The 72,089-nt window shown below is 39.6% G+C and overlaps 1 protein-coding gene and 1 pseudogene across 3 annotated transcripts in view; one reads left to right on the forward strand and one right to left on the reverse strand.

The window, feature by feature from the left end:
* Positions 1-5,763: 5,763 nt before the first annotated feature.
* On the reverse strand, positions 5,764-15,880 carry LOC118803555 (annotated as a pseudogene).
* Positions 15,881-70,902: 55,022 nt separating this feature from the next.
* Positions 70,903-72,089, forward strand: part of fn1b (fibronectin 1b) — a 55,528-nt gene continuing 54,341 nt past the window's right edge. For all 3 annotated transcript variants that reach the window (XM_036564048.1, XM_036564046.1, XM_036564047.1), the window contains exon 1: positions 70,903-71,117. In XM_036564048.1, coding sequence (XP_036419941.1) covers positions 70,970-71,117 — 148 coding nt within the window. In that variant the 5' untranslated portion in view covers positions 70,903-70,969. The remainder of the gene's footprint in view (positions 71,118-72,089) is intronic.

A 72,089-nucleotide genomic window follows, 5' to 3' on the forward strand; every position in this document is an offset into this window, starting at 1 on the left:
GAACAGCTACACATCCTTTCAGACCCACAGCGCTGAGTCGTCTTCTCACAGTGGAAGGATGGACAGAAACACCTGTGGATGTTTTCAGATCTGAAGCAGCTTAAATTTCTCCTCTCTCTCAGAGATGAAAGCTTTAAGCGCTGTTTATCAGATGGGGGCAGTTTTGGGGTCTACCAGCTCTTCCAGGTGGTTGTTTGGAGGTTTTCTCTGTAGCTTTTAATCACTTTTTGAACCCCAGTTTTGGAAACTCCTGTTTTTTCACATTTTTCTTTGACTTTTTATTGCCTAATGCAAGCAGCTTATCTTATATCTAATCTCCCCAGAAAAATGAATAACTCTATTTTATTACCCCTTTTGACTGGGAGTTAAATAAATGATAGGTGGTCTCTGACTTTTGCACAGTACTCAGTAGGTATGATTTTAAGATGACCAAAGAAGATGTATAACAACTTGTAATTAAGTGGTGATCCAGAGGCCAAAAACCTGACACCATAAATAAATAAATAAATAAACAAACAAACAAATAAATAAATACAGTATATTATGTATCATATATTTTTTCTGTTCTCAACTTCAAACACTGAAAGAAATATCCAAAATGCCATTTAGTATGTAGTTTGTAATCTTTGAATCTACACATTATTATTATGTATAAAATTGCAAAGATTATTGACGACAAGTGATTCCAAATTTCTAAATGGCCTTTCTCATTCACCTATATAGCCTACAGCAGTTTAGCCCTGCCCAGTAATGCTTTAGTTATAATGAGTGTTTCAGTCTGGACTGTGTTATGAACAAGGAACAGTACAGGGCAACCAATCAGAAAGGGGCTTATTTGCATATTGAAACTAGACTATAACAGCGTGTCACTTGGCATGCCGCTGAAAAAATGTGCCACCTGACAAACCTGGCATTTGACCTGCTACTGGAAAGGCCTGCCATTTGAACTGCCACTTGGCCTGCCACTGGAAAGATCTGACAGTTGACCTGCCATTTTGCCTGCCACTGGAACATGCAACTGGAAAAACCTGCCACTTGGCCTGCCACAGGACGTACCTTCCACATGACCTTCCACTGGACAAACCTGCCACTTGATCTGCCATTTGACCTACCACAGGACAAACCTGAAAGAGCCTGTTTAAGTTTTAGGAACTAAATAGGGGTTTGAAAATAGTCAGGTAAAAATGAAAAATTATACTGTTTTTGGTACATTTTTGTTTTTGGTTTGTTAGTAACTAAGAGCCGTCACAGTGTCAACAGTAAAAAAAAATAAATGGCAAACTGTTTTCGATCAAATTCATAACAAAAGAGGCTGGTTTGATAAATATTGACAGAAATATGAAATGAAAAAAAATATATATAACTAATATGATCTAAAGCAGTAGATTTACTCTTAATACAGGAAGGTATTCTTAATGGTAATGTCATTCCTATAAGGTCAACTACATATGACCAACCACCTGACTTAAGTTCCACAACGTGTTAAAAAAGACATTATGAACAACAGCAGTTTCTCAAAGAGAGGAAAAGAGACTGATTCCCAGGCTAGTTGTAAGAAGAAGAGAGATCTGGGTGTAGGTGGTAAATATTTTGCCTTTATGATTCTACGTCATTCAAGCACTGATTGATAAACTAAGACATTTGACCGTTGCACTCTGACAGCCATGTGATTCCACTGTGTATCAGTAAAATGTGCTCACTTCTCATTAGTTGTTATTAATAGCTGCTAATTTTGTACTATTTGAGGCACTCCTAGCTTTATGGATGCATAATAACAAGATAATGTTTGATTTATACACAGTGTTCCCTTTCCGTTCTGACTCTTTATTAGACACTGAACTGATAAGAAAGTTCAACGCGAGGTCTATTATCCTGAATCGGCACATGAGAACTTGCATGATTATTTACAGAAGGTTGAGGTCTGGGCTGAGGTGGTTTTACAGTTGTAGTTTTCCCAAATTTCAAATAAAATCAAAAGTGGTCAAGATGTCAGTTTAGCATTAAGAAAACTAGCATCTTAGCATGTAATAAAAGATAATCTGACCTTGTCTTTACGGTACCAGATGACGATACTAGCAGCGCAAGCACTGAGTAGAGTCTCCAGCCTGTCTTAAGGCTACAAGGCTAGAACAATGCAGCGGAACCGTTCTTCCATTTCAGACATTCAGCTCAACATCCTGATGGTGTCATTACAGGAAACCTCCTACAGGAACACAAGAACCGAGGAAATCTGCTGCAGTGCCTCAATTAAAGAGCAAATGTTTGACAAAGGCATCCTGCAAAAATATATAGGATGCTATGTGAACACTGCAAAAATGCAAAATGTGTAAATGCAAAACTGTAAAAATGTAAAGATGTAATTGTAATGACAGTAAAAATGTAAAGAATGTGTATTAATTTCTACTAATTATGTACTACTTGAGCTGCTTCTGACTTCATAGGTCAAGTGGCAGGTCCATCTAGTGGCAGGTCTAACCAATGGCAGGTCAAATGGCAGGTCTAACCAATGGCAGGTCAAATGGTAGGTCCATCCAGTGGCAGGTCCATCCAATGGCAGGTCAAGTGGCGGGTCCATTTAATAGCGGTCAAGTGGCAGGTTTATCCAGTGGTATATCCAAAGATGAACAACATGTACACATGCTTACAGCAAAGTGGTGATAGGGAGTTACAGTAAAAGTTGCACTGAAAAAAGTCATATCGTGGACATGGACATGCCTGTATGGGAAAGGCCTGCCACTGAACTTTTTATTTGGCCTGCAAAACTGTAAAGGAAGTAAAGACTGCAAAAATACAAAGGTGTAAATGTAAAGACTGTAAAAATGTAAAGAATGTAAACGTACACAAAGTACTATGGCAGGTCAAGTGGCAGGTATATTTACTCAACTTGCCACTTGACCTGTTCAATCCATTGACAAGTGGCACACCAATACACACACTTGACCTATTCAAATGCACTTCGGCAAAAAATAAACAAATATGTATGCAGGTGACCTGTGGCAGGTAAAGTGGCAGGTAGAGTGAATGGACCTACCACTTGATCTTTCACCTTTTTCCATTGTATACAAAACTTTGTCATGAAAAATTTTAGCATTTGCTAGAACACTTAACCAACTTAGTCTAGTTAATTAACAGTAGTCTTAATCTATATTTGATCATCATGAACACAAGCAACATGACAAGCAACCTTACAAGCAACATGACACGAGCAGTACTAGCAACTTTAATTTTGCTAAAATGCTTTGTTCAATGAACATGCCTGAAAATGGCTGGCAAATACATTTGGTACATCACCAAATCACCAAAAAGATTATAGGCATATTAAAGAATATCAGTTAATGATAAAAATCTGCTGTCTCTCAGTTCGAAGGTGAAAGAGAAAGGGATCCCAATTAGATGAACAAAGTCACACGAGGAACAATATGTGTGATCTGTGGACAATTTGAGTACAACAAATTCGACTTGATTGAAAATTACTGCACAAAAATAAAAAAATTGATGTATCTTCAAGGTGGGAAGTAACTTTTGAAAAACTATAACTGCATTGGGATGGATATTTCCCGAACTGGCTGATGCAGTAAGAAGCCAGATAGCTTAGAAGCCCAATATCACATATTTATTAGTCTCACTGTATTTATCAGCCTCTAACATTAGTCTCTACGCTAACAGTCAGGATTTCTTAACTGCTATATAGGGTGTCTCAATGGTTATATCATGTGACAGATCTTTTTAATAGTGGCAGATGGCATGTCAGAACCAACCAGTGGCAGGTCCAACCAGTGGCATGTCAAGTGACAGGTCCAACCAATGGTAGGTCAAGTGGCAGGTAAAGTGGCAGGTCCATCCAGTAGCATGTCAAGTGACAGGTCCAACCAATGGCAGGTCAAGTGGCAGGTCCAACCAGTAGCAGGTCCAGTGGTAGGTCCAACCAGTGGCAGGTCAAATGACAGGTCAAGTGACAGGGCCAACCAGTGGCAGGTCAAGTGACAGGTCCAACCAGTGGCAGGTCATGGCTTTGTTACAGCAAGGTGGTGATAGAGAGCCATGCAGTGGTCAGTGTTGTCTATAACGTGGTCTTATCATGGACGTTTGCTGGACTTGATCTTCAGGCAGTTTGAAACCAAACTTGCCCTTGTCTTTCAGCTCAAAGGTGAAGGAGAAAGGGATCCCGATAAGATGGGCAAAGTCACGTGAAGAACGAGACGTGATCTGTGGACAGTTATAGAACAATATATTGGACTTCAGTGAAAATTACCTCACAGTAATGAATAATTGATGCATCTTCAAGGTGGCAGGAACTTTTGAAAAACTACAACTGCACTGGGATGGATATTTCCCTAGCTGGCTGAAAGAAGGCAGATATCTAACATTACATCTTGGAAGCCCAATATCACATATTTATTAGTCTCACTGCATTTATTAGCCTCTAACATTAGTGTCTATGCTAGCAGTCAGGATTTCCTAACTGCTATGTTGAGAGTCTCAATGGTTGTATCATGTCTTTGTGTAATGCATGCTGGGATATTGTGAAAGAACATTGACGGTTAAAAAAAGGATTCAAAGTTGTTCATTCTGTCGATCTGATGAGTTTGATCTGTCCTAGATAATATTACTTGATAAATTTTATATTAACTGTAGACCAGAATGCCCCTCAGTACTAAAATTACTTACACATCAGATGCAGCACCCACAGTATAGTCCTTTTCAAGACTTGCCACTTGGCCTGCCACAGGAAAGACCTGCCTCTTGTCCTGCCACTGGAAATACCTGCCACAAGACATTCTACTTGGCCTGCCATGGGATAGGCCTACCACAAGACAGACCTGCCTATTGATGTTTTACTTGGCCTGCCATGGGACAGGCCTGCCCCTAGAAAGATCTGCCACAGGACAGACCTGCCACTTGACTTTCTACTTGGCCTGCAAAAATGTAAAAGACTGTAAAAATGTCAAGAATGTAAATATTCAGGCTGCAAAGATGGAAATGATGTAAATGTAAAGACAGTCCATTCTATGTTAGCTCAAATGGCAGGTCCATCCAAACAGTTTATGTGGCAGTTTTATGGCAAGTGAAGTTCTACTTTTGGGTTCCATCCAGTAGCAAGTCCATCCAATGGCTGGTCAAGTGGCAAGTCCATCTGGTGGCAGGTCAAGTGGCAGGTCCATCAAGCAGCAAGTCAAGTGCGTGGACCCGCCATCTCATACTTGACCTGATCTATCCATTGACAGGTCAAGTCGCAGGCCAATTCTGTGACATGTCAAGTGGTAGGTCTATCCAGTGGCAAGTCAAGTAGCAAGTCACTTGACCTGATACTGGATAGCCTTGCCACACACTTGACCTATCCACATGCACTTTTATAAAATATAAACAAATATCCATTGAGAATTTAAAATATTTTTAATTCTTTTTACTATTCATCATAAACAAACATTTGCCAACTTAGACTAATTAGTTAAGTAGTCTTAAGCTATATTTGATAATCATGAATACAAGCAACGTGACATTAAATCAGGAACAATGGAGATCCTTACTTTTGCACTGTAACATTTTCTCAGTACAACATGAAACAACATAGGCTTATAAAGATAAGCAACATATACACATTAATATGCTCTGTTTGATGATTTTTTCTGAGAAGTGTCTGGCAAATACATGTGGTACCTCACTAGATTATGGGCAAATAAGAGAACATCAGTTAATGATGAAAAATCCTTTGCCTGTCAGAAAAGGTATATTGTAAAATTATCATTGCTGGTCATGGCATCCTTACAGCAAGGTGGTGCTAGAGAGCCATGTAGCGGTCAGCGTGGTCCAAAGTGTGGCTCTTACAGTAAAAGCTGCACTGGTAAAAGTCTTATCGTGGACGTGGGTGATGATGGACATGGCCCCCTGATAAGCCTCCTCACACGTGGGCTGGATCTGATCTTCAGGCAGTTTGAAGCCGAACTTGCCCTTGTCTCTCAGCTCGAAGGTGAAGGAGAAAGGGATCCCAATTAGACAAGCAAAGTCACGTGAGGAACCAGACGTGTGATCTGTGGACAATTAGAAGACAAGAGGATAAATTCCATATTAACTGTAGTTTTAGGCCAGAATGTCCTTCAGTACTAAAACTACTTACACATCAGATGCAGCACCCATAGTATACTCCATTTCATGACCTTCTACCTTGCCTGACACAGGACAGACCTGCCACTGGAAATACCTGCCACAAGACCTTCTACTTGGCCTGCCATGGGACAGGCCTGTCACAGGACAGACCTGCCAGTTGATCTTCTATTTAGCCTGCCATGGGACAGACCTGCCACTTGAAAGATCTGCCACAGGACAGACCTGCTGCTTGACTTTCTACTTGACCTGCAAAAATGTAAAGAGATAAAGACTGCAAAAATGTTTAAGATGTAAATATAAAGACTGTAAAAATGTAAAGGATATAAATGTAATGACTGCAAAAATATACAGAATGTGATCATAAACAATGTAAAAATGTCAAGAATGTAACTCACAAATCCACACAGTTTAAGTGGCAGTTTTGTTGCAGGTCAAGTTGTAATTTGGCAATGGCAAGTCAAGTGGCAGATCAATTCTGTGGCAGGTTATGCAGCAGGTTCATCCAGTGACATGTCAAGTGGCAGGTCCATTTTGCCTTTACGACCTATGTCATTCAAGTAAGGATTGATGAAATGTGCACGTTTATCATGAGTTGTTATTCATAGCTGCTAATAACGTGTTACTTGAGGCTGTCTCTGACTTCATGGAAGCATAGTAACAAGAAATGGTTTGACTTTCACACAGTCTTCACAGTGACAGGTCAAGTGGCAGGTCAATCCTGTGGCAGGTCAATCCAGTGGCAGGTCAAGTGGCAGGTAAATCCAGTGGCAGGTCAAGTGGCAGGTAAATCCAGTGGCAGGTCAAGTCGCAGGTCAATCCTATGTCTGGTCAAGTGGCCACGTGACCTTCTACTTGGCCTGCCATGGGACATATCTCCAACAAGACCTGCCACTTGAAACACCGGCATCTTGAGCTGCCAATGGAAAGTCCAGCCACAGGACAGACCTTCCACTGGAAACTGGACCTGCCTCTTATCCTGCCACTAGAAAGTCCTTGCATGTGACCTATCACTGGACAAAACTAAATTCAGACTTAGTTTTAGACCAGAATGCCCCTCAATAATAAAATGACTTACACATCACTTCAGATGCAGCACCCACTGTATAGTCCATTCCATGAACGGCTTTGATGGCCTTCGCTGCAGCCAGACCCACTTCCATCTACACAAACCCACACAGATGCGTTAGCAATTTAGCACTTGCTGTAACTGGACAGAATAAAGATCTGCTCCCAATTACTTTGTGAATTGTTTCAATATTTTGTTTTTCTATGCCAGCAGAAGTACTGATACATAAGCATAGTGAACCCTGCTAGGTGTGTACTTTTGAGGGTACAGTGTGGGTTGGATTGCTGTGGGGCAGAAAAACACTGACATATCTGCTAGAAAAACTGGTATTAAACCAGCATAGATAGTTACCAGCAAACCCAGAACAATCAGCTAACGTTTAGCTCTTTTGTTTCTCAGGCTGAATAATGATTTTGATTTGCCTGTTCAAATCAAGTGGATCCACATTTCCAGACATTTTAAATGACAGGATAGTACTTACAGTAGTTGCCTGATCACTGACAGTGTAGATCCTTGAAATCTTTGTTAAAACTAGGCGTTTTTGATGGCACACAGTAGAGAAAATGCTCAAAAATCTTACATTCACAACTGACTGGGTGGGACTGATCTGTGCTTTCACCAGTAGTGAACTGTGACTATTAGAGCTAGGCCTTCAATTTGGGCCATAAATGTCAAAACTTGGTCAAAGTATGAGGAGAAAACCCACGTCTACTATAAAGCTAATTTCTGCTAGCATCTCTAAAGAACAATTTTTTGACAGCACTTGATTAAACACAGACATTTGAAGCTTAAAAAAGGACATTCCATGTTTTTACTTGAAGCATTTGACAAACATATTAGCATATATTTAAACTTGTAGCAGTTTCACAGTGACTCAGTAGTCTCTGCCGCCACTGTTTTCCATTTCTAACAGCCCACTATTTAAGCTGCTGCTCATATTCACAGTGACATATCTTTTCTTTTTTTAGTTAGTGACGTGCAGCATTTCCAGAAGGCCTAGAATTACATTTTTTCTCACAAAATGGAAATCAAAACATGCTTGGCTGATTCCTCTGCCACTTTGTAAATATGCTAGTTAATCTAGTGCTTTAGGACAATAGGAGAACTTGCTTTGCTATATCTACCTAGATACCACAGAGAAAAACTATTCCTGATTGGCCATTTTCTGCTGGACATTTCAAGAATTTAACCCTTTTGTTTTCATCCAAAATTCAACAATAAAACAAGAGTAGTATTGTAACACTCTGAGTGTAAATATGTGTATGATTCTAAAAAAAATGAACTAAGAATTACAGACATGCATTTTTTTAGTTCTCAAAAATCATCAGGCCTTCTATGAAAACCTAGAGGGCCCTGATGGATCCCCTCTGCCTAGTCTAGAGGCTTGGGATCTCATCTAGTGGATTGAGAAATACTGATGTAGGGCATTGGATGCTCACCAGTTCATTATAGTTGGGAACTGAAACACTTGGGTGTCCATAAGGAAATAGAATCAGCTGACCAAAAGAGTGGACAGTCAGAAAGCACAGAATGTTGTCTCGATTGGATTCCAAAAAGTCAGTGACCGCTCTGGACTCGGCCTCAGAAAGGGCAAACGGTCCATTGTACATCCCAATGCAACACAGTTTGGAAACACCAACTGCTGTTTGGGCAAAAAGAGGTGAGTGTGGACAGACATTATACATACAACAGACATTGTTTTAAAGAGGTAATTCAACAAAAAAATCAAATGTACACAGTTTTCCCACTTACCCCACGTCAAGACATTTTTTTTGTCAAGACAGGTTCTTTTATTGTTTTGCACTGGAGTTACGATGCTAATGTAGCTGACAAGTAATAAAAGCTTATATTTCACCAACTAGCACTGTGCTAACTGCATACCTACCTACCTCAAACTGTTATGAGTCCATTTTATTTTGGCTGAACCATTGCTTTAAGTTGTAAATGATGTCTGAAGGTGTGTGGTACACCACTGTAAACACTGACTTACTTCCCCAGTTGACGTTAAAGTTGCAGTTGATATCTGTGCCGTAGCATTTGCAGTCGCCTGTGCCTGGAGAACGGTTTTCCTCCACTGTCGAGTCTAGAAATACAAGAATAAAAAATCATCAGATAATCTTGGTATTTGCTCAAATAAGCCATTTTACATTGACTTCTGAACTCACAGTACCTCCGTGTTCAATGGGTGACCACAAAAAAGAGATAAATGTAGCATTTAGGAGTTTAAAAGGGTGTTATAAACTCTATAAGGTTTGGCTTGTGGGCTATCGGACCCCGATAATTTAATGTTTCACACAGATTCCAACCTCGACCTCTCCCAGAAAATAAAAGCTTAAAAAAGCAAAAGAAAGCCTACCACTTGCTGCTGTGTCATCATTGATCTGAAGGTAGCATTTCAACTGTATTGATTTTGTAACATTAGAGTGCATTATGCACGGGTTCAACTTTAGCCGAACACTGAGTGCACTGTTTCTCTTACGTGGTGCGACTGTCTAAGCATTAGCTTAAGCACAATCAGCAGATTTCAAGTTTAAACCCCCGACCAACGTAGGCCACAGCCATCCATGGCTGGGAGTTAAAGAGAGTATAAATGGCCTCATTCTCTCTGGGTGATCGTCCTAACACTACTCTAATCACTCAATGCTAGCTAATGTGTGTCTATTAGATGATGCAACAGAATTAGCAGTTAGCATTTTCTCCAAGCAAATTAAGCTATCACAATGCATTAGCAGCAATTTGAAAACATGCAGTGGTGTCTTGGAGAAAGCACTTGTTATACCTCAACCTCCCAGATTGGTAGCATCATGTGATAGTCTGAGAAGAAGACTGAGTAAAACCTTAAAAAATAATAATCACTTTTTTCTAATTGTAAAAATAGGTCCATCAAAAATGCCATGTAAACATACTGCTGAAATGACAGATAAAGGCCAAAAGCACTTACATGAGCATGCCAGGTCAAGAGAGGTCAATAATAATACCTCATAAAAAATTTATATCAAATGGCTCAAGAAGATGCATATTGCATGCATGAAGGCTGTCAGGCATTCAATATGTAACACTGATTCAAAGTCTGATTGCTGCCAGAAAATAAAAGCTTCAAAAAGCAAAGGAAAGATACTGTTTGCTGCTATGTGGCTGCTCACATTGGCATCGTTACACCAGTGTCGCTGAAACGTCCTCCCTGGTCAGGCACTTTAGTGATGGTTAATGATCACAGTCACATATTTGTTGAATTTTTAGAGTTACTTTTGTTTGCAATCAATTTGTCCCCATTTAAATGAACTGAGTGCAGTATGTTCTGACGCCACCACATATGGTTTAATGAAAAGTAAAACAAATGCAACTATAAACATTATCACCATGAACTAGTGAAGCACACTGAACTCTCCAGTCGTCAGTCATATTTCAGAGTTCTGCATAGTCAATAAAGTAGCAGCGCAAAGTCAGCATTTTAAGCTATGTTTTGCCCATTCAAATGTTGGGAGTTGCCTGCAACATGATTTCCATGCAACTTCAATTCAAAAACAAAGTTGCATGAAACTGAGTTTTTTTTTTTACTATATATAAACTGATAAAATGAAAAATAGCCAACCTTGAATCAGTTGAGAGGTGCAGTTTCTTTTCAATCACCCATTAGCCCATCATCGGTGCTATTTTTTTGTCCATTTTTCTGATGAAATCAAAGTATGTTGCCTGACATTTCATGAAACTTGTTCCAAGCACAAAGTTGAGATGCTTACAACTGTTGGCAGCTGAGTTTCAAGTGAGTTGCAGGCTGCTTTACGTTATGCAACTCAAGTGCAATTTAGTTTCATATAGGTTTCAAGCAACTAATGTTGCATGAAAGTTTTACCGTGTAAAGCCAGGCTAATACTGCTGACACTTTCACAAAGTGGGGTGACGACATCAATGGAAACTAGCTATAGCTTACTTAGAACCAACAACAGTGCTATTCTCCTTATTGGATCATCCCTCTTGAACAATTTTAGAAGTACTTACTATACATGAAACATTTAGCTAACTAATTCATTTTGTGTGCATGGTTTGATATTGATTGGTGATTTAATGTAATACACGTAGACCATTAAAGGACTGAACATACTGTGTTATCTTTCCAGGAATACGCATATTTCAGAATATGTTCAGAACTGGAGTAACGTAGAAGTCCAGGTTTTTAAACATCTCGCCCACTTTAGGGTCTGATTTGTAAGTTCCCACAATCTGTTTTGGTACAAAGATAGATTGAAGTAATCAACAGTGAACAAAAGATAGCAGTTAAATGAGAATTTTGTCAAATTTTGAATGAATTTCTGCATAGTTCAATTGTTAAAATGTAAAGTCATTCAGAGTGACCCAGACATCAGAATGCCTCTAAAAGCTCCTTTGCAGAAAGTTACTATATGAAATGGTTACAAATATACGCTGTCTTATGCCTGAGACATTGTTTTACAATAGTTTTGAAATGAGATTTTGGCCTAAAACCTCAGAAGACGTGTGTAGGTTCACTGGTGATTATGGATAGTAAATAAAATGTCTATATTTGTGTTGTAGTCATGGCGACCTCTGGTTCCTATCACCACCACTGTAAAGACATTTGAACCGTTTCACACCAAACCACTCTGAATGACTGTTTACAGCTCAACAATCGAAAAATAGGTAAAATTCCCTTTTCTCTGCTAACATGGTCTCATTTTTATAATGTACTCATCTTCTAAATCCCTGCACCTTTGAATATGCATATTAATTCATTTTCTCTTGGGAGGTTGGACTGATTGAAACAGGCTGAGATGATCTAGTTGTGATGAGCACCTCCTATGATCTCCTGTTCATGGTAGCATAGACTCACCTCTTTCACAAAGTACTGGCAGAAAGCAGGAGAAATCCATTCATTGCCATGGATACCACAGTCCATCCAGATCGCCTTCTTTGGCACAGTGCTGTTTAGACCAATCTGCAGCACAGAGAACCAAGAAGAACATCCCAAAACCACAGATGTTACATATAATATACTAGCAACTGTTTAGAAATGATTGGCAAACATAAGCATAAACAACTTATGTAAGACGTCATTAGCTCATGTACTATAACCTGCCATATGCTACAATACGAAATTGATCTATTTCTGACTTTAGTAGATTATATTTGGGGATCCCTGAAGGGCCCATATCCAGCAATTTGCTTATGTACTTATGACATTTGTGTGTACAAAAACAGTCATAATTCATCTCCCCTGACCCTTTTCCAACCTCTTGTTTTCCTTTAGAGTTAAACAGTCTGTTATTTTACAGTATTTTTGAGTATATATGTAAATGAGTACTGTTCTGATTGCCTATATTGTGCCCCATTAAAAAGCAGTCCATGCTGAAACACTCCTTAACTCCTTAACACTCCTTAACTTCATCATGAGTGGGCAGAGATAAACTGCTGTAGGCTAAATGGGGAATGTCTACAATGTTGCTTTTTGGGACAGCACAATTCAAAATGGGCTATTTTACCAGCTTACACACTGCATTGTACGTTTTACATGTGAAGGACCTCATTGATTATTTATCAGGGTGAAAACTCTCCACAAGGGGGCGCCATTAGCACTCTAGTAACTCTGCTTTGTTAGAGCAGTGCTTCATTTCAATGACACTGTGTTTGGTTATTTTTTTTCCAAAAAGTGCAGAAATGTTTTTTTTCTTCTTTTTTTTTATTTTGTGCTCCTTTGTTAAAGAAACCAAGCCCTTATGAACATCTTCAATGTTCTGCCAAAACAAGGTGCTACAAATTTATTTTAAAACTACTTTAAAGGAAACTGTAGCCTCATAATTGTAAGAAAAGGATGTAAAAACCACAGTGTGTGCGGAGTAGATACCTTCAGCAGGGTAATGTTCCTTTTTTCATACGTAGTTCCATAGATCACACTGGAAACAACATCAGGGTGATCCGTCTCCATCTGCTCCATCCAGCCTGAGATCTGTAGATTAACAAATAAGTGAATAAGACTGAAAACAGTACAGATACATAAATACTAACATACATCAATTAACACCAGAATCTGCTGTGGTCAGTTCATAAATGAGTGTGGAAAGAAATGCGTGAATAACCTCCTCCATGGTGTGGTACTTGGTGTAGTCGTAAGTTTGTAGCTGCAATCCTGCAACTGCTCTGTGATGAAGAACATAAAGCAAGTAATGTTCTGAGACAGAAGAACCATAAAGAACTTCAGGTTATAGTGTTGGTTCAGATTACATGAATGTTATCTCAGTTGTAACCATACAGCCATGTTTGAACATGAAGACATGTTTGGTTTGCATTTTAAGTTATAAGGTTAGCGTAGCTAACAAGTAATGGAAGCCTATCGCCACCGATTAGCATGGTGCTAACTGTGTGACTAAGTCATTTCGCCTTCCACAAACTTGTTTTTGTGGTTTCCGACAGTGTATGATATGCTGTTATCTATAACCAAAAAGTAGCAGCCACACTCAGGCCTTAATTTTGTCTTGGATCACCAAGATTACTTGATTAAAAATTAATCAATTAAAATTCACTTTCTTATTGAACCAGCTTAATGATTACTTCGCCACTGGCATGATAAACAGGGAGTCTGCAGGTCATTATAATGATATGTTCAGCAGGCTGAAGATTCTCCACAAGTGGCAGCTATTAGCACTGTTCACTGTCCTGGAATAGAGTGAACCCACACCAGCGGGATCTCAAGGATGCATTTAGGTTTCATGTATATAAAGTCAAATTGAATGTTTGTTGTTATAAATGTGAATTTGTTATTACTGATCAGAACAACCATTGATGGCAAATACAGCCAATAGTAGTTTTGTCCATATGTTTTTCCATTTTTATAGATAACAGTATGTTATACAGTGTCAGAAAACTACATAATCAAGTGGTTTGAGGTAATTGTTGAAGTGATATGTCACCAACCTGTCACTTTAAATAGTTGTCCAAGAAAGAAGAAAGCTAGAATTCTGGGCCAGGTTCATAAAACTTGGCAGTAACAGCACACCGTCATGCAAAATGTGTGTCACAGTAATAAGAGCTATTTTCTAAAATCACTGTGGTGGTTATTAGCTTGTCAGTGTCTTTCAACGCTGTGGTATTTTCACTGGTGTCCTGGTCTAGAGCCAATCAAAATCCACATGTAAATGAGGTAACACATATTAAAGACCCACACCAAGTGAAGCTCTGATGGCTGCCAAAAGAAACAAACCAAAGAAATAAAGAAAACCAAAATTCTCAGAAACAGAGCTATGATATTTAATGAAAGTAGTGCTGGCAATAATAGTAAATTGTTTAATAACAATGCTTTTAACTTTTAATTTAAAAATTCTTTATCAGAAAAAGATTTTACTATGAAATAAAAACAACAAAATAAAAAAATAATTATAATAACTTAAAATTCTACTTTTAATTGTAGGAATCATATTTTAATTTATAAGATTTAATCTCACAATTAAATAATTCAATATAATAATAATAATTTTCATTTCCAAATTGTTGCAATTAAAAATCAACATGCTGAAATTCTAATTACTATTGCAAGCCATTTTAGCTTTTATTTCCTGTTTTTCTTGATCTCAAGCATTCAATTTACACGTTTCAACTAGCAAATTCTTGATATGATGAATTTTATTTGCACATGCAAAAATAAATATTAAATATCAACCAGTAAAAAATCATTTTTACTTGTAAGAAATGAATTTTTACTAGTAAATATGTAATTTATGTGTAAATTTGTTAGTAAAATTAACTGTAAATTGATAAATAGTATCAAAAGCTAAAACTACTTGCAATAAAATCAATTCAAACATATCTAGAATCATAACCAAATTAAAAAGTGAATTTGACAAATTTTCCAAATCTACACTGAAATGCTTTGATGGATTCACCAAACATGCTTTAAAAACAATGCAGTGGAAACACTGTAAAAAATATCATTTAATATCACTGAATCAGGAAAATTACCATTCAGGCATTATTTTTGCAGGATGGTGTGATGAACTGCTATGGGAACTGAGGACAACTGAATAGGTCAAAAATGGGGGACATAAATGTGTAAAATATTCAGAAAGCCAATAAAATTATGTGTTTTCAGTAACATCGTAGGTATGTTTATGATTTGAAATATTCTAAGATGCATAAATCTATTTAATACACGTTGCACTATAATATATGTGGCATAGTCTATAGTGTCTGGAGGCTTTAGTGTGTGCATACTGTTCAGTTTGACACTGTTACACAATCATGAGGTAATCATTTTATAAATTCCATAATATTCTATATTTATACAGTAGCATTAAACATATGAATATGTCAACAGATCTGGATTTTGCACGTTTGAAACAATACCAATACTTATTTTGCACAGTATCAATTATAAATATATCATTTCAAAGAATTATAAGGTATCAGCATTAAACATTGTTGTGTATTGATATTCGTGACTTGCATATTAATAATTTTACTGTATTTGGCTTTCAATGTTCATATCTATTACTTTAGTATCTTTCTGTAAATATGAATTGAAAACTCCAGTATTGTGACAACTCTAATATCAGCTGTTACCAATAATTTGTAAGCACTGGTAAACTAATGCACTGGAAAATACTGAATATGATAATATTGAACTCTTACCTGTCCTGGGTTTGTAGAGCCAGAAGCATCAAGAAAGCCAAAACTGAGGCAAACATGATTCGGTTATTGATGTTATTCTTGTAGAAACTCAACGAGTTGTGTGTCTATGAGTGCCTCAACCTTCACTTCGCAAAGATACGATATGGACAAGATAACGTTCATACTTATCACTCTTCTGGAGTACCGATCTATGGTCAGTTTTAACCATCTTTTAAAGGCATGGCCAATCAGGGACTGATTCCAGATCAGTGCTCTTGATCTGAGAGCTTTGATAAAAATGGGCCAAAGTCACACTTTGTGTATCTGAGCAAACCATGTCCTCCCAAAGGTGAGAGATATCTCCTGCTCTGCTGCTTCCCAGGCAATTATATGACAAGCGGAAGATGAAGACCACCCATTCAAGATAACAACCCCATTGTGTTAGGGTCTTATTACATACCTTCTCAATATGTTTTAGAAGCATTCACAGCAGCGTTTCTCAAGGCAGTCCTTGCGGCCAGTGGTGGTACCCAAGCCCGGATCATACCGTGAGGTTTATGGGTGTATGTTCAGGGGCCCAAGCCATTAGGTGGTCCCTTTGAGTAATGATGACATAGTCTAACAGCTATCTTGATGGTTGCGGTGCTTTTATTCATAGAACGAAGAAAAAATGAACTTATTTCAATTGTTCAGCCTGGTGCTCTCCATCATTCCACTATCCACCATCACTGTGATCAAGCTTTCAGCTTTATTTTTCTTTACATTGAGCTAGTGTTCCGCAAAATGTCCACTTTAAAGGTAAAGTATACATGAAAAAAAAGTACTGTGGCAGTACACTTTAGCTTAGGATGCTTGATGGTTTGGGTTTTTTTTTAGCTTGCTGGTGGTGTCTTCTTTGCCTTGGTTATGTACATCTAATAACTGTCTGTTTTTAATTGCTGTCCTCTTTATTGGGGTAAATATGCCTGTGAAGAGCAGGTGCATGCTTTATTAGGAAGTGTTTCATTGGTTGTTGGGTTCTTGTAAAACTGTGTTCTCATTAATAGGAGTGTAATCTTACAGTCATTTTGTTTTTACCACAATGGCGTATTGGAATATGAAGAATGATCTGTTATTACTGCCCATTTGGAAAATGTATTGCTTGTTAACTTGCTATTGTTTTTATGCAACCTGGTCAAAACAGTAAGTAAAAAATGGAAAACAGTGAAACGTCTGACACATGTATAAAACAGAAAGGTCCCACTTTATTTGGACAGCCCACTGTAGATTATCTCCAGCAAATGATCTACTAACAAACCCTGTAGTGAAGCCAACCAAAACGTTTGGTGATGAACCACTTAGCGGAAATAGTGGTTTATTAAAATTCAAGATGCATCTGTAGTCGATTATGGAAAGCTGTAAAATGTAACATGATAAGAAATAACTTCACCATTAAGAATATTTGTGGAGAATTGCTTTTGAGAACTTCTCAGTGTTTGTTCTTCAGCCAGACCCCAGATTCCTGCACTTCCTACAGGAAGCAGCAGATGGTGCCGCCTACCAGTTCCAGAGAAAGGAGCAGTCTGAAGACTCTGAGGAGAATCCAGAACAGTAGAACAAAAAACAGCACAGACCAGCATGCATTCAGGTCTAAGCTGGTTCATGCTGGTCACCCAGCACGGTCATACAGGTTGATGAGCATACCAGTGTCCAAAATACAGCATGTACTGGTTTTGGTGGTGAACAGCCATGCTGCTGTATGCTGTCAGTCAATAAATACAAATTCCTCTTCATTTATTGGCTGACAAAAACATGTCAAGAAGAGTGTTTTTACCTTCTACACAATTGCAAGATTCATAGGACAGATGAAACCAAGATTAACTGCTACCTGATTGATGGGAAGAGAAGAGTATGGAGAAGAAAAGGAAGGGTTCATGATCTGAAGCATAGCACATCATCTGTGAAACATGGTGGAGGCGGTGTTATGGCATTGGCATATATGGCTACCAGTGGACCTGGGTCACAGCGATGTGACTGCTGATAGAAGAAGCAGGATGAATTCTGAAGTGCATAGAGTTATACGTTCTGCTCTGATTCAGTCATTCAAAATAATCTGTGTATTAATAATTATGTTTGTGTGTCCATTTACCTTTCAGCCTATGAAATTGGGCGGGCTATGTAAAAAATGGTTGTAATTCCTACAATATTTTTGTTAAATCCTTTGAATTAAGGCCGAAAATCTACACTTCAGTAACATCTTGACTGCTTCATTTCAAATCCATTGTGGTGGTGTACAGAGGCAAAATTACAAAAATTGTGTCACTGTCCAAATACTTATGGACTTGATTGTATGTCATGTTTTTTAGTGCTAACTGCAACTGCTAATGGTTAAATACAGCTTTAGTTGGACTGAGAGCCTTTTATTTATTGATATATTCCTCTGTTTTTCTTCCTGCTTGAGCTTGACGGGTCAAAAAAATATGGCACACTGCAGGCTGTTCTTGCTTTCCTAGAAAGAGTTTGAACTGTTAGAAGCAGATGTGGGACAGAGAAATGTTTCCAGCATAGGATTTTCATCTTCTCCTGCAAGTAGTAGGTTTCAAATAGATTGAACGGACTAAATAACTTCAGTCATTCAGTCATACTAATATGTAAATTTGATAATATACTCATATAATTTGGGTAATTAGTTACCGATTAGCTGAAGACCTGGCCATTTACATAAAACATCTGAAGTATTTACCTTAAATTGTGCTTGGAACACTCTGGCCAAAATGAAAAACGAAGCCGTCCCTCTATCTGTTGTAAACACGTCTACTTGCAGTGGTGCAGCCAGAGTCTCTACAGTAAAGAGGAGTTAGCCAGAAAGCTAATGTTACTGCTAGGAAGACAAATATCTAACTTCAGCTGTAAAACTGAGGTAAATTATCAAACTATCATTACAATACATAGAGTGGATTACTGGAATGACAGAAATGACTAGCCAGATAAGAGATTTAACAAGCTAAAAGCTAAAGTTAGCAAAGTAGCTTGCTATCTAGATATCTTGCCTCAGTCTGGCTTCTTTTCTCTGCCTGAAAGAGTAAACAGTTCATCTCTGTCATGTATTTTGAGCTAATAAAGAGAGAATTGCTGTTTTCTTTACTATATTGTTCGATGACTGAGGTAAAAGTTAATGCTAATGCTAGCTAATGCTTGGTTTAGCTTTCGTATTTATTTGTCTATAGCATAGATATCCATACCTAGATGCCGCATTGCCTGTTGTTCTCTATCTGAGGTGATACGTCTGCGCGTCCGCCATGTTGGAGAGGTCAAGATCCGCTTGTGAATAAACTCACTTGTATTGAGAGACGATGAGTCTCAGGATTAAATCAGCCACAACTTCCTTATTACTCGACCGATTTTCACCAAATTTGTTTTGTTATAATCCTCAGACATAGATAAAAAGAGGCTGCATGGGCTGCTCTCGTTAGCTTTTATTTCTTTAATAACTGATCGTGCTAATTAGCTGTCCGGACCAGCAGGAAAGTATTCAGTCTGCACCTGACGTTAAAAACCAAGTTTAGCGCGAGAAACACAATCAGACACATCAGCAAATCCATCAATGTGTGAATCACTTCTAATCTTAATACACATAACAATAAAATAAACCCCCAAAACACACTAAGAAGGATGATGTTGGCTTCCTATTTACCAGCTTCTTGTTAGAGCTTTCCTGTTCGACCTTAAATGGTGTAGCTGTCACTTTCTGGTGCCTGAAGCTGCACCATTTAAGGTGGAACGGGAAAATTCGAACATGTAGCTGGCGAATAAGATGCTAAATTCAGGTTCGTGTAAGAAGGTGCTAACGTTAATCTATTATGAATATCTACATGGATTTAGGAATGTTATAACCTACCCAGCTACAAAGCATCAACCATCACTGTAAATAAATAACTACTACATAAAGTTAAGATCCCGTGAATAGACTATTATAGAATAGATGCTTTCTGAGTGCAATATTCTTGAAATAGTATAATTTTGGACAGTATCTTTCTTAAACTGCCACTCTGTAATTGTACTGAATGCAGTCCAGCACCGATGTTGACCGCCCTGAAAATGGTGGCACTGGTTGGACCCAACATGGCTTCCAGGTATGTATATCTATGGTCCATAGTGGATAAGCTAGCAGTCAGTATTTGCTGATACCACAGGGATTCTCAGTGGTTCTATGACATATTCGCTTAATGCATGCTGGGTATTGTAGTGAGAGAACATTGATGAACATGAAAATGACATAAAATCTTGAATTCAGTGAAACCATTGCTGAGGGACACCATGCTGTTCTACAGAATACTGCCTAACATGACAAACAATATATGCTAGTTTTGGGTCCTATAGATGAATCCATTTAAATTACTTCTTGAAACAGTCAAAAACTCAAGGGCTGAAGAGCATACTTTGAGATGTTTTACGCAAATGAACGCTGATACATGTCAAAGTTAATTGAAAATAAAAGGAAACAAGAAAAGAAGAAGCAAAAAGAAACACTGTGATGAGAATTCAAACAAAAGCAGACGGGGAGACATTACATAGCTTGCTAGCAATTTGGTTTCAAGCAAAGCTACAAGCACATGTTGACTCTTGTCAACAGAAATAGCCAAACACTTAATAAAATCTTTACGACCACTGATGCACGTTTGACTCCATGTGCTGAACTCCGAGCTGTGAGTCACCACTGTTTACACAGCAGAGTTTCTCTGCGCACTGCAGTCTCCAGAAAGGGTCACTCACTGCTGGCATGTCTTAAACTGACCCGTCCATGCTAAGGCCACAAAAGTTTTCTTTCATAGCTGCTGTTGGACTTTGGACAAGCTTTACAGACTGTTGGTAAAAAATTTCATTCAACAGTATGAGAAACTGCAGCACTGGCCTAAATTTAGAGTGTTAATTAATTTCAAATTATATTCATATCCATCATATCCATTTTCGTATGCATGCAAAAAGTCACACTGCCTTTTTTATAGTTGAGCTGAGCTACACATGTGAGCCTGTACACTATGGTGAAAATGTGCATCCATGACTGATTTATCCACTTCACTGAGGCTTTATTTGTATTATCTGTATATTTGGCACACTGGTGAACCATGGCTATTAGAGCTAAGCCTTCAGTTTAGGTCATAAATATCAAAACACCTCTGCAATAATACTAATTTCTGCTAGCACCCCTATGTTAATCTAGTAGTCTCTTTGTGCTAAGCTAATGCTGACAGATATCGTCTGTCTATTTGTCTACTTGTAACATTAATACTTTACTTTGCAACAGTTTGACTCAGTGAAGAGTTCAGGCATAGAGCAGCCATTGTGTTTCATTCCTAACAACTACCCGAAACTTGGTTAGACTATGACTCATATCTAGTCAGTTACATATCTAGAACTTGTTTTGATTCACAGAACTGGTCCCACCCATTGTAAATCAAAGTGTGATTTGTTGATTTCTCTGCTTTCCAATGAAATAAGAGTATTACTACAATACTTTGCTGAGTTTGACTACAACAACCATGATGATCCCTTAGATTTATCAGTGTAGTCTTCTACATTAGCTTAGCTACCTAGGAATGCTAAAACATTCTTGCTTAGCTTATCAATCAGATGTTTGTTCTTACAAACCCCAATGTCATGACAAAAAACTACATCTAATCCATCATGGGGGCAGTTGTGGGCTGGAGGTTAGGTAGGTAGCCAGCCTTGTGACCGGAAGGTCACCAGTTCGGTCCCCTGAACCAGCAGTACATGACTGAAGTGCCCTTGAGCAAGGCACCTAACCCCAAACTGCTCCCCGGACGCTGTGGATAGGGCTGCCCACCACTCCGGGCAAGTGTGCTCACTGCCCCCTAGTGCGTGTGTTCACTAGTGTGTATGTGGTGTTTCACTGCACGGAAGGGTTAAATGCGGAGGTGAAATTTCCCCGCTGTGGGACTAATAAGGGTCACTTAATCTAATCATACTTGACAGAGAACAGCATCCATCCTCCTCCTCTGTTAGCCCCACTGCATTGAAGTTCCTCTCACTGCTACTGCAGAAAGGCTTAACACTTTGGATGCATTTAATTAGCTGTACTAAGATTTTTGCGTTAAAAATAAAAGGAGACAAAAAACAGTCTAAAACATTTTCACCAACCCAGCACATCCCTCTGATCATGGAGTGGCTGTGACGCACTGTGTTGTACTATTGGACTTCATCCATGGTTTAATTCAGGGGCGTGTTGACCCACTCCTCAAATTCTAGAGCTTTTCCAAACAGATTGTCTCTCTTACTTGCATCACTCACCAAAGCATTTCATTCCAAACCTCAATTTGGAATCATACTTCTCTGTTGCTGGATGCAAACAGGAGTGAGAATCCGCTTTCCCACTGGAGCAGCCAATCAATCACGTCTTATTAAATGTCCAGTGTGGAAATTAATTACGGCACTGATGAAATACTCTCTGTTCAAGCCAGCATAACAGTTCATACAAGCCAGGCCTTCACTGCCGTGAGACATGAGGAGACGAAGAGTGATCTGGCTTGAACTTTGTGGGTCATTTTCAGTTTGTTTGTGTTTTTGCGTTACGTCCATCCCAGCAGTTTGAACAGGAAACCACAAGCTTGTGCATATCTCAAGTGTTTGTAGCAGTTAGCTGGAAGTATGTTGCGATATCATGTTACCCACGTCCATTAGTTTGGCCTTGGCCGTTCACAGGGCTGTCCACAGTTTGTAGTTTTTTGGGTTTTGTACAGTTCGAGATCTGTTGATGCACAATTTGTAAGCTATCCTCTAGCTCTTCATCAGTGGTCAGTTTCTGAGATTTTTACCCACTTTTCTCCTAAATTTAGTCGCTCTTTCACATGATGCTACCAAGCTGGGACGGTGAAGCCTAATACACTTCCTCAGAAAAAGAAGTGAGTGGAAGTACAAGGTAGGTGTTTCTAATAAAGTGGCCACTGAGTGGAAGTACAAAGTCAATGTTTCCAATAAAGTGGCTAGTGAGTGGAAGAATAAAGTTGGTGTTTCTAATAAAGTGGCCAGTGGGTGGAAGCGCAAGGTAGGTGTTTCCAATAAAGTGGCCACTGAGTGGAAGTACAAAGTCAGTGTTTCCAAAAAAGTGGCCAGTGAGTGGAAGTGCAAAGTTGGTGTTTCTGATAAAGTGACCAGTGAGAGGAAAAACAAGGTAGGTGTTTCTTGTGAACTAAATGATGAGTGTGCTAAATGCTACAGTTTGGAACATTATCAGGCAGAATATCCCACCATAATTAAAACACCCATTAATAACTCAGGACTGCTTTACCACTGATGCAGTAAAAGCTCTTGCACAACAGTTGGGCGGAGAGCAGAGGTGGCATTATAACATGTTGGAGTTATGTCATGTTTGAATTATATCACGTTAGTTTTATATAGTGTTGGGTAACATGTTTGGTATGCGAAGAGCGAGCTGTTAAGTGCTGTTGCATGGTGGGATTGAAAAGCTGAAGCTGAAATTGACTTAAACACTGTCATTGCCTGGCCAGTATGGAACTAACAGAAGAAGACTGTCCTGTTTTATGTCTGAGTGTGTGGACAGGAGTGGGTTCTGTTTCGAGCTGTCAGAGAGTTTCTCATGGAGTAGATACAGTGACCTACACTGCTACAAAAAAGGCTTTGCAGTTCATCAGCTTGACTGTACACTGAAAATAAAAGAGAACTTTCATCGGCATCCCTGCACCACTGATTCGAACATGGGGGAATTATTGATCACTTCAATTTAATAAATAACCGCAACAAGTTTCTTAGCATAAAGCAGATATTTAATATATAATTTGGGTGTATTTTGTAACTCTCGTTTTCATGTTCAAGCATCGCTCCTGGTATGAAGAGCAAGTTTTGCTTGAAAAATGATTTGTCAGTTTTCTAAACTGTTGTGAAAAGCAGAGATTAAAGCTCTTTTAGTCCAACAGTGGAGATCAAACACCTGAAAGGTTTCAGTGCTGACAGCACAACTAGGGGAAAAATAAATGCCATATGGTATTATTCCCGAGGTTGCGCTGTCACCAACATTGAATTCAGGTGTTTCAGCCACACCCATTGCTAACAGGTGTATAAAATCAAGCACATAGCCAAGCAGTCTCCATAGACAAACACTGGCAGTAGAATGGGTCGTATTGAAGAGCTCAGTGACTTTAAACATGGCACTGAAATTTCTGTCCTGTTAGATCTGCCCTGGTCAATTGTAAGTGCTATTATTGTGAAACGGAAGTGTCTAGGAGCAACAACAGCTCAGACATTACAACTACAGAGTTCCAAACTGCCTCTGGAAGTAACATCAGCACAAGAACTGAGCGTCAGGAGCTTCTTAAAATGGGTTTTCATGGCTGAACAGCTGCACACAAGCCCAAGATCAATATGTGCAATGCCAAGAGTCTGCTGGAGTGGTGTAAAGAGCCACCATTGGACTCTGGAGCAGTGGAAACGTGTGTTCTCTAGAGTGATCACTATCTGACAGTCTGATGGACGAATCTGTTTTTAGCGGATGCCAGGAGAACGTTACTTACTGGAATGAATAGTGGCAACAGTACAGTTTGGTGGAGGAGGGATGATGGGCTGGGGCTGTTTGGGCCCCTTAGTTCCAGTGAAGGGTGATGTTAATGTTTACAGCACAAAATGACATTTTACACAATCATATGCTTCCAGCTTTGTGTCAGCAGTTCGGGGAAGAGCCTTTCCTGTTTCAGCATGACTGAGCCTGTGTGCACGCAGAGAGCTCCATAAAGACATGGAGTGACCAGTTTGGTGTGGAGGAACTCCAGAGGCCTGCACAGAGCCCTGACCTCAACCCCACTGAACACCTTTGAGACGAACTGGAACCTTGATTGTGAGCCATGTGTTCTCGTCCAACGTCAGTGTCTGACCTCACAAATGCTCTTTTGACTGAATGGACACAAATTTCTACAGACACTCTCCAAAATCTTCTGGAAACTTTCCCAGAAGAGTGGAGGATGATATAGCCACAAAGACTGCAACTCCATATTAATGCCCATGATTTTGGAATGGGAGGTCCAACAAGCTCACACCGGTACAATGTACAGGTGTCCGCATACTTTTGAGCGTATTTACACAATATATGTAAAGTTGTTTTCCACAAAATAAACCTGGTCACACATTAATATATTAACCCCTTTAAATCCCAGGCTTATTACATACCAAGACTTGTTATTTAGTAACTACAGGGACTTCAGTGCAAACCGTTGAGCTGTTTTGAGGTTATAGAAGTGTGTAATAAAACTTTGACCATTTAAAGGGTTAAATTATTGGATATGTATTAAATACATACATTTAATACATATGTATTAAAAACATACCTGTCCCCAAGCATTTGACAGGCAATGTGTGCCAATTAGGTTTTGTCCATAGGAATTTCTGAGGGTGACAATAACTGTGACTCGTTTTTAGAGAAAATCCTTTGATTACGTTTACCTCACTGATCAAATCATGTCAGATTGCTAACACATTTTAATGCTGATAAACTATAAAGCCATTACCTCAGATTCAGGTTTAAGCTCTTTACCAAGGCTGCCGATAATTCTGGACGGCAGGTCACTGTAGGTAGCATCTTTTATTTGAACATCTACAACAGAAAAACAGAATATATTGAAACATATTTCTGTACATTTTTACAGTTGTACGCAAAAGTTACAGCTGCTTTCCCAATCGCCTTCATACACAGCAGATAGTGCAATCTCAACAACAACACAAGCCTGAGCAACACCCACATCCTTCAAACACGATAATACAGTTAAAAAGATGAGCCACATAGACTTTGAAAGTGACCTGGAGCAAGTTTGATAAGATGGTCTGCTAGTGATTGCTTTATTACATAATCTGCTTCCTGTACTTAAGCCAATTGTGGTGTTTTATTTATAAAACATTTTGTTCAGAATTCGCTTCAAATCTCCAGCAGTCTTCATCATATCCCTCAAGGTACATTTGGAGGGCTGCACAATACATTATTCTTACTGGTTATCAATGAGATGATACAGCAAACATGAATAACTTTGGTGAAAACACAACGTAGGTCAAACTTCAACCATGTCACGTTATCATGTCAAGGTTCACTAATATGTTAGGAAGACATTAGAGGGTAAATCCCCATCACAGTATGTAGCAATATAATTACAGTATGGTATTTTGTAAACTGACCATTTTACTGAATTAGTCCCACAATAAAAAACAGTTTAAAAAGAAATTAATTTTTCAGATCTTAGATATTTACAAGGATTATGTTGTGATCTTTTTAAACCCAAGACATGAATAGAGACAGGAATAAGCTAAAAACACACAAAATCAGCATTTATAGGGCACTTTTTATTGGGAGTCTGTCCCAAACCCTAAGCCCTAAATGTACACTTGGGGAAAATAATACTTGCATTTTTGTGTTTTTTAAGATTTGTATTTATTAAAAGTTTGATTTTTTGGTGAAAAATGCTGTCCCACGTTTTCATGTCATACCGAAACTCAGTTTTTAGTCTGTGGGCAGAGCCTTATTTTAGCCACACCCCTGCATTTTGGAGCAGGAAGTGGGGCTGCATCCCTGTCCCTCATGGCCACATAGTGAGCAGTTAGATCCCATTGTTTTGAAGTAACTGTGTCCCAAAGTCTGAAAATCAGTGTGGATCATTAAAAATTGTCCTTACCGAAACACTTTCTGCTATTAAGTACTTTAGTTTTTTGAGTTTTATTGCAAAATATGATGATTTTGAGCATGTACAGCTATTCAACACTGTGTTTGGTAGTCATGTATTTTTAAGTTCTGCTCAAGCTAAATTTGTCACTACTGAAACATTTGGTAAAATTCTGGTAGTGTTGTGACTGTTTTAATAGTGACAAAATGGAACATCCAATTGTTTGGTTTACTAAAACAGAGAGATTCAGAGTGGTTTTTATAAGCAATGTCGATGATGGTAAAAGAGTGGAAAATCAGAAACACATTATCTTGGGGAGTATTTTGCCTCACAACACCCTGCGTGTATCCCTCCACCATGAATATAGATTTAAAAAATAGGCTTTAGGCCAAAACCTTCTTATAGCTATTGTAAAACACTGCAGTGTATTCATAACCATTTTGCATAATAACTTGCTGTGATGAAACATTAAACTCTTCAGATGTCTGGTTCCTATCACCACCACTGTAAACAATTCTGACTTTGTAGATTTCTCTAGAACAGAGCGTTTCACTGCCTTTTTAATGTAACAATACCATTTAGAAAAACTACTGCCCTGATTCTGTCTCTAAATGGACCTTTCTGTCGCTCAAATAGATCCATTTTAACATGAGAATATTTACTGCCACAACCTAAAATATCATAACATGACTTTTCCCTCTAACATTGTTCAGCCCCTTACATTAAAGCACAGCTCTTTCTTGGTCTTCAGCTACATTAGCACACAGCTATGTCTGATCTCCTTATCTCCCCTTCCATTAGTGCTGTAATCACTATATACAGGCTACATGGCTTCAAAAGGTGGGCATTGTCTTCTGCCAGGACCCTGACAAGGGGTTCCTGAGAGATTTTATCAGACTGTAAGTAGAATAGAACAGAAAAGGCTAAAAAGCTAAAGCAGTATAAACACTATCAGAACTCCACAGCAGTAAACAATGGTTTCTGAATAGGTCTGGAGATGTGACCTTAGAAAAATGTTGTAAAGCCCAACACAAAGACTTGAGTTGTAGTTGTTAAAGTCAAAGCGTTGCCTCTACATGCCCTTAAAGTTGCTCATCTGGAGTGAAGTCACTGTTTCTACAACAGATCTGTTTAGAAGCAAGCAGTCTTTACTGCAAGCTCCAGCTGGAAATGCTCTTTTTAACTGCTTTAAGTCGCTATTAGGGGTTTTATCATTATATCATCAGAATAATGCGTTTGGAACTCATCAACAGCATTAAAACTCCTTTAATGGTTTGCTTTCATATTTACATTGTACACTGGAATCCCACACAGGACCGAAATGCGAAATACTTTTCCATTTTAACAAAAAAAACCTTACATAGTGCAGCTTTATCACATAAAAACTTAACTTTTGCACAGTGCGCATGTTATGTTTCGTTTTCTAATATGTTAAATTTAGCAAATTAATAGTAATTGTATATTAAAATGTGCAGTAACGTGTCCTCTGTAGGGCGTGAGGCGTCTGAGGACACATATTTTCATTTAGAAATCAACAGCAACATAACATTTGACCAGGGGTGCACAAATTTTTGCATACTGTTTTGACTAACAAAGACCAAAAATAGTCTGAGAAAGACTGAAAAAGATAGGCTAACTTAGTGAACTCAAACAGGGGTCTGTTTATGGCCATTTTCATATTCATAGCTACATTTTACATATATATTGCTTTTTCCATATAGGACCACTCAAAACCACAATGTTTTACTTCCTAAAAGACCAAATTAATGAAGTGTCAAATGTACAGTACTTTCCGTCTTTTCTTTGACTGCAGGCCATCAGCCAAAACATAATGTCTGAAATTTGCCTCGTTTTTGCACTGAAGCTACAAAGCTAATGTAGCTAACAAGTTAACAAAATGACCAGCAATTAACTCTTAAACCTTTCTGGAGTTGTTAAATAGTCTCAAATAGACTTGTTTTTGTGATTTCTGGTACTATATGATGCACTGTTATCTATAAACACGGGCAAACTTGCGTTAGCATAGCTAAAAAAGAGTAGTAGCAGCCATCTTGTCAATTTTGATGCATAATAGTATATCATACCATGTCTGAAACCACATAAGCAAGTCTGTTGGAGATGACCAAATACCTTAACACTGTCTGGTCAGTATATAATGATTTAGGCATGCAGTTTACTTGATGCTAGCCTGCTAATGCATCTCAAGCTCTCATTATGTGTTAGATACATTAGCTTTGTAGCTCCAGTGCAAAGCTAAAGAAGCAAACGTCAGACACCAATCAACCAGACTTTGGGGGAAGGTAATAGTAATAGTCATGTACAAAAGTTATATATAATGTTTAGCTCATGCTAAAGGTTTGTGTAACTTGAAATGTTCCTAGCTTTGGATGTCAGCAAAGCTAACAGAGCAGGACTCTTTAATATGATAGAAAAATCAGAAGGCCAGAAGCTGTTGTGTCATTTTTGACTCATCTCTAATTGGCCATGGGTGTTGCCTGAGGCCACATGCCTGGCAGAAATTTTCCCCCTCTCTAATTTGGTGGAACCGCAGAGAAAAGTCTGTGCTTTGGTGCGGCATCTTCACTCACGTGGCTGGACACTAGCGGACAGATAAGAAGGAACATATGAGCAACAGTGAGAGAGAGAAATAGGACATAAACAGCAGACGTTCTTTAATAGAACGGAGCTGTTTCTGTAAGGGACCCTCCTAGGGATCTCATTCCAAAAGGGTCCGGAAAACTATTAGCAGCAAACGGCAAGATCACTTTGGATAATATGGATGCACTTAACTCTGCTGGGATCTCTCACAAACACACACCAATTTTCACCAAATTTCCCCCTCATTCACTGGCCTTAGTCATGCTCCTTATATAACAAGCTGTGGAAAACAGTTTATCTTGTTTTTGAAAGATGTTCTCAAATACACAGTTTTACAAATTACGAGTGCGCCACTCAAAAGGGCCCTATATAGTACCAAAAAAGGTTCTTGTGCTGTGTAGAACCATTTATATAAAGGTTCTTCAAAGAGCCCTTTACAATAGTTTCTCCACTGTGGAGAAGAACCATTTAACCATGCATTTAAACCCCCTTGTTTCTACACCCATTGTCCATTTTATCAGCTCCACTGACCAGATAGTTTCACTTTGTAGTTCTACAATTACAGACTGTAGTCCATCTGTTTCTCTGCATACTTTATCACCCTGTTTTTTAATGGTCAGGACCCCCACACAGCAGGTATTATTTGGGGTGGTGGGTCATTCTCAGCACTGCACTAACACTGACGTGGTGGTGGTGTATTAGTGTGTGTTGCACTGGTGCGAGTGGATCAGACACAGTAGTGCTGCTGGACTGAGAGCCAAAAACATCCAGCCAACAGCGTCCTGTGGGCAGCGTCCTGTGACCACTGATGAAGGACTAGAGGATGACCAACACAAACTGTGCCGCAGCAGATGAGCTATCGTCTCTGACTTTACATCTACAAGGTGGACTGACAAGGTAGGAGTGTCTTAATAGAGTGGACAGTGAGTGGACACAGTGTTTCAACTCCAGCAGCAATGCTGTGTCTGATCCACTCGTACCATATATAATCAACAACATGGCTAGTTTGTTGGCAAGTTTGACTCCCAGCAATGCCACAGCCATCCGTGTGGGTTTAGCCTGCCTCTCCCCATCACTTAGCGGAATACTAGCCAACGCTGGAGTCTGTTAGCTGACATAGAAGTATTTGCAGTTAGCCTTCTCCTCCAAGCGTGTTGATCCATCTAACAAAGTTTTATTAGTAGCAGTTTGAAAAGATGTGGTAGCACTTTATGTCAGCCTGTTACAGCTTTCAACTCCCACCTCGGTAGTATCATGTAATAGGACGGAACCTTGCTAGTGGGCAGAACTAGGCACAAAAAACTGGGGGAAAAAGAAATAGAGATCGAAATGTAATTTTGAATAAAACTCCAAGTAGAAATATTGGCCGCTACAGCTAGCCAGGCACCAACCAGTCAAACCCTGCCCCCCCCCATTTTAAGCCTGGTGGTTAACAGATTGGAGCAGGAAAATCCTGGACTGAGGTTTTCCACCAATGGTTTAAACAATAATGACAGACACAGGAAACAATACTACTTAATGTTCAGTCTACCCGTACGGTCTGTAACCGTAGAGCCTTGCTTCCATTACTGCTGTGGAACACTATGAGACGAGGACCTCTGATGTTTTTCTGAATGTCATTCTGAATACATTTGTTCCCTGAAGAGCGGTGATTGCAGAAAAATGCTTAATAAAATCTTCAGCTTTGCCAAAAAGCATTTTTCCCATCAGCAGCTGTGAAGTTCACATTTTGTTCTTCGGGACAGTGCTCTACTAGAACAGTACAGTTTGTGTCTTTTGTGGTCAGTTACACTCAGTTGTACATCTGTACCATCTCTGGCAGATGTGATCATCAATTCTTGTGAAGATGACGTAAACAGGCTGACTGTTGCTCTCATCAAACAGATGTGTTCTTTACAGTGTCCAGTGTAATGACCAGGCTGGAAGATTGTTCTCTGTAGTTTTCCAATTTATTGTGAGAGTGGATAATATACAGTATTAAAGAAGTAAACGACTTTGATGTTTCAGTTCATAGTGAAGGCAGAATATGGTTAAGACCAGTATATTGCTGTTGTCGGAACAAAACCTCGTATCTCCAAAATGGTAACTTTACTGGAGAAGGAAAAAACATACTTTACTTTTAACGTAAGTCAATGGAACCAGATGACTTTCCAAGTAAATCTGGGCTGTTTCTTTTGATCCATTCATCATGAAATTTACAAACAATGTAAAGGGTGACAGGCATTTTTAAATTATGTCAAAAACTGACAAAAATGGAGATACAAGGTTTTGTTCCGACAGCAGCGACATGCAGACCGTAGTTTCACCATTTCCCCTGTAGCTATGAAACCTGTGTTTACAGACCCAGCATCTGGTCCTTCTCGCCCTTAGTGGAATGAAATATTACCATCTCTCAAGTAAGAATGGCTCAAGTAGAAGCCAGTGCCCTCATTAAAGGACTACTCAGTTTCTCATGTACAATTCAGCAGATTTCCCTGTACTTAGAAAAGAACAGAAAACAAAGACGCTAATGGAAAAAGAAGCTGTATCATTTGTTTTACAGATGGGACTACTTTTCTACAGGAAAGAATTTGTGGTCATTCATTACCAGCGTATCGATGTGGGAGGTAATTTCAATTAAATTCACATTATATAGCCATAATGTTTAGCCATGGAACTCAGCAACTGCCCATTGGCTTCTATTATATGTTACAAATATGTTACGCCATATTGTAAAGTTTTTCAGAGATATTCAGGGCATAGTTACAGTTGATAGGCTGTGAAGAACCAACATGAAGAATTAATTCGCTACAGCGCCACTCTGAGGCAGACAAGCGAGGCAGCTCTAGTTAGTTTGAAAACAGCATAACTTCATACTAAGTTTATTTTCAGGGACCCCCCACAGTTTTGATTTTGAGATATTCAGAGGGTCCAAGAGGTTTATTAGGGGGTCCCAGACCTCCCAGGACCCCCCTGTATTTCAAAACCTTGGTTGTTAACCTCGCTATAGTGATGTTTCTGACACCCTGTCCTCCTAACTGTCGTGGGGAGGTGTCAGAATGTGCTGCACTCACTTCTTTTAAATGGGAAGTCACCTCGACTGCAAATACTACAAACACCTGAGTGATTCTAAAGATATAGGACCTGATGATCATCATCCAAAGTCAGATTCCAAATAACTTCTAACATTATCATTTAAATGGGGTGAAAAGCTAGAAAAAAAGGCTTCTCGGCCTGGTCAGGACTGTGTGGACAATTCAGAGAGAGTGGAGTAAAGAAACCCACAGTAGGCTTTTTTATGCTTCCTAAAGCTTTTACTTTCTGGCAGGACTCAGACTTTGAATCTGTGTTATGGGGTCTAATGGTGTGCAGATCATAGTCTACTGTATTCGTAATACATTGTCACCATATTATTAAATCTCTGCTTTAGCTTCATGGCACACTCTATATTTTATGCAGTACGCTCACAAAGAGGGCATAGAGATCTTCGAAAACAAAGATTTTTTGAAAGAGGAGAGAAAAAAATGAAGACGAAGTATGAGACATGATACATCCCGCTGGCCCTGTCAACCTGTAGCCAGGCCTCTCCTAAAATTAAACTCTGACTATGCCACTGCTAAGTGCAGGGAAATGTGTCTGTGACAAATGATGGTATGATACAAATGTGACAGATAAAAATTAGATTGAAAAATGCTGGAATATTCTTTTGGACATAATTGGGTCAGTTCTACTACTAACATAATTTCAAGGGCACTTTTCAGAAATTATCTTTTAGTTTGCAGTGAACAGGTTTAGGAACGCAACATTCAATAGGGAATTACGTCGCTTTGACTTTCTTTTTGATGAACTGGCAGAAAAAAAATGTTTATCTTCTTCTCATGGCTTCCTGAGAAGTGGATTGTGAAAATGAATCTATTTTATCTTCACTGCAACACGGTTGCTGTCAACAAGACTCCGGCACCAGACAATAACAACACTTCTCCCTCAAAAGAGGAGAATTTATTACTTGCTTTACAGTTGCACAATCAAGAAAGTGTTTCATTAGAGTTACACAGCTTTGTTTCAGAGGAACCTTCAAAATTAGATTGCTTTGTGGGAGAACTCCTACTGGACAAGGAAGGAATTAGCTAAATGGTGCAATTAGCAAGCATTGTGGGAGTAGTCTTTACTGTATGGAACATAAAAATACTCCAGGCCTGCATGCACACACAAGATCATACAGTCTCTACTTTCATTCCAGCAATCTTTTCATCTCAACAGCACACCGAAACAAAAACAGTCTAGCTCTGCCAAAACAGGCTACCCAGCAGCTCGTAGCCCTTCCTAGGTGGTGATGAATGAACTAGCTACCAGACGTCTGCAGTGCTTCCCTTTCAAACCGCTGACCTGAGGTGGAGCACCATATTCCTTTAACTGCTCTGAAAGAAAGGGACAATCATCAGAGATCATGGCCGTTTGCAATAATGTAGTACCAAACTTGGAGTACCTCAACACTTCAGTGCTGGCTTTTCAGCTACAGCTTTGCTGTCAGCTTAGCATCAACATCGTAGTGCCCACTCACAACATATTACTTGCAAAAGTAGTTTTCCTTAGTCTGTTTTTGCTGTGTTAACCATTTTGTGTAATTAGCCAGCGCTGGTGGGTGTGAAACCCGACCAAATTGGAATCAGTCCTCCCACATGAGCATGTTTCGAGTTATTTTTTGTCTCCACAAACACATGAGAAGGTGAATCAGACCTTCTTTCATCACACAAGCAATTAGATTTCCACCAGTCCACTGTGAAACTGCACCAGAACTAAAGATAGCTAATCAAGATTAGCAGCTATTAAACTAACTAGCGCTAATGTTAGACATCACCTACCAACCAGATTCTTCAAAGAGCACACAGATTTCTAAATCTAACCTACAGTTAGAAAAAAAAGATTCTATTCTTATGTGATTCAAACATTCTATTACCGGCTAATGCTGTAGCTGCTAATTTTGAAAGCTAGCATAGCTTTCTGTAGCACTGTTTTCCCTCCCCCAAATTTAGTCATGGCCAGTTCCACCTGCTAGTTAGGTCTCCCCCTACCAAACTGGGAGGATGAAGGCTAGCAAGTGCTTCTTCCGAGTTGCATGAAGACATTCTCCTCAACTTTTTAAACTGATGCTAACGTAACGTCACTTAGTGGTTTAATGTGCTTGAAGAAGAATGCTAGCTGCAATTCTGTTATGTCCCTGATGAAAAACCTACAGAAAATATTGTGTTTCTGTTGGTTCTTGATGGTTTTTCAGTGTGTTTTGGCTTTTTAATGGGTTGATATCACAGTGTAAAAGATCCTAATGGTTTAACAGGTGACGAATGGCTGATTCTAAATGCATTTGATGGTTCCCTAAAGGTGTTCTACAGAAAACTAGTTGGAAACCATTAAGCCAATTCCCATTAGAAACCAAAACCCTTAGGTCCTTTTTCAGCAGGAGTCAGTTAACAGACATTTATGTTGACTAGCATTAACATTCTAGCACTGGCTAATTCTATAGTTGCCACTCACTTCAAAAGACTAAGCAGGGAGGATGAAGGCCAGCACGTGCTTCCTCTGAGTTCCGTGAGGCACCACCACTTCTTTTCAAACATCATTGGACAGCTCGACACGGTTAGAGAAGAATGCTAACTGCTAATTCTTGTACATTAGCTAAAGTTGGATAGCATTTGCCTGAGTGATGAGCATCAGATGTGCTTTACTGAACTCTTTTTGGCCACACATGACTGTGGTATCACCAGGTATCCAATAGGGTCAATGTCTAGATGGTTACTCTCGGGAGCTCCAGCACCTGCAGTTTCGAGCTAAATGTGGATGGCGCACTGCATTCAGAGTTTTAGGTGAACTCAAGTGAAAAGATAAGTAAGCAGCCTTCGTTGGAACAGATCACCATGAATCCTCTCGAGAGACTTCGTCCGCAAAAAGCCAGACATAAATACAGAGATAGCCCGCTGAAAGGACGAGATAGAGCCAGCAGACACGGGTAGGTACCAGTACTGTGACTATGCAAACACCCATAACAGATACCGCCCCACATACTCGCTCAGCAACCAAAAGATCAGCTTTGGCCTCTATGACTGTTCCTGATAAAAGCAAGCCCAGTAGTTTCTTAGTGTTCCCCAGGCCCTCTTGATCCTGCCTTGTAATTTTGGAAAGAACCCTATATATGGTTCTATATTCCCAGGGTTTCAAGGTCAAATCTTCTGTTCCCATGGCCCATGATTCAGCCCCAATCATGTTTCCTCAGGTTCTTAAGGAGCAGAACTTGCCCAGATATCATTGTGAGCTGATGCAACATTCGTTTTGTCTATTACTTAACATTTCAGTTTCAAACTAGGCTTAATGTGGTGAACTACTCCATCTATTGTACATTCCTATTGATATAGGTTTGCCTTTCCCTTAGGAAAATCAGCTCTTTGCTGATCCCTGTATCTCATTTGGTGACCCCAAGACCCTCACCATGACCTTAGGAACACTAATATAAGTTTCCTTAATGCATCATATTGAAGTATGATGTATTATATAAATAGGAAACATGGGGCCCTGTGAGCCTTGGAGGTACACTCCCCAATTAGCTAGCAAGCTAAGTGATATTGAGTTCGCTTACATTAATTTTGGGTGAATAGAACAGGTAACATTAATGCTGTGGTAAGTTAGCTCCCCAACTACATCAGCTAGTGTAAATTACTACTCAAAATAAAAGTCTTAAGGTTTCAGTTGTAGGTATATACATGCCTGACCATGCTAGCTAGTGTAAATTAGTGCATTTCTGAACATTGATGTGAGGTATCGTAACACTTTAGCTAGCTGAAGTTTGGTGGGGTCGCTCGTTTATTTTATTTTTGTAAGACACTTTTAACACAAAGACAAAAAGGCAGACTGCCTCTTAACAGACTGTGCCAAACTCCATTAATGGGCACACAGCTTGTCTCTGAAGCCCAACTCATGTCCTTATAAGTAACATCACCCCTACAACTGACCTCTGACCATCGTACATCAGGATTAGCATGACTAGCATGACTCACAGGGGCAGCCTGCTCTTCGTGCATTAGCTGAGAACCCTTCAGCCTCCAGCCAGGCAAGTTTGAGGCAGGTGTGTGATGATTTAAGATTGTTTAGGATGAAGAGTAGCTAAAGAAGATGCTGTGACATCATCGCTGTGACTGAGCTTGTCTGTAATGTGGTGTCGGTGGTTGTTTCAGTGGTTACGTCTCTGAGCAGCGCCCTGTGCTTCAGGCAGTGTTTCTGAGACTGAGCGCGTGTGTTTCCGAGCCAGCTGGAGTTTTCCACAATTTAAGAGAAGAAAATACATCATAAATCTTGTCATAGGGAAAATATTTGTTTGCTACCGCTCAGCACGTGTACACACATACACACAAACATAGGTTTGTTTGATGCATGTGGGTCCACGTGCTTGCACACACATGGACCTGCATGATTTTACCCACAGATGCCAAGTACAGGGAGGCATTGGACGCATTGTCCCTCAAAACAATAGTTGATGGGGCGATGCCCGCTGAATCCTTGTGCATAGAACTGCACAGAACTGTCTGTATACAGCCATGATAGAGAAAACACATGTGGGTCATTCTACAGAAACAAATCCATTTTTGTGTCCCTAGCGTTTACAGATAGATTACACTTCAAAAGCGTGTTAGGGTTACAATTTATTTCAGATTTTAAAATAAAACAATACATTATTTTAACAATTACACCTTTTTGAGCCTCAATTTAGCAATATCGGTTTTTAAATCAATTATCTAGAATTCCAAGCACCACAGAAGAGCTCGTCCCCACAGTCATGTGTGAAGGCTGAGGCCATATTTTGAAGAAGAAAATGCATTTTTCTGCAATTTTAACTACAATAATCTATACATGACTATGGAATATATGAATTAAATGACATCAAGAAAACAAATGCCAAATAAATATTATAAAATATATAATGAAGGTTGTTGTCCCCAGGAGTCGTGTCACTGGTGTTACCGCGTAACAGAAAATCTCTTATTTTGAAATAAAAATCACACTGATGACATCATTTGACTTCCTTTTACCTGTTTTCTGAGGATCTATGAAGAAAAGCACATGGTGAGTCCACTGTGTCTCTCAGTTATCAGAGATTTTCTCATTTAGCTCATGATTTCATATGAAGCTTTTAGCTGAAGTCACTGGTGTGACCGACTTTATTCTGAGGTAATTTTGAAAAAATAGAATACAAATATTATTTGATTTGTATTATTTGATTAAATTACATATTTTAGTGGATATTCCATTGACAACATGTGGTTTGTAAAATGCATTTTTCATTAAAAATGTCTCTGGTGCTACCTTTCTGATGTGTAACACCCATGAGGATCAGTAACACCAGTGACACCTGTGGAGAGACAGAAAAGTGGATGTTTCTGGAGAATGACCCATTTAACTCTACTTTTCCGCGTTCTGCTTACTCTTGAATTAGGTTAACTTGAATCAGACTAGCTAGATTATTTACTTAAATGACCTCAGATAAGACCTTATTGTCAAGTATTCTTCATTATGCAGAGTCACGTTTACTTGAGTGACTTGAGTTCTGTTAACTAATTTCTTTCTATTATATTGTGGCACTCAAGCCTTGCCACTGATTATTTGCCACAGCTTATTTGTAGCTAATTTGCTAATTTGAGTGTCATCATCATCATCATCATCATCACTTTTATTTATATAGCGCCTTTCCCATGCCCAAGGACGTTTCTGTCTTCCCCACATTACCTTTCCAACTACAAGCAAGCTTTAATAAAGTGTGGTTGTGGTTCAAACATGCCTCTTCTGTGTTGCCACTACAATATACACTCACCGCACACCTGTACACCTACACTCATTCATGCAGTTATGTAATCAGCTAATTGTGTGGCAGCAATGCAGTGCATAAAATCATGCAGACACAGGCCAGCAGCTTCAGGTGATGTTCACATCAATCATCAGAATGGGGAAAAATGAGATCTCAGTGATTTTGACTGTGGTGTGATTGTTGGTGCCAGATGGGTTGGTGTGAGTATTTCTATAACTGCTGATCTCCTGATATTTTCATGCACAACAGTCTCTAGAGTCACTCTAGAGGTGCAGTAAGGAAAAACATTCAATGAGTGGTAGTTCTGTGGACCACAATGCCTTGTTGATGGCAGAGGTCAGTAGAGAATGGCCAGACTGGTTTGAACTGACAGAAAGGCTAGGGTAACAGATGAAGACTGGAAAAACGTAGACTGGTTTGATGAATGTCAATTTCTGAATTTGCATGACTCCATAGACTCAACCTGCCTTGTGTCAACAGTCTAGGCCGGTGGAGGTATAAACATGTCAAATGCATCCAAGTTGAACTTTTAGCATAAGAGTATGCTATGACACACAAATAACATTTTGCAAAGAGAACTAAAGAAATTTGACAGAAACCAACAACTCTGACATGCTAAGAATGCTGGAAATGTTTTGGGCAAATATTTGCAAATTTGAGTGTCAAATAACTATCTTTTTTTTTTTGTAATTTTTACCCAATTTTCTCCCCAATTTAGTCATCTCCAATTCCACCCGCTAGTTACCCCAATCACACGATGCTATCAACGCTAGGAGGGCGAGGTTAACACAGGCTTCCTCCAAGACCTGTGAAGCCAACCACCGCTTCTTTTCGAACTGCCTCTCACGCAACGTCACTGGACAGCCGAACGCGCTCGGAGGAAAAGCTAACAGACGCCTGCTCTGATTAGCATCTCACTGAGTGATGGGGGGAGAAGGAGGGGCCATCCTACCCACCCAGAGAGAGCGAGGCCAATTGTGCTCTCTCGGACTCCCGGCTACGGACGGCTGTAGCATCACCAGGGATCGAACGTCGCAATCTCCTGATGATAGGGCCAACGCTTAGACGGTTGCGCCACTCGGGAGCATCAAATAACTATCTTAATTAATTGATCTTAACTAACTTTGCCTAAGTAACTAAGCCAATGTAAGTTTAACAGATGAGTAAAGTGAACAAAAAAACTTAGTGTAATTGTTATGTTTTATAATGCTGGGTTGCTACAGGGACCGGAAATACCTGTGCTGTTGTATTAGACTGTATGGTTCATTGCCCCTATACGGTGGCAGCCTGGCATGTTGGTCTTTGGCAAAAACATCAGTTCACAATGAGGTTTAGCTCAATTAATTTTTCATTTGTATTATGTTTGAAAGACGACAGTAGTGCAAAGTCATCATGTTATCTACTTTGTCATCTATTTTTGCTGCAGCTGAGCAACAAATTATGATGTTTATTAGAGCAAAGGTGCATAGCAGGTAGACCGATGAAAGAAGTACAGCTGCAGCTTATACACCAGGCTGCATCCAGGGCCCTCCCCCATTCGCTTTCTTTACAGTGATGGTGATAGGAACCAGGGGTTGCGATTTGTAATATGTCCAAACATAGCCATTTTATTTACTATTCAAAATGACCAATCAATCTACTCATATCTTCTTAGCTTTTATATGTCATGTTGATGATGGTACCACAGTGGAAGTTTTCTTTGGGGACTATTTGCCTTATAATACATCACAATACATATTTTCAAAAATATGTTCAAGACCAAAAGCTTCTCGTAAAGCTATATCTTAGACATCGAGCAGTGTATTCATAAACATTTCCTCCAGTAACCTTCGGTGAAGGACCATTTAGAGACATTACACTCTTCCGTCCTGTCATCACCACTGTAAACAATGACTTGCTAAGTTTCTCTAGAACGCAGCATTTCACATCAAACCACGCTGAATGACTTTGTGCACATCTTAATGATCTAATTATGTATAAATGTTGTAAAACTCCTCTTTAACTCAACCCCCATAATGTCCAAATTTGTCAGATTACATGAAAATAGCGTTAGGCTCGGCAAGGCTACAGAAATGGAATTAGCCAGCTAGTTAGCAAGCCGAACATTAGCCTACGCCATGCACAAACCAAAGCAACTAGCTAGCTAGGCTGCAGAACTTGACTTGGCTAGCTAGGTTCCTATCCTACACCTTCATAAGTGGTTTGGTTTGTGCATGGCGTGAGCTAACACTTGGCTTGGAGACTAGCTTGCTATGTCAATTTCTGTAGCCTAGCTAGCCACAGCAGCTATATGTATAATTGTAGTTTGAACAAGTCAGAAAAAGTGGCTTCCATTAAAAATACCAAATAGCCTGAGCCATTTGAGGACCAGACTGAAAGCATGACGAATTGAAAGCCCTGAATCTTTTTCAAGGCCGTAAAAGTTCCCCTCTTTTGTGTAATTTTACTGTAATTTTACTACGCCGCTCCAATCTTCATCTCAGACAGATGATGTCACAGTTTCTGGAAATGTACTGGCCACAGCTTTTAGGCCCACGTTAGGACTAGGAAACAACCTGCGCTACGGGTTCCTACTTTAGAAACCAGGCTGTTTTTTCTGCCCTGGGCTGGATGGATTACCGCTCTAGCTAATATCACAGCAGCCTGAAGCTTGACCTGAGCCTACACACATATGGACACGGTTGCTTCTGTGGAGTTTACAGGGCCGTGAACATACGGAAAGAATTCATTCTGGTGTGGTTTAACCTCTGCGTCCAGGCAGGAGCGTTTGCACTGAATCCATTCATTATGTTACATAAGAGAAGCCTTGCTTTCGGAAAAGCTGCAGCTAATACACCCACACAGAGACCCAGAGGAAACTGTGGCTCATGGTATTAGTCTAGTCTTAGTGATATTTTGTTTTGTTTCATGTAGACACTAAACCCCATTTCACCACAAACCAGAATAACATTAAAGCAGAAGTGTCTAATTGAAGTGTCTCATAAAAGTGTGATTAATTAGTTGGAGGCTGGTCAGATGTGTTAGAGCATGAAACAGTGAGGTAGTGTAATGCAGAACAGACTAAAATGCTGAAGTCTTAACCCCTTAAATTCTAAGGGTCTGTATGTGGACCCACACTTCAATTTATCATTCTTATAAATACATAACAAAAGTATTAGATTCATAGCAGTTATAGATGATGTAGAATCCGTAGCTACTGAATCATTTATAGTAGCTATTGAAAAATGTATAGTAGTTAGCAAATCATTTATAGTAGCCATTAAGTAATTTATAATAGTTACTAGGTAATGTATGGTAGCTATTAAATAATTTATAATAGTTACTAGGTAATGTATGGTAGCTATTAAATAATTTATTGTATTTACTAAATAATTTGTAGTAGTTAGTGCTTAATTTATAGTAGTTACAGAATAATTTACAGTAGCTATTAAATTAATTTTAATAGTTACTAATAATGTATAGTAGCCATTAAATTATTTATAGTAGTTATTGAGTAATTTGTAGTAGTTACTGAATAATTTAAAATAGCTATTAAATAATTTATAGTAGTTGCTGAATAATTTATAATAGCTATTAAATAACTTATGATAGTTACTGAATGATTTATGGTAGCTATTAAATAATCTATTATAGTTATTAAATAATTTACAATAGCTAGTAAAAAATGTATAATAGTTACTGAATGATTTATAGTAGCTATTAAATAATCTATAATAGCTATTAAGTAATTTATAGAAGTTACTGAGTAATTTAAAGTAGCTATTAAATTAGTTACTTTAGTTAGATTACATTAAATTAGATTAAGTTTTAGCATTGATTGAATCACTTACAGTAACTTTTGAATAGCAATTACTGAATAAGTCATAATAGTTACTGAATAATTTATATTAGTTACTGGATAATTAATAATATTTCTAAAACAATTTACACTAATTACTGAATATTTGATAGAACTCACTCAATCATTATAGTAGCTACGGGACAATTTATAGTATTTATTGAATTAGTTCAAAGCACATATAGTTATAGCAGTTACTAAATAATTCACAGTAGATACGGAACAAAATGTTGCAATGTAGACAAAATCATTTTTGATATTGCAGATCATTGAAGCTTATTTTATTATTTGTTAATCAAAGTGCACATAAGTGTGAAATGTTGTTGTTGTTGTTGTTGTTGTTGTTATGCAGTATTGTGCTGAGGGCCTCCAAAGACTGTAGAACTGAGTCATTACATCAAACACCTAACCTGGTGCAGAAACAGGGGGAGGATCTGCTCAGTGGTCCGCTAGTCCTCTGCTGTTGTGTACCAAAGAGACAAGACTGAGCATGTTGTGTGAACTTTGACCGTGAACTGATGTAGATATCACGTCAGAGTTAAACTCTAAAGCAGCCCAAATCACAAAAACCACAACAGACAACAACTCTGACTCACTACACGGTTCAGTTTCCTTTCAATATTGTACACAATCGAGATTTTATCATGTGTCTGCACTGTTATATGTTTCCTTTTTTAAGATTAGACACACTCACTGGCCCCTTTATCAGAAACCTGTCTGACTTCTGACTGTCCTTACGGAGTCGGGTGTGTTTTGTCCCTTAATGTGGCCAAGATCCTACTACTCTGCAGGACAAGGTTGTGTGCAATGCAAAATGACCACCTACACACACCATTGTTGGCTTGACAAAGTTGTTGCTATGGTGTCCCAGATGATTGCTAAGGTGTTGCCGAGCCACTGCTATGATATCCGAGGTGGTTGTTAAGGTATCGCTAGGCTGTTGCTATGCTAGCCCAGGTGGTTGCAGAGGTGTTACTAGGCCACTGCTATGGTATCCCAGGTGGTTGCTAATTAGTTGCTACGCTGTTGCAATTACATCCCAGGTGCATGCTAAGGTGTTATTAAGCTGATTCTGTGGTATCTCAGGAGGTTGCTAAGGTGATACTAAGCTGTTGCTATGGTCTTCCAGGTGATTGCTAATTAGTATCTAGGCCATTACTATGCTATCCCTGATCATTGCAAAGGTGTCGCTAAGCCATTGCTGTGGTAAACCAGGTGGTTCTTAAGCCATTCCTGAGCTGTTGCTATCGTATCTGAGTTGGTTGCTAACATGTTGCTAGGCAATTGCTATGCTATCCCTATGCTATGGACGTGTGGAAAGCCAGTCAGAAGAGAATTGACAAAATCTTGACAGTTGTGGCCAGCTTAGGTCTCAGCAGGTATCAGATACTCTGGTGCATGTGGGTGGAGTATCTGAGGCTGTGACTAGCCATCTTCTAGACCTTCATCAGTGGTCAGTTCCTGCTCTTGACTGGATTTTTGTGGTTGGTGGTCCAATCTTATACCAGTGCCACACTCATACCAGTGTCATTCAGTGTCACTGCTATGCTATTGTTCAGCATGAAGCTCAGTGGTGGTCAAGCCGGTCCAGAGGGCCGGCGAGCGGTGGGCACCCGATCAAAGCAGACAAGGCAACAGCATCAGACGAACAGGATGGGCAGCTGTTCAACTCGGCAAAGAAAGGAAAAACACACAAAGAGTCAGTTCTGTAATGAGTGACTGCTCACAGATCACAGTGTTTCCAATAAAGTGGCCAGTGAGTGGAAGTACAAGACAGGTGTTTCCAATAAAGTGGCCAGTGTGTGGAAGTGCATGGTAGGTGTTTCCAATTAAGTGGCCAGTTAGTCGAAGTACAAGGGAGGTGTTTTAATAAAGTGGCCAGTGAGTTGAAGTTCATGGTAGGTGTTTCCAGTAAAGTGGCCAGTGTGTGGAAGTGCAAGGTTGGGATTTCAAATAAACTTCCTGACTGTGCCCAACTTTTCCAGCTGTACTTGCAAGATACACTTCTCCACACTAGCAACCCTCAACATTACACAATGGATATATTTTCCCTGATGGACCCCTGACAGATAGCAAACCCAAACAAGTGCCCGCGGCTGTGCTGTCCACTTAAAAGTTACTGCTGCTGGGAAATCGACTCTAATTAGCCAAGGCTCCACTGACAGACTGTGAGTCATGCTGAAGATGGAGAGAAAGTTCTAAGAGATCTAGAAAGCATTCCTTTAGCTCCTCAGTCATAGTGCTGACTCCGCTGTTTGTGCCACTTCTGTAGTTCCTGTGTCAACTCTGACTTGCTTCGTTATCCAGCTGTTAGTTTGTGGGGGAGCAGGGCTGAAACCCAGTGTGTCTGATAATTTCCGTTCCTCAAAATCTGATATTTGCTGTATTTAGGGATATGTTTGAACATATCATGGTGAAAAAATGAGCATGAAGTGTGTTCTTCCTTGTTTTTGTTGTCATGGCGATATGCAGTTGAAGTTATTATCCTCGGGGCAGCTGATAAACTGTTCATCAACAGATGGAATACAGTGTGTAACTGAATGCTTATATGCTATATAGGTGGGTATTTCTAATAAAGTGGCCAGTGAGTGGAAGTACAGGAGAGGTGTTTCTAATAAAGTGGCCAGTGAGTGGAAGTACAAGAGGGATGTTTCTAATAAAGTGGCCACTGAGCGGAAATTCAATGTTGGTGTTTCAAATAAAGTGGCCAGTAAGTGGAAGTACAAGACAGGTGTTTCTAATAAAGTGGCCACTGAGTGGAAGTACAAGGTGGGTGTTTCTAATAAAGTGGCCAGTAAGTGGAAGCACAAAATAGGTGTTTCCAGTAAAGTGGCCAGTGTGTGGAAGTGCAAGGTTGGGATTTCAAATAAACTTCCTGACTGTGCCCAACTTTTCCAGCTGTACTTGCAAGATACACTTCTCCACACTAGCAACCCTCAACATTACACAATGGATATATTTTCCCTGATGGACCCCTGACAGATAGCAAACCCACACAAGTGCCCGCGGCTGTGCTGTCCACTTAAAAGTTACGGCTGCTGGGAAATCGACTCTAATTAGCCAAGGCTCCACTGACAGACTGTGAGTCATGCTGAAGATGGAGAGGAAGTTCTAAGAGATCTAGAGAGCATTCCTTTAGCTCCTCAGTCATAGTGCTGACTCCGCTGTTTGTGCCACCTCGCTCTGTTCTGGCACTTCTGTAGTTCCTGTGTCAACTCTGACTTGCTTTGTTATCCAGCTGTTAGTTTGTGGGGGAGCAGGGCTGAAACCCAGTGTGTCTGATTATTTCCGTACCTCAAAATCTGATATTTGCTGTATTTAGGGATATGTTTGAACATATCATGGTGAAAAAATGAGCATGAAGTGTGTTCTTCCTTGTTTTTGTTGTCATGGTGATATGCAGTTGAAGTTATTATCCTCGGGGCAGCTGATAAACTGTTCATCAACAGATGGAATACAGTGTGTAACTGAATGCCTATATGCTATATAGGTGGGTATTTCTAATAAAGTGGCCAGTGAGTGGAAGTACAGGAGAGGTGTTTCTAATAAAGTGGCCAGTGAGTGGAAGTACAGGAGAGGTGTTTCTAATAAAGTGGCCAGTGAGTGGAAGTACAAGAGGGATGTTTCTAATAAAGTGGCCACTGAGCGGAAATTCAGTGTTGGTGTTTCAAATAAAGTGGCCAGTAAGTGGAAGTACAAGACAGGTGTTTCTAATAAAGTGGCCACTGAGTGGAAGTACAAGGTCGGGTGTTTCTAATAAAGTGGCCAGTAAATGGAAGCACAAAATAGGTGTGGGCTGTTTTTGCTGCATAATTTGGATATAATACAACATCAGACTGTTTTATTTCAAGAAATCAAGGACATTTCAATAATGCAGGCCCTTTAATTCTAGTGGTGACCAGTTAGAAAAGCTCAGGCTAAATGGTCCCCACTGTCAGCCACGTTAGCATTTTTGAGTGAGGCTCTCTTTTACGTTGACACATATTTGAGTGCTCAGTGCCGTGGGAACATCTGTCATCTAATAGAGCATTTAGTAGCAGAGTATTTAGTCGCTGGCACCAGAGTGGGAATTCATGGTGAGAGAGATGCATGCCAGTTGGAAGCCAAGCTCGCTCGCTCCATCTTTAACAGAGTGTGGTATTTCTCAGGGAAAAGAGCGCCGGTCCTTTAAGGGGCCTGAGAAATACTGAGAGACAGACTCATTTCCTCTTATTGATGGCTTGCCCTGCCAGCCAGACTGTGTTATTATGACTGCGAGAGAGTGAGAGAGTTTCAGAGAGAGAGATCAGAACAGGATAATCTAGTCTAACATCTGAGATCATGCGTGGAAAAGGCTGAGCCTGGAGTCGCTGTTAGAATGTGGACTGAGAAAATGGTGCAAATTGTGTTTGTGAGAGAAAGAAATGACAACAAGCATCAGATTTTGTCCATGTTTGGCTGTTAACATTCATGTTTCTACTTTCCTGGGTCAGTCTCGTCTCTGTTTATCTATACCAGCTATAGAGTGAAAGCAACAGAGCTAGAACTAAGCTAGCTAGACCTAGCCTCAGCGACATAAGCTCCGCCCACAAGCATACAGACTGCAAGATATTGGTGCATGCTAATCTAGCCACAACTATTAAAATGTGGCCAGTTCAGGATCCCGAGAGGCGCAACGGTCTAAGCGTTGGCCATGTCATCAGCAGATCGTGAGCTCAATCCCTGGTGATGCTACAGCCATCTGAGGCCGGGAGTCCAAGACAGCACAGTTGGCTTTGCTCTCTCTGGGTGGGTAGGACGGCCCCCCGTCTCCCCCCCTCACTCAAAATCGATGCTAGCCAGCACAGGCATCTGTTAGCTGACCCAACAGATCTGGCACTTTCCTCCAAGTGTGTTCAGCTGTCAAATGTTGCGTAAGCGGCAGTTCGAAAAGATGGTGGTGCTTCACAGGTCTTGGAGGAAGCCTACACTAGCTTTCACCCTCCTAGCGCTGATGTGGTAGCCTTGTGTGATTGGGGGAGTCCTAACAAGTGGGTGGAATTGGACTAAATTATGGACAAAATTGGGAAAAAATAATAAAAAATAATTGGCCAGTTCTGATTGGCTATTTGCACGTCCATATATATGCGCTCCCATGCAGCAGGTTTTAGGAAATACCCTTTTCCAAGCAATTGCATGCTTGGCATGTTCTGGCAATGTTAGTCTCAGGGGTGTAATTTTGGGTTGAACATTTGTGGGTTTGAACAGGACCGCCTTTGGGCGGGTTTACTAGTCAAAACATATAGGTGACATATAGATAAGCTACAGTAATGTTCTTAAGTAACTTGGCCAGTTAGCCACTAGGCAAATACATACTGTGCCCACTAAAAAAACAGGGGAGGGTGCAACAGAAATATTTTCATCAATATTTATCATATCAATATTAATAGTAGTGACACATTTTTATGGTAGAATTTATTATATCAATATATCCAAAATTTGTCATGTTTTGTAACCAACTATCAAAATTTCAAAATATCAAAATTAGTCATAATTATTGGAGGGGTTGTAGGGGTTGTAACTCCCTCATCCCTTGTGGAAATTACGCCTTTAGTGTGTGATGCCAGATGGGATCTTGTAACAAGAATGTCTGGAGACAACCATGAGAAATTTGTGCTGAATGTGGGAACATAGACTTATTAGGGTGGAAACAGACTGAGTGTGAAATTTCTAAACCAATCCAACACCTCATGACGGCGGAGCTCAGAGCAGAGGGCGAGGGTGTGCTCATCAACACTGTGCAGCAGACAAGCTTGTCATTAGCTCATGGATGTAATGTAAGTTAGCACGGCTGAAAAGTCCTCCCAAAAAGCGGCACTCTTGACGGCAGAAAAATTCACCAACAGATGCGTAAGTTGTCCCAAGATTTGAAATGTAAGCCTTTCAGAGATAAGTATAGATGTAACAGCATTGGCTCTATTTCAGTCTTATTTTGATGGTATTTGATCCTTAGCCGGGAGTCCAAGAAAGCATTACTGACCTCACTCTCTCTGAATGGGTATAGCGTCCACCCCCCGAATAGTAATGCTAGCCAATGCAGGCATCTTTAAGCTGAGATAACAGAGTGAGCAATTAGCCACCAAGCATGTTGAGCTGTCTAACGATGTAGAGATAGCAGTAGTTTGACAAGATCATATGGCGCTTCACATGACTTGGAGAAAGGGATAGCCTTCACCCTGCTAGCTTGGTGGCATTGTATGATGGGGAGACCTAGCTAATGGGCATGACTACATTAATTAGGTAAACATTTCCCCCTAAAAAGTTTATGACATCACATTTTCAACACATATTCACATTTTTTTTTTGCCAATTGCCTTTACAAATTGTGCACCAAAAAAAATGTAGTTTTTTATTTTGTATGTTAATCAAATATCCATTTTCTGTCACAGTAGGTGGTCTTTGGCCTCCTTGAGCTCTGAAACACACCATGCTTGTGAAACTAGGCCCCACCCAGCTTGCATACAAGTTACTTCTCATCCAAGATTTTCACCAATTTGAGATCTAGGGCTCATGTCTTACCCACCTCTTTCCAAATCTCCTGGGAAATAATCACAGATCTTTGTCTCAGTGACGAATATAGAAGTTCCCAAATCTCTCTGCCTTTTTCCACTTTGTCTTATTTCCAGCAGAAATTGGAAGTTAGAAAGAAGCTATGAATTCGCTCTCTGGTGCCAGAGACTACAAGCTCCAACAATTCACTCTTAAAAAAAGAGGGGCCTTTGAGTGATGTCATAGGAGAACCACTCTCAGTCCTCTGAAAAACTATGTTCGAAAAAGAGGTTCGGGAACGTGAAGAACGTTTTAAAGGTTTAAAGAAATGCCACATAATGTAAAGGTACCAATTTAGAGGGTTCTTCCTGGACCCTTTACATAATGTGGGGTTCCTTAAAAGCTCTTCACAATCACACATCTCATTTACAAAAATGTTTGGCTAAAGAACCATCAATTGAAATGTTCTTTAGGGAATGGTTCTTCTATGGCATCATGCAAAGAACCTTTTTTGGCACCTTTATTTTCCGAGTTGGTGATGATGGTCTTTTCAGGAACAATTCTCATTGTACTTCACATCCAGCGAACATCAGGAGTCAGTCATTAGCACTAAATATGAAGCCAAGTCGTAAATGAGCAGCAGAATAAGATCATGCTAAACCCCCCCGAAAGCTGTCCACCCACAGAACTGCCACTCCTACAAATGGAGATAAAAAGAGTTTCTCTGTCATTTCCAGTAGAGCCTTCATCAGCTGTTTGCTCCTGTGTGCGGTCTGTCTGGCCAAAAGGGATCCGGTGTCCTAGTCGAGCTGGAATGCGAGTCCGGCAGCACCTTGTATGGTACTCAAGCACACAAATATGTGAGATAGCTCCAGATGTGGTTACGTCTGATCGTACTTTCCCTCATGATCTGAGCTTCGTTAGCTATGCAGCAAAGGGGAAACATGCTCGACCTGGCTGACTGGATTTGGGGCTGGTCATTAAGTAAGTCTACATGAGTTTCCTTTTGTTTTATGGAGCAAGAGAGCCTGGCAAGATCTACCTGTCTTCAGATTTCACATGGAGAGCTGTTGATTAGCAGTAGCACTCGTGAAACATAACAAATTTTAAAGATTTTTATGAGCAATTCAGCTTAGAAAACACTGCTCAGTAAAATCCAGTGGCGAACGGTTACAGTTCTAGGCCTTCAGTTTGGGTCATAAATGTCAAAAAAAATGAGAGAAAACACTCTACAGTGATGCTAATTTCTGCTAGCATCTCTAGGATTTTAATAATATGTTAGCGCTAAGCTAGAGGAAATTCACATTAGCATTTTTTCCCCATTCTAGTTTAAACACAGACATTTGAAGCTTTTATAAGAGATATCATATGCTTTATCTGAAGTTTGTAAAGGTGCTGCTCTTTTCCATTCCTAACAACCACCTGAAACCTGGTTAGACTACAGCTCATATTCATACTCTATCTAGGAGCTCCAGAAGGTCTAGAGTTACACAAAATCGGTGATTGGATGGATGTGATTGGATGATTCCAAGCTATAAATGTCAAAATCCTGTCAAAAAAAGAAAAGAAACACTACAATTATACTCATTTCTGCTAGAGCCCTTATGGCACTTTAAGTAGTATGTTAGCATTAAGGTAGTGCTTGTGCATATTTTTCATCATTATAGAATAAACACAGATATTTGAAGCTTGTAAAGGGCAGTAAAATATATTTTACCTTGAATATTGCAGTTTGACAGTAAAGTGCCTTGTAAAAAAAACTGTTTTCAATTGTTAACTAACTGAAATCTGGTTAGACTGCAGCTCGTATGCAAAGTCAGTAACATATCTAGAACATCTAGAAGGCCTAGATTTATGCTTTTCTCATAAAATTGGTCATTTTAAATCAAACTGTGGCTGAGTGGTCTGATTGGACCATTTTCAGTTGGATTCTTTAAGAATTTAACCCTTTTGTTTCCAACCAAAACATGACAATACAATAAGAATACTTGTAACACAGTTTAAGACAAACTATTTGATGATTCTATTAAATAAAAATCAATTAAACATGTTTGCTTTCTTTGTTTCCAGAAATCATTAGGCCATCTATGAAGGACCTAGAAGGCGCTGAGGGTTCCCCTCTGGTAAAATGCTACCTTAGCAAAACGCAGTCTTTAAAAAACTGTATTAATATGGTTCATATAATGTTGATAACAGCTTATGTTTGTACTATCAGTTCTAAAGGATGATGAAAAATGTAATAATTGCTAATGCCTTGTAAACAGAAGCATAAACCAGTTAGCATTCTGCTAATGTGTTTATGCTAACTGCTCTCTGTTAGCTTTCCTGACATAAGCCGTGCTGCTGAAGTGTAAACAGCAGTGAAGAGGATACGAGACACAAGAGGACAGCGCATTCATTAGATGTCCTGCGGTAAGACACGATGACTCGGGACATTTTGCTCTTTGGCTAGGTTCTCCACCATGGTCCATTCAGGATGTGTCTGCCTTTGACTCACAGCCTCGTCTTTGTCTTCCATCACTGAGCTTTTGGCTTTTAACCGTCTGCCCTTGTTGGCTTGCTTACTGATGGCACTCTCATTTGAGTTCCAGGGCAGCTATGTGAGCTAAGTCAACACTCTCTGGGCAAGCAGACCTGGATGTCTGGAAGTAGCCAAACAGAGGACGACCACAGCCGTCTGGTCCTAGAACACAAGACGAAGTGAACATGAGGTTCACAAAGTGGGTTTGGTTTGACAGGGGTTGCTAATGGGTTTCAGTTGGGCTCTCTGCTTGAATATCTATCCATCATCTATGAACGATATAGCTAAGATATAACACTGGGATGTGTCGCACGTGTAAGGATCCAGTCCTCGCAGCCCACAACACCGCAGACTTCAGCACGTTGCCTCATTAAACACACCTGATTCAGCTCATCAGCTAATAAGCAAGGACTTCATGAACTGAATTCCGTGCGTTTGATGAGGGTAGATGTTCAAATTATCAATAAACTATCTGGTGAAACTCAACAATGTTATGGTTAGGATTAGGACCAGGGTTGAGTTTAGGACCAGGTTTAGGGCTAGAGCATCTTAAGATGACCTTTGTTATTGGGATGCTCGATTGGTCATGTGCCAATGTTATCGAAAACCATGTCATGATGTTCTTGCTGACCCCACACACCAATATATAGAAGATCATAGTGGTATAGGCCCAGTAGAGGTTCCTTGATTATGGTAATGATGTAAACCATTGAATGACTGCATATTGCAGAACCCTCCATCTAAAAACCTTGTCTAGCTGAATAGGCTGGGAAAAACAGCCGCACTGAAGATATCCAGGTTGCCACGGTTTGGAGTGAAAACATTTGGACAGCCTTTTCACAGCAGCATGTACTGGAGCCAGGCATTTACTATGAGGTATTTTTAGACTCGGTGGGTGTGTTTGTGTATGTAATGGACATATGGTGTGTTTAAGCATGTGTTACGGTCATCTGTTACGGAGGCTGGTGGTTAGGAAATAATAGCAGAGCAGAACCCTCAGGGCCCTATGACTTCTGGGAACTAAAATACTATAATTTTTTAGATCATATTTACTTAATAGAATCATTGTGCTTGTTGTATTTAAACTCCTTTTTTTGGTGGGAAACAAAAAGGTTAAATTCTTGAAACAACCAATGGAAAAGTGTCCATTTTTTTCTTTGCGCTGTCTAGGTAGATACAGTCAAGCTAGCTCTCCTCTTTGGTGAGGACTTCAGGAGATGGACAGAAGGCCTAATGTGTCAGATTAATCATTAATATAACTAACAAATGACAGTGGATTCGACCAAAATGTTTTGGTTTCCAATGAGTGGGACCGATTTTGTGAGAAAAATGTCCTTCTGGAAGTCCTAAATGTGCTACTGACTATGAAAACAAACCATAGTCTAACCAGTAGTTGTTAGGAATTGAAAATGGTGGGCTCTTTACTTTAAAACTGTAACATTGAAGATAACATATATGTTAATGTCTGTTGCAAGCTTCAAATTTCCTTGTTTAATCTAGTAAAAAGTGAACCAGCACTAGCTTAATATTACCATAACATTCAAAATCCCACAGGGGTGCTAGCAAAAATTGTGTTTCTTTTCTTAATTTTTGGCCTAAACTAAAGACCTGACTCTAAAGACATAATTCACCACTGATTGATAGAATACAGAGAATTTCACTGTTAAAATTCATGGTTCTCTAAACTGATGCCATAGACGAATATCTTTCATTTAAATGTTTATTCCAATTAAAAGTTTTTTTAACTTTAATGTCCAATTTGAGAACCATTTAAAAACGTTTATTTTTAAAAGAATGGCAACAAATCAAATGTACACAATATTCCACTTATTTAAAATCTAAAGACATTTTTAGTGTCCAAATCTTCCTTCTTTAATTTAGCGCTGGAGGCTAATGTTGCTAACAAACACTAGAGCTCAATAGTCACCCAAAACCTTTCTGTGAATACATCCCCAAAACCTCTCTTAAACTGCATCAAGGTCTTCATTGAGGTCAAACAAACAAAAAGTGGTTTAGGACACAGTATGACTTACTATGAACTATAAAAATGAACCAAAGCCACACAGTGTTCATTTCTATAGTTCAGGTCTTCTAGCATTTGTTAGCAGTGTTAGCCTCCAGTGCTAAACTGGAGCAACATTCAGACACCAAGCATGTTCATCTAGGGTAAGTTGAATATCGTGTAAATTAGACTTTTCCCGCAATCCTTTAAGAGTAGAGGTATCATGATGGCCACCTTAAACCACCTACAAAACAGTGAAATGCCCAGACACCTCAGCAAACAGAGCAGCGGGGGTCCTCAGGAGATGCCTGCTCCGTGTGTGAAAGTTTCCAGACGCTGTTTAGACGTTCCTCAGGTGTGGAGGAAACCCTGCAAACAGTCTAAAGAGGCTGACTGCTCCTTTTTCACTTTTCACTGACCCCTCAGTGGCTACAGTGAGGAAGTCTGGGTTCAGACATTCTCCCCCCACCTCCTCTTTTAATCAGCTCTCCATTCACCTGCACCCACTCTCCAGCTCTCATCAGGCCTGCTGGCGTACTTATCTGACAACACCATCTATTACTTTAACACAAACCCTCCCTCAGCCTTGCCTTCCCCCAAAACTAAAAGTACCCATTACCAGTGGCTTGTTTCAGTAAGCAGATCCAGATCCGCCTCCAGATCCGCCCCTTTTCCAGCACTCTCACCCCACCAAAGGAGCATCAGGCCAAGTTTTTACCAGCAGACCCCAGGCCCACCGTCTAGACAGGAACGGCTGAGTAATTCTTCAGCCCAGACTGAGCTGGTGCTCAATGTGGACCTGACTTAGAAAGTAAAGCTGTTCATTCATCTAGTTTTCATTCATCCGCGGAGCTGTGGTTTGTTAAACTCAGACAGAATAGTTTAGGGGAAAGTGGGGACTTGCTGTTCATTGGTACATACACCACCAACTGTGGATTGTACAGCATTACTTTTCTTAGATTTTCAAACACTACACTTCTAGAGGTCAAATGATCAGAAGAAAAGCTTGGGCAGGCTCTGCTAGGTTCGGTCAGGTCTTGTAACAGCATTTCCCTGCCTCAGTTTTACTTTGTCTCTACTTTCATAACCTTAGAACAATCTTTGATGTGGCACGCTGGAGCCACCCATTCGACCTCTGTTGACCAAAGGTTGACCATGAGACCCAAGCTCAGAATGATTCAAGAAATGACCACTTAGAATGATGTTTATATTACATTTATTTGGCCAAAAATGTTCAACATCATTGCTGTCGATCTCCATTTTGGTCATTTTTTGAAAGTACCACCTTTACCTATGCTGTTGTTAGAACCATCAGGCTTCATTCAGCACTTTGGGTGATGATGGTCCAGTTCAGGTTCAGACAAAATTCTGTGAGGCTTGGGACGGCTTGCGACTCAAAACTTGGTGCTGTGGTCCAGGTTGGGCTCGGACATGAAGTTACCAGGCTGTATTCTGGTTTGGACAAATTTTCAGGCCCAATTAAAGCTTTAGCCAGAACATTTTATCAGACCATTTAGTTAAACTGGATTTAATTACATTTGTATTTGTTGTAATTAAGATTCAATTAAAATTGTATTCAGGAAAATAGCAGTGGGTTTGTTTGAGCTCCCTAGTGCATATGTTACTGGCTAAGTAGAAAGAACTTTGAAACAGGTTGAAACACTATGGTAAGATACCACTTCCTTCCCTGAACCCTAGCTATGTCACCCAGCTAATAGCCAGTCATAACAACCCAGTGCTAGCTGGATAAGCTACATTAGTTATCTAGTTGGTCATTTGAAACAATGAGACCAAGGTCGTCTGAGATGTGCTAGCCAAGCTAGCTAGCATGTAAATTTAAACTGAGCATGAGAACTCTTTCAGGTAAAATTACTACAAATACAGTGGTCTTTGGACATTTTATGACAAAAAATGCAAGGAAAACATTGCATTGGTTGAATCACCATCTTGTTAAGTCTTATTCTTGACATTTGGCCCAAATAAAACACCTTAGTAGTGCTACGAACTTGTATGGTAGCCATAATTAGTTTATGATTTAGCCTTGTTGGATAAGTGAGCATTAGAAAATGTGAAACCTCACAAAAAAAGCCAGCAGTGAAAATGAGCGTGGATAATGATTAGATAAATGAAACAGTACATATGAGATGTCCTTTAGCTCAACGCTGCTAGGAAAACAAGCATAGACTAGCATGGCTTGTGTTTTAAATGCTGATATGCTGGTCAACCAGCATGACCATGCTGGGTGACCAACTAAATCAGCACTAGACTAGCATAAACCAGCTTAGATCAGCATGGAATTCATGTTGGTTTGTACAGTTTTCTGGTCAACAGGGAAAGCTTAGCAGAACATTAAAAAGGTCTTCTCTTGAAAAAAACTAAGCAGCTAACTTTAACTGCAAAAAAACAAATATAGCTATTGGTGTAAAATATATTTAATAGGAGAAGTATTTATAATAGCCTATTAAGTTCTATTAAAAGTTCTTCACTGACCATCAAGCCCAACAGCAAACAGAGCCCTTGTTCCAACAACAGATCTCCCCATTCATTTTTACAGCCAATATGGCCAAGAAAGGCCTCAGCGCTAGCATACGCAGTGTGGTCCGAACGCACGTCCCTAACACCATTGGGTGATTAAAATAGACGTCACCATCTCGCCTTCACCTCACAGACACACACTCACACACCGAGTCAGCAAACACACAGTTTCCTCCAAAAGGCTGCCTTTGACTCACCACTTTCACCCAGTGCTAGCACCAGCTAGCGTCACAGTGGACGGCTAGTTGTGCGTCCCTGCAAATATGAAGTAGATCAACACCTTTGTGGGAAATACAGCACATTCATCCGTTGTCCGTGTAGCTGGAGAACCTGCAGGATTAGGCAAAGGGACATTGTCTCAAGGGATTAGCAAGAGGTGTTGAAAATTTTCTGAGTGAATGTGAAAAAATGGTTCAAATGAAGGAGCTAGCACGACAGAAGCAATAGGCTACTGGCTAATGTCCGTTCAGCGGAGGTGGAAACAACTGTTGTAGTCATTACAGTAGTTTAGCAAATCATTCTCTATTTTTTTGTAGTCACAGTACTTTTACTTGAGTTTATTTCTTATAAAGTGTTCAAGTTAGCATTCAGAATGAAATAAATGAAGAAGGAAACTTAACACTTCATAGAACACAACCGGGAGCAATGAGCTGGCTAATCTTAGCTCAAAAGCTTTCTTTTACTACTTTGTTTAGATTTTATCCCTTTTAGAACAAGAAGCTCAACTACTCTTTATCAAACCTGAAACTGTTGCTTATACTCTACATATTCTACCGTACGTGTCTGTGAGCTTGCTGATTTCACTAATAACCTTAGCCAGTTACCTCAGTAATGAGCACTGGACCTTCTTTCTGTCTGACTTTCCAAAGATTTCTGGATAATTAAATGGTTAAGATGTAAACAAAGTCAGTCAGGGTGGTTTCATACAAAATGCTCCAGTATAGAGAAACTTACCGAGTCAGAATTGTTCACAGTGGAGGTGAATGGAACCAGACGTCTGAAAAGTTTAGAGAGCATCTAAAAGCTCCATGACTGAAAGGTATTAAATGAAGTGGTTAAAAAATGCTGCCTGATGTCTTAGACATTGATTTATGATAGTTTTGACACAAGCTTTAGTTGAAATGCATATTTAAAAAAAATCCATTCATGGTGGAGGGATACCTTCAGGGTGTTTTGAGGCAAAATAGTCCCCCAAGAAAACGTATTTTTTTTATTTTGCATTATTTTACCACCATCAATATTCCATATAAAGCTCCGAAGACGTGTAGGTTCATTGGTGGTATTGGATAGTAAACAAATTGTTATATTTGTGTTGTAGTCATGGTGACTCCTGATGTGCAAATCATTTAAACCCTATATTTCATTTAAAACAGTACAAAGACAACAAATCAAATGTTGAAACTGAGAAATTTTATTGTTTTATGAAAAATATATGCTAATTTTGAATTTTGAAAGTTTTTGAAAGTTGGGACGGGGGCACGTTTACCACTGTTTCATTTCAAATGTTGATTCTTCAGACCACAGGACACTTTTCCACTTCCTCTCAGTCATTTTGAATGAGCTCGAGCCCAGAGAAGGAGGCAGCATTTCTGGGTCCTGTTTATATATGATTTCTTCTTTGCTTTTTAGAGTTTTAACTTGCATTTGTGGGTTCAGTGACAAACTGTTTTTATAGACAGTGGTTTTCAGAAGTGTTTCTGAGCCCATGCAGTGATTTCCACTACAGAATCATATCTGTTTTTAATGCAGTGCTGCCTGAGGACCCAAAGATCACAGCCAGCAAATACTGGTTTTTGGCCTTGTACCTTATATACAGAGATTTCTCCAGATTGTCTGAATCTTTTAATGATATTTTGTACTGCAGATGATGAAAAGTAAAAGATATTTGCTGTTTTACGTTAAGAAACATTATTCTTAAATTGTTGCACTATTTGATCGTGCAGTCTTTCACAGAGTGGTGAACCCCTCCTCATCTTTACTTCTGAAAGACTCCGCCTCTCTGAGATGCTCTTTTTATACCCAATCATGTGACTGACCTGTTGCCAATTAAACACTGTGTTTTTTTAGCATTACACAACTTTACCAGCCTTTTGTTGCCCCCGTCCCAATGCTTTTGGTACGTGTTGTTGGCATCAAATTCAAAATGGGCAAATATGTTTCAAAAAACAATAAAATTGCTCAGTTTTAACATTTGATATGTTGTCTTTGTACTATTTTCCAATTAAATATAGAGTTTAAATGATTTGCATATCATTGCGTTTTGTTTTTATTTACATTTTGCAACGGTCCCGACTTTTTTGGAAACGGGGTTGTAAAAGCAAATCGTCTATATATTTTTGAAGGAAAATACCATTCATTAGTCAGGCCCTGTGGTCTGTATAGTGAAACTAAACTACAAAAACTGCAGGCTTGGAATTCATCGTTTTTGTGATGTCATGAAAGCCAACACATTTACTTATAGCCACATATGGAGCAGTCGGTGAAAACAGAGCTCATTTACATGTATCACTGATAAATACACTATAGTTAAAACAGTGTTTAATTCAAAGGGTTATATATACAGGTTGGGAAATGGCCACGTAAAATCGACTTATGACTTATGATATGGGCCCTTAATGCATTTTATTAAATTCTAGTGAAAAATAGTGTCAGTGCTATTACTTAGGTAGAAGCTTTCAGGCATTCATCTTCCACCCTGCCCACCAACCGGGCTCTACTTGTGCCTGACTGGTCTTGGATCCAGTCTGCAGAATGTCACCAGTGGGTTCCTTGCCCCCTTCACACCTAACAAAGCGCTAAGTCACCTCACTCAGCCAGCCGAGCAAGTCAGCTAGGTCAACACTTTCTCAGCCGGGGTCAGATCGGCCAGTGGCTAATGTAGCGTCTACAGAGGAGCGGTAAACAAACATGAGTAATGAGAGAGAGAAAGAGACAGAAAGAGAGAGAGAGAGAGAGAGAGATCATGAGAAGCAGAAAATGATAAACCGACTTCTAAGACTGAACTTAAAAATGAGCTTATAATGGACGCATAAAATACTGATACCAAATTTTTTTATCTACGTTTTCTACTTTTTCCTGAAAAAGAGTATAACTTACACACAATTATGTGCAAAAGTTTAAACAACTCAAATTACATGTTTAGTTGACTTTCTAAGTGAAAATAAACACATCATGTACCGAGGACACACTTAAAAGGGGCATTTTCGGCTAATTTAAGTGCACAATTTCTACTTATTTGCTGAGTTTAACATGCTTGAAAAAATAAAAAGTGCCATAACTTTTGCACAGGCCACGTTTAATATTTTATTTTATTCCCAATATGTTAAATTTAGTAAATAAACAGTAATTATGTATTAAAATGTGCAGAAGTGTGTTCTTCGTAGAGAATGCGTTCACTTATTTTCAATTAAAAACGTCATTTGACCAGGGGTGCCCAAACTTTTGCACACGACTGTGTACTGAAGTGTTTGCCCTGAATTACGGTGCAGTCAGGCAGGAAGGAGTGAGAGTATTGGAGGATAAAGGTGTAAAAAGATTGGGTTCTGTAATGTATAGGCAATATAATGTACATGCAATTACAAATAATGACGTTATCGTTATCTTTTATAAATTATTTTATGAATTATTTAGATATTTATTTACTTTTGTGATTATATCACGAGTATCAGATCTTCTAGAGGACTGACCAACCACATTATTAAAAATACAGATTTAGTTTAACTATAGAGAGCCTGTAAACAACAACAACCAGCATATAAACTACAGAATAGCAAGCAGCTGATTGGACGTGAGCCCATTATGACATCATCTTGTTTACTTATTTACTTTTATCCATTGTTTGATTGTTTTTCCTGTTCTGTCGTAGTATAATATTATCGTAGTGCTCATAATTTTTGCATAGCACCTTTTTTTTGATTCGCAAGCCAAAATATTGTGATGGACAGTCATGTGTGAAAGTTTACACACCCCTGGTTGACTTTATGTGCACAATTATTGTTTATGTACTGCATTGAGCAACAAAATTTAAACATAAAATGTTCAAAAGTTATGGCACATTTTCTATTTTTGTAATTTGACCAGAGGGTTCAAACTTTTGCATACTGTATACCATGTAGTGTGAAAATGTCTTGCTGACCTTTGTGCTGGACGTGATTCAAAGCAAGACAAAAAATCTTGCACTTCCATGTAGTTTTCTGCCGTTCAGACACTTCCAAATAAAAACACACCCTCCTTACACACAACCATCTGCATGTTCAGGGAACCAGGCCAACATGACTCAACAATTTCAGGCAAGCTAGTGTTTTCCTCAGGTCACCGTGGCAACACGTCTGTGAACAAGTGTCAACTCGAGGAGCTGACAGGAGAGGTGAAAGACCAAACATAGGATCACACACAACCTCGCTGAGGAAGCAGGAGCTAACATAGCCTCCGGCTGCTGAGATCCGCGTCGGAGCATTTCCAGAAAGTGCCTGGAAATCTTTTACAATCATGTATGTTCTCAGATGCTCCTCTCCAGAGCAATTTACAGCTGAATGATATAGTGCGAATGTAGCGTTAGGAGTCTAGCCCAAGGACTCTTCGTGGTGTAGCATGGTGTTACATTAAAAACTTAAAATGAATATGTTTAATTAAATCATCTTAAAGTTCAACCTTTAATTTGAGGAATTACATTTTAGCATTAAGATTTTATTTTTCAATTAAATAATCAAATAATAATAATATGAATGATAATAATCATTCAAGCTTTTTTCCAGTTAATCATAAATACAATAATATTTTTTTAACTAACATAGCAAGTAATTTTTTTGGTATTTTATATTACAATTAAAAATTGAATTGAAATGCTGAATTTCTAAATACTGTGGCAAGCAGGTTTAGCCTTTTATTGTCTATTCTTGAAATCAGGAATTCAATTTACACATGTGAAAATGAAATATTAATGAGTAAATATCTAATTCTTGATTTGGACTATTAAAAATTCAGTTTTTACTTGTAACTAAGGCATTTTTACTAGTAAAATTTTCACATGTGTAAATTGAATTCCTTTTTAAAATCTATTGTAAATTGAAGATGGGATTAAAAGCTGAAACGTTGCAGTAAAATCAATTCAAACATGTAATTAAAATCTCGATATCAAATTACACTTATTATTTTGATTACTGAAAGTGCTTTCAGAACACAGCAGGAGATTCGCCAAACATAGAATGTAACACAGGAAGAAGATAAACAAAATAAACGTCTAGATAAACTTTACAAAAGTTGATGTGCTGTTCTCATGAATCTTTATAATAAAATTTGAAACCAGTCCATGTTTGAGAAATGATATCTAAATCTGACCAATCCTAACTTCAATTGTCAGGTCTCTGAAGTGTTCTCTCAGATGTCTTTACAGTGGTGGTGATGGGAACCAGGGGTCGCCATGACTACAACACAGATATAGACATTTTTTTACTATCCAAAACCACCAGTGAACCTGCACGAGTCTTCTGAGCTTTATATAGAATGTTGATGATGGAAAATAATTAAAAATATAATAAGAATAAATAGGTTGAATTTTCTTTGCGGACTACTTTTTCTCAACTCTCTGCATGTATCCCTCCACCATGTGTATATTTCCAGAAAAAGTATGTTTTAGGCTAAAATCTTTGCTCTAAACTATTGTGAAACAATGTCTTCAGGCAGTGTTTTCATAACCAATAACTTTCTGTGAGGGAGCTTTTAGAGGTTGACATCTGGTTCCTATCACCACCACTGTGAACCGAAATATTCTGGTGTCAGTTCTTACACACTGCATTCTTTTATTCATCTCAGCTGAAGCATTTGGCCGTCGGTGAAGTTCAGCCAGACGTCGAACATTCTGGTTTGACCGCTCATGTCCAGATGAGAATTCCATTGATGCTTGCAGACGCTGGAGTGGGCATTGGAGATGACCCCAGAGAATCCAGCTTCCTATTCTGCAGTCCAACTGGCTGTGAATTACAAGCTGATTGAGCTGGAGTGAATGTTCCTGCTCTGCAGCCTCTACTTAAAGCTTTGCCACACAGGCTGAGCTTCCCTCAGACTAGACACGTGTACTGGTGTCCTGAAATTGCAGGAGAAATAATCAGTAGTCTTGAGGAGATCTGCTGTTCTTGGCTAAGTATTCATGTTTATCAGAAACACATTATATTCTGCTTCCTCAGTTGCTACTCTGTGGGAGGCTGACACCTCCACTGTGCAGTCTTTTCCAGTGGTTTTATAATCTAAGAAGATGGCCAGCAATTACCTTTCATTTCCTAAGGGTGCCCAAACAAAGGTCACTGGTTTGGCAGAGTGGAGCTTTTGTATATAAAAATGTTCCAGGGATCTTTTTGCCGAATTCATGTGTTTTTTGTATGGTTGACCATAAAGAACAAAGTTAATAGATGTTTTGTAGTTAACACATTGTTTTGTATATGTTTTGTATATGGCCTTGACAGAACGCTGGCTCTATATTTCTGAAAATTGGAGTTCAAAAAATGTGCCTCCTAACAACCACCTGGAAGACCTGGTGTACACCAAAACTGTCCCCATCAGATAAACAGCACTTAAAGCTTTCATCTCTGAGAGAGAGGAGAAAATCAAGCTGCTTCAGATCTGAAAACATCCACAGGTGTTTCTGTCCATCCTTCCACTGTGAGAAGACGACTCAGCGCTGTGGGTCTGAAAGGATGTGTAGCTGTTCAAGAAGAACCTCACTGAGAAAAGGAAACGGACACATCAAACAAAGAAGCTGAACAGTGGACTGACCACCCCAAAGTCCAGACCTCAACATCACTGAATGTGTTTGATTACTTCAGAAAATGATCAACCAACTTCTAAAACTGAACTTAAAGTAAAATGTTGTTACATTAACTTACATTGAAAGTACAAATGTTTTTTGCTCCTCCTGTTTGGAGACCTTAGCAACTTTGACAAGGGCCAAATCGTTTTGGTCATTCGACTAGCTCAGAGGATCTCTGAAAGGGCAAGGCTTGTGGGGTACCCCCGTCAGCAGTGGTGAGTACCTACCCACAATGATCAGAGTCAGATCGATCGGAGTGCCCATGCTAACCCCTGTCCATCATCGAAAGCACATACAATGGGCACACAAGCGTTGAAACTGGGTCTTGAAGCAGTGCAAGGTCAGCTGGTTCAGTGAGTCCCATTTTCTTTTACATTACATGGTTGTCCAGGTACGTGTACGCCATTTACCTGGGGAGTGATGGCACCAGGATGCACTGTGGTAAGAGGACAAGTTGGTGGAGGGAGCGCGATGCTCTGGTCAATGTTCTGCTGGGAAACCCTGGGTCCAGGAATTCTTGTGGATATCAATTTAACACATGCCACCTGCCTAAACTTTGCTGAGGACCTTATACACTTAATGGTCATGGTGATGGTATTCCCCTATGGCAGTGGCCCCTTTCATGAGCACATTGCACACATCGTTCAGGAATGTTTCAGGGAACATGATGAAGAGTCCAAGGTGTTGCCCTGGCCTCCAGATTCCCCAGGTCTCAAGCCAATTGAGCAGCTGGTTCAATAAGTCTGATCCGTGGTGGCTCCATCTCACAACTGACAGGACCTAAAGGGTCTGATGCTAATGTCTTGGTGCCAGCACCTTCAGAGGTCTATGTCTTGGTGAGTCGGAGCTGTTGTAGTGGTACACAGAGGACCAACAACAGGTGGTCATAATGTATTGGCAGTGTGTGTGGGTATAGATAGATAGACAGATAGATAGATAGATAGATAGATACTTTGCAGTCCCACAGTCAGAAAAGGCTAGGCCAATTAGTCATTTATCCAAAGGGAGCCTGCGTGATGTAAGAGCTTTTGCTGTACCCCACCCTATAAAGATAAATGACATGAGCAAATCTCAGGGCAGGGTAACACTATTTTACAGTACATTACTTTCTCTGACTATGAATAACAAACACATCCAGCTTAGTTTATTGAGGGGAGGGAAGGAGTCATTTCGAGACTTTTTCAGAACGTTCTTATCTTGAGAATAGTCTGTAAGGACAAGAAGTTTTGTATAGGAGTGTAGGAGACCAGGTTCCTCATTGACTCCAGGCTAAAGCTAATGTCATTGGGCATGCGCTTTTAGCAGAAGTTGAAAACTAAGCATTTCTGATTTCTGGACACATGGCAGTGCTGGGCTGATCCCAGAACCTCCCATCAGTTTCATGTTCTGTGAAAGTATCAGAGAATCTGTTGAGCCTACCAAAGAAAACAAGAACAGCTGCATCGTCAGGAAAATGCAGTCACAGGTAGCGCTCCTAGATCTGGATCCGTATAAACACTGACAAACAGGAAAATTATAACATAACGAATCATGACAAGCCATCATGCAGGGCCCTGGGCCAATTTCATGGGATTTATGCTGCGTCCCAATTGCATACTAACTGCTTTTTTAAGGTATACAACATGTAGTGTGTTTAGAATACGAAGTGTACTCAAAAATCCACTTTCACACTTAATTCAGTGTGTTTTGACAGGTGTGAACACCTTTTTGAATACGAATTTTCCATTCCACCTTAAATGGTGCAGCGTTTACGTTCTGGCACCTGTACAAATTCAAATACGAAGCTGGCGAAGAAGAAGACAACTTCAATTTTTTTGCAGTTACCGTAGTCTCTCCCGGTTTTGTACGAATTCCCTCTATAATCTGATAACTTACACTGAATTAAGGCCCAACTCCGGCCAGAAAATAAAAGCTTAACAAAGAAATGAAAAAATTATGAAAGTCTGCTATTGTGGGATTGCTACTATTATCGTAGTTACAATCAGTACAGTCCTGGTCAAGCAAAGAGATTTTGTGGTGTTTTGCTCCATCCATCCATCATCTAAACCGCTTATCCTTCTGGGTCGCGGTGGGGTGCTGGAGCCTATCCCAGCTGTCATTGGGCGGAAGGCAGGATACACCCTGGACAGGTCGCCAGTCCATCGCAGGGCAGACAGACATACACATTCACACACTCACACCTAGGGGCAATTCAGCATGTCCAATCAGCCTGACTGCATGTCTTTGGACTGTGGGAGGAAACCGGAGTACCCGGAGGAAACCCACACAGACACGGGGAGAACAGGCAAACTCCCCACAGAAATGACCCTGGTCACCCAGCCGGGAATCGAACCCAGGCCATTCTTGCTGTGAGGCGACAGCGCATATCGTTAGAATTGCTGAGATTTTGATCCTTGTTATATTTGTTGCTGTAATCATTTAATAGGACATTTATCAAGATTACGTCTGTGACCAATGCTTTTGGTTAAAAAGGTAAATTAATTTCTGACAAACAACGGGTATTTAAAAAAAGATGGGTTCTTATTCAGCTTAAGGAGCATTTTAGCATCAGAGCTGTTAGCAGAGATTAAACCATCCTAAAAGTAGTTTGCAGCACTATTGTAACTAGGATATTTAGCCACATTACACAGTGCTAAGCTACAACTGACTCCTTTTTAATGTTATGCTGCTTCTGCCAGTGTAGGCTTAGCTTGGTTAGCATATGTAGTTAGGCCATGACAGAAAAACTTAAAAGCAGCATGTTACAGACATAATGTTGATAAGAGGATATAGCAGAGATTAGCAGAGAATAACCATCCTAGCTGTCGTTTACAGCACTATCACAGCTAGGCTATTTAGCCACATGACACAGTGCTATGCACGGCTATAACTGACTCTGTTTTTAAACATCATGTTGCTTCTGTTAGGTTTAGCCTTAAGCTATATGTGTTTCTTAACTAATGGCTAGCCTGTGTAGTTAGCCCTATGGCAAAAAAAAGCTTAAAAGCTGTAAGCTACCAACTTTATGTTGCTAAAGTGATATAGCAGACATTAGCAGAGATTAAACCATTCTAACATTCTGGCGCCTGTACAAATTCAAAAAGCTGGCGAAGAAGCAGACAACCTCAGTTTTGTTGCACTGTCACAGGGTACTTAGCCACATGACACAGTGCTAGCCTGACTCTGTTTTAAGTGTTATGTTTCCCTTGAGTTTAGCCTTAAGGAAAAACCTAAAAATGTGTTTGGCAGCTATCATTTGGCTTAAAAACGATGAGCTTGTTGTTTGAACTAAGCATCTGAACTTCAAGCTGTTAGCTTGGGCTAATAATATGTGGTAAATGGAAGTAAATAGATTACATTAGAATCTTGTCATGTGATGTTAGGCTGCTTTCTTTCGTTCATTAAATACTAAAGCCTTGTTTATATAGAAAGCAGGGCTGTGATTGATGTTTTCGTGTGTCGTATTTGTGATTTTAGGTAGATTTCGCCTTACTTCTCTCAAACGTAGCGTGATTTTGACTCCCGCAAGTTTGTCAGGGTCCTAAGTGTTAGTGTTTAGTACCCAGTTGGGACACAGCATTCGTCAAGTTAAGCTTATGAAGAGGGATTGTTTCTTGTCCCTTTTCCAGTCACATTTATCTTCCACACTGAGCTCAGAATGATTCTGGGAACACTGTGCAGGATGGATGCTGCCTCGCAGGGTGCTGACCACCTCACCGTTTGATTTGTCGTATAGCTGGAAAACATGGGACGCTACTGGCAGGGACATTTTCTGTTTTTTTATTTTTTTGGCAGCATGATGATTCAGTGATTCACTGTGTGAAAAGGAAACAGATTTTGACTCCAGAAACATGCAGTGGTGTGAGGAATTGCGCCCATTCTGTTACTGGAACCGAACAGGCAGACACATTTTTTTTACAGTGGGGGCCCAAAGGCTGGACGGATGAGTCAGTAAGCTTAACACTCAGGCCAGCCCAGAGCGTTATCAGTCTCGCCTTTCTGTCAACAGTCTGCTGCACGTTCCGTAAGGTTTCTTTCCACAGCTGTTCGATGCATTACTACCACGAGACTTTTGGTAAGAGCGTATTACCATAATTCATGATAAAGAGCGGCCAAGTGTTTTACTCATAGCAATTTTGTCTCCTTTTTAATACAAATCTCTTGCAGTAGTACAATTTGAGTGGATGAGAGTGTGCGGTGATTCTAGCATTTGACTGTACTGATGTAATGATGTACCCTCAACAGCAACTTTATTAGATTCCCTAATTGTACAGTCAGAGACTATAGCAGAGAATATACAATAAAGACAATTGCCCTTCAGTGTCTCAAGAGTTTGTTATACACTAGAGGGCGCTCCCTGGGCAAGTCCAAAATGATTGGGTTTCTATGGAGCTTTTGTACAAAATCGCAGTTTGTAAATGTTCAAAAATTTATGCCAGTGACGCAACTAATTAGGACTCAGAAGCAGTAACGCCAGCCAATCAGCACTCAGTAGCAGTAACGCCAGCCAATCAGCATTCAGGAGCAGTAATGCCAACAAATCAGCGCTCAAAAGCAGTAACATCAGCCAAACAGCACACAGTAGCAGCAACATCGACCAATCAGCACTCAATAGCAGTAATGCTAATTAATCAGCACTCAGTAGAAATAATGCTAACCAATCAAGTACAAGGAAGTACAAGGTAGGTGTTTCTAACAAAATGGCCAGCAAGTGAAAGTACAAGGAAGGTGTTTCTAATAAAGTGGCCAGTGAGTGGAAGAACAAGGTAGGTGTTTCCAATAAAGTGGCCACTTAGTGGTAGTACAGTGTGAGTGTTTCTAATATATTGGCCAGTGAGTGAAAGTACAAGGCATGTGTTTCTAATAAAGTGGCCAGTGAGTGGAAGTATAAGGTGGGTGTTTCAAATAAAGTGGCCAATAAATGAACGTGCAAGATGGGTATTTCTAATAAAGTGGCCAGTGAGTGGAAGAACAAGGTAGGTGTTTTCAGTAAAGTGGCCACTTAGTGGAAGTACATGGTGGGTGTTTCTAATATATTATCCAGTGAGTGGAAAAACAACATAGGTGTTTCTAATAAAGTGGCCAGTGAGTGGAAAAACAATGTAGGTGTTTCTAAACCGGCCATTAAATAGAAAGTTTTACATTGCATTATGCTCAATATTTGTAAGTTGCATCATAACTTCTCCTACACACACACACATGCACACACACACCCACACATAAACAGACACCCACACTGCTGTATGCTTGTAGTCAGGATGCACGGCTCGATAAAGTGTTCTCTGAATCAGCAGCAAACACTGTGAGCAAACAGGCTGGATATTCTCCTTTGGAACAGCAGAGCCTTCATGAATCACAGACAAACACACAGCGCAGGTAGTGACTAAGAGGGCTGCAGACAGGTGAACTCATCAAGGTGGAAAAGGAACAGCATAATAACAAGATGAATGAGTGAAAGGAATGTTTCTATGAAAAATCAAATTTATTCAGTTTCCCATTTAGCTCAGATGTACCGAGCTAAAAAAATCCATGCTGGTTGATGCTGGTTTGGCTAATCACCCAGTATGATCTTTGACTGTAAAGCTTGCATGTACGTATCTTGATGAAGATACAAACACGCACGATAATTTTTTGACGGAACTTGACACGTAATTTTATCACCAGCTGCCGTTTACATTGTCTTAAAATTTCACGATGAATGGACCAACAGAAATGGTCTGAAATTACTTGGAATAAATCGCTTCTGCGTTGTATTAAATACTAATAACTTCTTTTCTTTCTCCTGTAAATTGATCTTTTTTTGGAGATACCAGGTTCCTCCAACAGCGACTACTTGCTAGTTTTGCTGGTGACTAGCCATGCTAGTCTTTGCTGTTTTTTTAGCAGTGTAGATGGATCTAAAACCTGTTTGGTGTCTGTTTGCTTCAGTAGAGTGCTGGAGCTACAGGGCTAATGTAGCTAACAGGTAAAAGAAGCTAATGACAACAAATTATGCAAACATGGCTTAAACCATGTTGAGTTATCCTAAATAGACTTACTTATGTGGTTTCTAACACTGTTCCGGGGCGAACCATCACTATTAAAGCTCTTTGCAGGCCATAAGTGTCAAAAAAAAGCTAAAAAACGAGAAAAGCACCTCTCCGATAATTCTAACTTCTCCTAGTGGCCTTAAGTCATAACATAATAGTATGTTAGCACTAAGCTAGTGCTGCTGCACATTATTTTGGTCTTTCTAGATTAAATATGGACATTTGAAGCTTGTAAAAGATGTTTTATATTAAAGCAGTAAGCCATGAGAGGCCATGTGTTACAGTTGAAGTGAAGTGTATTTTTACTGTGACTGTAAGTGTTTTTTTAGCCTGTTTGCTGGCTGATCAGCCTAGTTCTAGCTAAGAAAATTAGTTGTCAGTCTCTCAGTTTAAAGAAAGCCAATGGGTGACACGTCTGGACTGCAGCCTGGCCAGTTTAGCACCCGGGCTCTTTCATTATGGAGCCATGTTGCTGTAACATGTGCATAAGGAAGGCCTTCTCTAAAAAAAAGACGTCATCTGGATGGCCGCACACGATGGCAGCACCAAAACCTGTAAATATTATTCAGCATTAACGATGCCTTCACAGATGTGCAAGCCACCCATGCTATGTGCACTAATGCACCCCTATACTATCACGGACGCTGGCTTTTGAACTGTTCACTGATAACAAACCGGATGTTCTCTCTCCTCTTTAGCCCAGAGGACAGTGATTTCCAAAAGGAATTTCAAATTTTGATTAATTGGACCACAGGACACTTTTCCACTTCCAGCAGCCCAGAGAAGGTGGCAGCGTTTCTCAATCCTGCATATCCATCTATCTATCTCTCTCTCTCTATATATATATATATATGTATATATATCTATATCTATATATATATATATATATATATATGTATATATATATATATATATACAGTTAAAGTTTTAACTTGCATTTGTGGATGCAGCAATGAACTGTTTTCACACACAGTGGTTTTCAGAAGTGTTTCTGAGCCCATGCAGTGATTTCCACTACAGAATCTTGTCTGTTTTTAATGCAGTGGCGTCTGAGGGCCCAAAGATCATGGCAAGCTAATATCGATTTGCGGACCCTTGCTTTCTCTGGATTCTCTGACTCTTTTAATGTTATTATGTACCGTTGATGATGAAAAGCAAAAGTTCTTTTACGTTGAGAAACGTTATTCTTGAATTGTTGCACTATTTGATCGTGCAGTCTTTCACAGAGTGGTGAACCCCTCCTCATCTTTACTTCTGAAAGACTCTCTGGGGTGCTTTTTTTTTACACCCAATCGTGGTACACAAGAAAAAACCCAATGCTAAACGCTAGCCATTAGCTTGTTAGCTACATTAGCCTCGTAGTTCCAGTGTAAAGCTAAAAGTATGAAGCAAGTTTCACACACTCGACTGATCGACTACATCTGGGTTAAGAGGACAATTGTGAAAGTTTGACAATTTTGCCAAACGATCTCTCTAATAGTCTCTGTATGTTCCCCACAGCTTTGGCCTCGTTCCTGCCTCATAACATCTTTTTGATAGATGTGCTGTGGACTATCCCTGCTGTCTGGAAATCAAACAAACTGTCGCGCTGAAAGCTTCGCTCTGGAGCTGCGCTTATGTAATAGAAGTGAATTTGTTTATGAGCTAATATAAAGTCAGCATGATGGGACTGATTCTCCTCCCTAGAGCCGCTTTCTCCCGAGAGTGGTGAACTTTTCCCCTCAGCGCTGACGAGACGCAGGACTTCTCTGACAGCACAGGCTACGGCTAATCCTCTCCAAAGGGTCAGCACTGTCCCTCTCAGAGGGCGAGGAGAGCAGCGCTAATGCAGTCATATGTTGCAATGTGGAAATAAAGAATTCACTCCTAGACTTCAGTTTGGTTTCTGTGATTTATTGCCTTCTACTGAGCTGGATGGACATAGATTTGGTTAAAAAAAAGGCCACTTTGGGACTTCATAACGTGCATAAGCCTTGAAATGTGCATTTTTAATGCGTTACTTGAGTATTTATTAGGCAAATGACACTGCATTGAGTAACTGTTTTGAGATACTACTTTAAGAAAATAGGCCTTTACTTTGAGATGCTATTTAGAGAGAATGAGTCAATATTTTGAGAAAATTCCTTCTCCTGTAAAGTTACCATTTTGGAAATACGAGATCAACTCTGAGAAAATGTAATTATTTTCACAGAGTAATTAAATTATTTATGAAAAATAAGTCAAAATTTAGAGAAAGTAAGTCATTATTTATGCATAGTCATCGAAATGTTCGAGATGTGAAAACAAGTTGAAATATTGAGAAACAAGTCATTATCTTCAAATCTTGAGTCAATGTTTTGAGGAAATGTTTTGATTTAGAAAAATTAAGTCATTATTTTGAGATACTAAACTGAAATTTTAAAAATATATGGCGTTTTTATCATACCATGTTACAATTTGGAGAATATGTCAGGTTGTTTTTATATTTTGGAGTAAACAAGTTCAAATTAAAAAACAAAAAAACAAGTCAAAATTTCAATAAAATAAGTCATTATTTTGAAACACTGGTTACTTTTGAGACAATGTAATCATTTTGACGTAGGGATTACAAACATTTTAAGGAAACAGATCACGATTTCAAGAAAATAAGTCATTATGTCGAGATAAATCAAAATGTCAAAATACTTTTGCCAAAAAACTAAAATATAAAATAAAACAAAAAAACCCACAGTGGTGGATTTAGTGCTGCACACAGCGGTGGTGGGCGTGGCGGGCAGGCTCCGCCCCTCAGCGCTGGCGGAGGGATATATAAACTCCCAGCGGCGGAGCTGCAGCTGAAAGCAGTGCCTGGTCGGCGGTGTGGTGTGGCTTTATTTCTTCATCTCTTCTTTCTCCGTTGAGTGGGATCAGAGCGGGATGGTCCGGGGGTGCGTGGCCGGGCTGCTGCTGCTGTGCGCCGGCAGCGCGGTGCTGAGTCTGCCGCAGTCAGGGCGGAGCAGAGACCAGCAGGAGGTCGCGCTGGACACAGCGTTCAAGGAGGCGACACGGTACACTGGACTGCAGGGTAGGACTGAGTACTGGTCATCACAGCAGGACAAACAGATTTAACACACATAGAGTCAGAGTAGGACTGAGTGCTGGTCAGTCAGAGGGAGAAGTAAATCTGGACAGAGTTCTTCTCTAAAAGTGATAATAAATGTATTTCTGCCAATTTATTACACTTCTGTCCTTTTCAAATGGTGCTTACTTGAAAAAGGGGGTTCTTTAGTAAAGGCAACGGTTCTATCTAGAACAATGAGTTGTAAATAGATCCATTTCATGCTTAAATGGTTCTCTGCATGGTGAAATGGTTCTTTAGATTAATGGAGAATGTGTTGTATATGGTTCTATGTAGAACCTCTTTAAAAAGGGTTCTATTTAGCACCAGTTCATATGGTTCGAACAATAGCAGAACCCTTTTGGTGCTATATAGAACTCATGGTTCTAACAACAGCAGAAACCTTTTGGTGCTATATAGAACTCATGGCTCTAATAGTAGAAGTCATTTTGGAACTATATAGAACTCATGAGTCTAACAACAGCATAACCTTTTTTGTGCTATGTAGAACTCATGGTTCTAACAACAGCATAACCTTTTTGGTGCTATATAGAACTTATGGTTCTATCAATAGCATAAGCCTTTTTGATGCTATCCAGAACCATTTTCCAAAAGGCTCTGTATAGAACTGTATAGAAGGGGAGCTCCACCAATTTTTAAGAATGTCTAAATAATTAAGTGGTTAAGATGTAAACAGAGTCGTTCAGAGTGGTTTGGTGTGAAACGCTCTGTTCTAGATAAACTTACAGAGTCAGAACTGTGCACAGTGGTGGTGATAGGAACCAGACGTCCACCTCTAAAAGCTCCCTCACAGAACGTTACTACATGAAATGGGTATGAATTCACTGCCTGATGACTGAAACACTGTTTTATGATAGTATGATAGTTTTGTGGAGGGATACATGCAGGGCGTTGTGAGGTATGTATAAAATAGTCCCC

Source organism: Colossoma macropomum, unplaced genomic scaffold (genome assembly GCF_904425465.1).
Source record: "Colossoma macropomum unplaced genomic scaffold, Colossoma_macropomum, whole genome shotgun sequence".
Lineage (NCBI taxonomy): Eukaryota > Metazoa > Chordata > Actinopteri > Characiformes > Serrasalmidae > Colossoma > Colossoma macropomum.